The following is a 63,447-nucleotide window of genomic DNA, read 5'->3' on the forward strand; positions in this document are numbered from 1 at the left end:
TTCCTCCCATACTGCACCGCCCCGACACCTCCTCCTGTACCGCACCGCCCCGACACAAACTCCTGTACCGCACAGCCCCGACACCTCCTCCTGTACCACACAGCCCCGACACCTCCTCCTGTACCGCACCGCCCAGACACCTCCTCCTGGACCGCACCGCCCCGACACCTCCTCCTGGAACGCACCGCCCCGACACCTCCTCCCGTACCGCACCGCCTCGACACCTCCTCCCGTACCGCACCGCCCCGACACCTCCTCCCGTACCGCACTGCCCCGACACCACCTCCCGTACCGCACCTCCCAGACAGCTCCTCCTGTACCGAACCGCCCCGACACCTCCTCCTGGACCGCACCACCCCGACACCTCCTCCTGGACCGCACTGCCCCGACACCTCCTCCTGGACCAGCCGCACCGCCCGACACCTCCTCATGTACCAAACCACCCCCTCCTCCCAAACTGCCACGACACCTCCTCCCGTACCGCACCGCCCCGACACCACCTCCTGTACCGCACCGCCCAGACACCTCCTCCTGTACCGCACCACCCCGACACCTCCTACTGTACCGCACCGCCCGACATCTCCTCATGTACCAAACCGCCCCCTCCTCCCGAACTTCCTCGACACCTCCTCCCGTACTGCACCGCCCCGACACCTCCTCCTGTACCGCACAGCCCCGACACCTCCTCCTGCACCGCACCGCCCCGACACCTCCTCCTGTACCGCACCGCCCCGACACCTCCTCCTGTACCGCACCGCCCCGACACCTCCTCATGTACCACACCGCCCCGACACCTCATGAACCACACCGCCCCGACACCTCCTCCTGTACCACAGCGCACCGACACCTCCTCATGAACCACACCGCCCCGACACCTCCTCCTGTACCGCACCGCGCGACATCTCCTCATGTACCAAACCGCCCCCTCCTCCCGAACTTCCTCGACACCTCCTCCCGTACTGCACCGCCCCGACACCTCCTACTGTACCGCACAGCCCCGACACCTCCTCCTGCACCGCACCGCCCCGACACCTCCTCCTGTACCGCACCGCCCCGACACCTCCTCATGTACCACACCGCCCCGACACCTCATGAACCACACCGCCCCGACACCTCCTCATGAACCACAACGCCCCTACACCTCCTCATGTACCGAACCGCCCAGACACCACCTCATGTACCGCACCGCCCAGACACCACCTCATGTACCACACCGCCCCGACACCTCCTCCTGTACCGCAGCGCCCCGACACCTCCTCCTGTACCACACCGCACCGACACCTCCTCCTGTACCGAACCGCCCACCTCCTCCTCATGAACCACACCGCCCCGACACCTCCTCCTGTACCACACCGCACCGACACCTCCTGTACCGAACCGCCCCGACAACCTAATCCTGTACCGCTCCACCCGTACACCTCCTCCTGTACCGCACCGCCCCGACACCTCCTCCTGTACCACACCACCCCGACACCTCCTCCTGTACCGAACCGCCCCGACAACCTCCTCATGTACCGCACCGCCCCGACACCTCCTCCTGTACCACACCGCCCGACATCTCCTCCTGAACCGAACCGCCCCGACACCTCCTCCTGTACCACACCGCCCCCACACCTCCTCCTGTAGAGAACCGCCCCGACACCTCCTCATGTACCGCACCGCCCTGACACCTCCTCCTGTACCGCACCGCCCCGACACCTCCTCCTGTACTGAACCGCCCACCTCCTCCTCATGAACCACACCGCCCCAACACCTCTTCCTGTACCGCACCGCACCGACACCACCTCCTCTACCGAACCGCCCACCTCCTCCTCATGAACCACACCGCCCCGACACCTCCTTTTGTACCGCACCGCCCCAACACCTCCTCCTGTACCGCACCGCACCGAACCTCCTCCTGTACCGAACCGCCCCGACAACCTCCTCCTGTACCGCTCCGCCCCTACATCTCCTCCTGTACCGCACCGCCCCGACACCTCCTCCTGTACCAAACCGCCCCGACACCCCCTTCATGTACCACACCGCCCCCACACCTCCTCCTGTACAGAACTGCCCCGACACCTCCTCATGTACCGCACCGCCCCGACACCTCCTCCTGTACCGAACCGCCCCGACACCTCCTCCCGTAACCGAACCGCCCCGACACCTCCTCATGTACCGAACCGCCCCGACACCTCCTCATGTACCACACCGCCTCGACAACCTCCTCCTGCCCCGACACCTCCTCATGAACCACACCGCCCCGACACCTCCTCCTGTACAGAACTGCCCCGACACCTCCTCATGTACCGCACCGCCCCCTCCTCCTGTACCAAACCGCCCCGACACCTCCTCCCGTACCGAACCGCCCCGACACCTCCTCATGTACCGAACCGCCCCGACACCTCCTCATGTACCACACCGCCTCGACAACCTCCTCCTGCCCCGACACCTCCTCATGAACCACACCGCCCCGACACCTCCTCCTGTACAGAACTGCCCCGACACCTCCTCATGTACCGCACCGCCCCCTCCTCCTGTACCAAACCGCCCCGACACCTCCTCCCGTACCGAACCGCCCCGACACCTCCTCATGTACCGAACCGCCCCGACACCTCCTCATGTACCACACCGCCTCGACAACCTCCTCCTGCCCCGACACCTCCTCATGAACCACACCGCCCCGACACCTCCTCCTGTACCGAACTGCCCCGACACCTCCTCCTGCCCCGACACCCCTCATGTACCTCACCGCCCCTACACCTCCTCCTGTACAGAACCGCCCCGACACCTCCTCCTGTACCGAAGCGCCCCGACACCTCCTCCCGTACCGCACCGCCCCGACACCTCCTCCTGTACCGCACCGCCCCGACACCTCCTCCTGTACCGCACCGCCCCGACACCTCCTCCTGTACCGCACCGCCCTGACACCTCCTCCTGTACTGCACCGCCCCGACACCTCCTCCTGTACCGCACCGCCCCGACACCTCCTCCTGTACCGCACCGCCCCGACACCTCCTTATGTACCGCATCGACACCTCCTCATGTACCACACCGCCCCCACACCTCCTCCTGTACAGAACTGCCCCGACACCTCCTCATGTACCGCACCGCCCCGACACCTCCTCCTGTACCGAACCGCCCCGACACCTCCTCCCGTAACCGAACCGCCCCGACACCTCCTCACGTACCGAACCGCCCCGACACCTCCTCATGTACCACACCGCCTCGACAACCTCCTCCTGCCCCGACACCTCCTCATGAACCACATCGCCCCGACACCTCCTCCTGTACAGAACTGCCCCGACACCTCCTCATGTACCGCACCGCCCCCTCCTCCTGTACCGATCCGCCCCGACACCTCCTCCCGTACCGAACCGCCCCGACACCTCCTCATGTACCGAACCGCCCCGACACCTCCTCATGTACCACACCGCCTCGACAACCTCCTCCTGCCCCGACACCTCCTCATGAACCACACCGCCCCGACACCTCCTCCTGTACCGAACTGCCCCGACACCTCCTCCTGCCCCGACACCCCCTCATGTACCTCACCGCCCCTACACCTCCTCCTGTACAGAACCGCCCCGACACCTCCTCCTGTACCGAAGCGCCCCGACACCTCCTCCCGTACCGCACCGCCCCGACACCTCCTCCTGTACCGCACCGCCCCGACACCTCCTCCTGTACCGCACCGCCCCGACACCTCCTCCTGTACCGCACCGCCCTGACACCTCCTCCTGTACTGCACCGCCCCGACACCTCCTCCTGTACCGCACCGCCCCGACACCTCCTCCTGTACCGCACCGCCCCGACACCTCCTTATGTACCGCATCGACACCTCCTCATGTACCACACCGCCCCCACACCTCCTCCTGTACAGAACTGCCCCGACACCTCCTCATGTACCGCACCGCCCCGACACCTCCTCCTGTACCGAACCGCCCCGACACCTCCTCCCGTAACCGAACCGCCCCGACACCTCCTCATGTACCGAACCGCCCCGACACCTCCTCATGTACCACACCGCCTCGACAACCTCCTCCTGCCCCGACACCTCCTCATGAACCACACCGCCCCGACACCTCCTCCTGTACAGAACTGCCCCGACACCTCCTCATGTACCGCACCGCCCCCTCCTCCTGTACCGATCCGCCCCGACACCTCCTCCCGTACCGAACCGCCCCGACACCTCCTCATGTACCGAACCGCCCCGACACCTCCTCATGTACCACACCGCCTCGACAACCTCCTCCTGCCCCGACACCTCCTCATGAACCACACCGCCCCGACACCTCCTCCTGTACCGAACTGCCCCGACACCTCCTCCTGCCCCGACACCCCCTCATGTACCTCACCGCCCCTACACCTCCTCCTGTACAGAACCGCCCCGACACCTCCTCCTGTACCGAAGCGCCCCGACACCTCCTCCCGTACCGCACCGCCCCGACACCTCCTCCTGTACCGCACCGCCCGGACACCTCCTCCTGTACCGCACCGCCCCGACACCTCCTCCTGTACCGCACCGCCCCGACACCTCCTCCTGTACCGCACCGCCCGGACACCTCCTCTTGTACCGCACCGCCCCGACACCTCCTCCTGTACCTCACCGCCCCGACACCTCCTCTTGTACCGCACCGCCCGGACACCTCCTCCTGTACCGCACCGCCCCGACACCTCCTCCTGTACCACACCGCCCCGACACCTCCTCCTTTACCACACCACCCCGACACCTCCTCCTGTACCGCCCCGACACCCCCTCCTGTACCGCACCGCCCCGACACCTCCTCCTGTATCGCCCCGCCCCGACACCTCATCCTGTACCGCACCGCCCCGACACCTCCTCCTGTACCACACCGCCCCGACACCTCCTCCTGTACCACACCGCCCCGACACCTCCTCCTGTACCGCCCCGACACCTCCTCCTGTACCGCCCCGACACCCCCTCCTGTACCGCCCCGCCCCGACACCTCCTCCTGTACCGCACCGCCCCGACACCTCCTCCTGTACCGCACCGCCCCGACACCTCCTCCTGTATCGCCCCGCCCCGACACCTCCTCCTGTACCGCACCGCCCCGACACCTCCTCCTGTACCGCACCGCCCCGACACCTCCTCCTGTACCGCACCGCCCCGACACCCCCTCCTGTACCGCACCGCCCTGACACCTCCTCCTGTACCGCCCCGACACCTCCTCCTGTACCGCCCCGACACCCCCTCCTGTACCGCACCGCCCCGACACCTCCTCCTGTATCGCACCGCCCCGACACCTCCTCCTGTACCGCCCCGACACCTCCTCCTGTACCGCACCGCCCCGACACCTCCTCCTGTACCGCCCCGACACCTCCTCCTGTACCGCACCGCCCCGACACCCCCTCCTGTACCGCACCACCCCGACACCTCCTCCTGTACCACACCACCCCGACACCTCCTCCTGTACCACACCGCCCCGACACCTCCTCCTGTACCGCACCGCCCCGACACCTCCTCCTGTACCGCCCCGACACCTCCTCCTGTACCGCACCGCCCCGACACCCCCTCCTGTACCGCACCACCCCGACACCTCCTCCTGTACCGCACCGCCCCGACACCTCCTCCTGTACCGCACCGCCCCGACACCTCCTCCTGTACTGCCCCGACACCTCCTCCTGTACCGCCCCGACACCCCCTCCTGTACCGCACCGCCCCGACACCTCCTCCTGTACCGCCCCGCCCCGCCCCCTCCTCCTGTACCGCGCCGCCCCGACACCTCCTCCTGTACCGCACCGCCCCCACACCTCCTCCTGTACCGCCCCGACACCTCCTCCTGTACCACACCGCCCCGACACCTCCTCCTGTACCGCCCCGACACCTCCTCCTGTACCGCACCGCCCCGACACCTCCTCCTGTACCACACCGCCCCGACACCTCCTCCTGTACCACACCGCCCCGACACCCCCTCCTGTACCGCACCGCCCCGACACCTCCTCCTGTACCGACCCGACACCTCCTCCTGTACCGCACCGCCCCGACACCTCCTCCTGTACCGCCCCGACACCTCCTCCTGTACCACACCGCCCCGACACCTCCTCCTGTACCGCACCGCCCCGACACCTCCTCCTGTACCGCCCCGACACCCCCTCCTGTACTGCACCGCCCCGACACCTCCTCCTGTATCGCCCCGCCCCGACACCTCCTCCTGTACCGCACCGCCCCGACACCTCCTCCTGTACCACACCGCCCCGACACCTCCTCCTTTACCACACCACCCCGACACCTCCTCCTGTGCCGCCCCGACACCCCCTCCTGTACCGCACCGCCCCGACACCTCCTCCTGTATCGCCCCGCCCCGACACCTCCTCCTGTACCGCACCGCCCCGACACCTCCTCCTGTACCACACCGCCCCGACACCTCCTCCTGTACCACACCGCCCCGACACCTCCTCCTGTACCGCCCCGACACCCCCTCCTGTACCGCCCCGCCCCGACACCTCCTCCTGTACCGCACCGCCCCGACACCTCCTCCTGTACCGCACCGCCCCGACACCTCCTCCTGTACCGCACCGCCCCGACACCTCCTCCTGTACCGCACCGCCCCGACACCCCCTCCTGTACCGCACCGCCCCGACACCTCCTCCTGTACCGCCCCGACACCTCCTCCTGTACCGCCCCGACACCCCCTCCTGTACCGCACCGCCCCGACACCTCCTCCTGTATCGCACCGCCCCGACACCTCCTCCTGTACCGCCCCGACACCTCCTCCTGTACCGCACCGCCCCGACACCTCCTCCTGTACCGCCCCGACACCTCCTCCTGTACCGCACCGCCCCGACACCCCCTCCTGTACCGCACCACCCCGACACCTCCTCCTGTACCACACCACCCCGACACCTCCTCCTGTACCACACCGCCCCGACACCTCCTCCTGTACCGCACCGCCCCGACACCTCCTCCTGTACCGCCCCGACACCTCCTCCTGTACCGCACCGCCCCGACACCCCCTCCTGTACCGCACCGCCCCGACACCTCCTCCTGTACCGCACCGACACCTCCTCCTGTACCGCACCACCCCGACACCTCCTCCTGTACCGCACCGCCCCGACACCTCCTCCTGTACCGCACCGACACCTCCTCCTGTACCGCCCCGACACCCCCTCCTGTACCGCACCGCCCCGACACCTCCTCCTGTACCGCACCGCCCCGACACCCCCTCCTGTACCGCACCACCCCGACACCTCCTCCTGTACCACACCGCCCCGACACCTCCTCCTGTACCGCACCGCCCCGACACCTCCTCCTGTACCGCCCCGACACCTCCTCCTGTACCGCACCGCCCCGACACCCCCTCCTGTACCGCACCGCCCCGACACCTCCTCCTGTACCGCACCGACACCTCCTCCTGTACCGCACCGCCCCGACACCTCCTCCTGTACCGCACCGACACCTCCTCCTGTACCGCCCCGACACCCCCTCCTGTACCGCACCGCCCCGACACCTCCTCCTGTACCGCACCGCCCCGACACCCCCTCCTGTACCGCACCACCCAGACACCTCCTCCTGTACCGCCCCGCCCCGACACCTCCTCCTGTACCACACCGCCCCGACACCTCCTCCTGTACCGCCCCGCCCCGACACCTCCTCCTGTACCGCCCCGCCCCGACACCTCCTCCTGTACCGCACCGCCCCGACACCTCCTCCTGTACCACACCGCCCCGACACCTCCTCCTGTACCGCACCGCCCCGACACCTCCTCCTGTACCACACCGCCCCGACACCTCCTCCTGTACCGCCCCGCCCCGACACCTCCTCCTGTACCGCACCGACACCTCCTCCTGTACCGCACCGCCCCGACACCTCCTCCTGTACCGCACCGACACCTCCTCCTGTACCGCCCCGACACCCCCTCCTGTACCGCACCGCCCCAACACCTCCTCCTGTACCACACCGCCCCGACACCTCCTCCTGTACCGCACCGCCCCGACACCTCCTCCTGTACCGCACCGACACCTCCTCCTGTACCGCACCGCCCCGACACCTCCTCCTGTACCGCACCGACACCTCCTCCTGTACCGCCCCGACACCCCCTCCTGTACCGCACCGCCCCGACACCCCCTCCTGTACCGCACCGCCCCGACACCCCCTCCTGTACCGCACCACCCAGACACCTCCTCCTGTACCGCCCCGCCCCGACACCTCCTCCTGTACCACACCGCCCCGACACCTCCTCCTGTACCGCACCGCCCCGACACCCCCTCCTGTACCGCACCGCCCCGACACCCCCTCCTGTACCGCACCGCCCAGACACCTCCTCCTGTACCGCCCCGCCCCGACACCTCCTCCTGTACCGCCCCGCCCCGACACCTCCTCCTGTACCGCACCGCCCCGACACCTCCTCCTGTACCGCACCGCCCCGACACCTCCTCCTGTACCGCACCGCCCCGACACCTCCTCCTGTACCACACCGCCCCGACACCTCCTCCTGTACCGCACCGCCCCGACACCTCCTCCTGTACCACACCGCCCCGACACCTCCTCCTGTACCGCACCGCCCCGACACCTCCTCCTGTACCGCCCCGACACCTCCTCCTGTACCGCACCGCCCCGACACCCCCTCCTGTACCGCACCGCCCCGACACCTCCTCCTGTACCGCACCGACACCTCCTCCTGTACCGCACCACCCCGACACCTCCTCCTGTATCGCCCCGCCCCGACACCTCCTCCTGTACCGCACCGCCCCGACACCTCCTCCTGTACCACACCGCCCCGACACCTCCTCCTTTACCACACCACCCCGACACCTCCTCCTGTACCGCCCCGACACCCCCTCCTGTACCGCACCGCCCCGACACCTCCTCCTGTATCGCCCCGCCCCGACACCTCCTCCTGTACCGCACCGCCCCGACACCTCCTCCTGTACCACACCGCCCCGACACCTCCTCCTGTACCGCCCCGACACCCCCTCCTGTACCGCCCCGCCCCGACACCTCCTCCTGTACCGCACCGCCCCGACACCTCCTCCTGTACCGCACCGCCCCGACACCTCCTCCTGTATCGCCCCGCCCCGACACCTCCTCCTGTACCGCCCCGCCCCCTCCTCCTGTACCGCACCGCCCCGACACCTCCTCCTGTACCACACCGCCCCGACACCTCCTCCTGTACCGACCGCCCCGACACCTCCTCCCGTATCGCACCGCCCCGACACCTCCTCCCGTACCACACCGCCCCGACACCTCCTCCTGTACCGCACCGCCCCGACACCTCCTCCTGTACCGCCCCGACACCCCCTCCTGTACCGCACCGCCCCGACACCTCCTCCTGTATCGCCCCGCCCCGACACCTCCTCCTGTACCGCACCGCCCCGACACCTCCTCCTGTACCACACCGCCCCGACACCTCCTCCTTTACCACACCACCCCGACACCTCCTCCTGTACCGCCCCGACACCCCCTCCTGTACCGCACCGCCCCGACACCTCCTCCTGTATCGCCCCGCCCCGACACCTCCTCCTGTACCGCACCGCCCCGACACCTCCTCCTGTACCACACCGCCCCGACACCTCCTCCTGTACCGCCCCGACACCCCCTCCTGTACCGCCCCGCCCCGACACCTCCTCCTGTACCGCACCGCCCCGACACCTCCTCCTGTACCGCACCGCCCCGACACCTCATCCTGTATCGCCCCGCCCCGACACCTCCTCCTGTACCGCACCGCCCCGACACCTCCTCCTGTACCGCACCGCCCCGACACCTCCTCCTGTACCGCCCCGACACCTCCTCCTGTACCGCCCCGACACCCCCTCCTGTACCGCACCGCCCCGACACCTCCTCCTGTATCGCACCGCCCCGACACCCCCTCCTGTACCGCACCGCCCCGACACCTCCTCCTGTACCACACCGCCCCGACACCTCCTCCTGTACCGCACCGCCCCGACACCTCCTCCTGTACCGCCCCGACACCTCCTCCTGTACCGCACCGCCCCGACACCTCCTCCTGTACCGACCCGACACCTCCTCCTGTACCACACCGCCCCGACACCTCCTCCTGTACCGCCCCGACACCTCCTCCTGTACCGCACCGCCCCGACACCTCCTCCTGTATCGCACCGCCCCGACACCCCCTCCTGTACCGCACCACCCCGACACCTCCTCCTGTACCGCACCGCCCCGACACCTCCTCCTGTACCGCACCGCCCCGACACCTCCTCCTGTACCGCACCGCCCCGACACCTCCTCCTGTACCGCACCGCCCCGACACCTCCTCCTGTACCGCACCGCCCCGACACCTCCTCCTGTACCGCACCGCCCCGACACCTCCTCCTGTACCGCCCCGACACCTCCTCCTGTACCGCCCCGCCCCGACACCTCCTCCTGTACCGCACCGCCCCGACACCTCCTCCTGTACCGCACCGCCCCGACACCTCCTCCTGTACCGCACCGCCCCGACACCTCCTCCTGTACCGCACCGCCCCGACACCTCCTCCTGTACCGCACCGCCCCGACACCTCCTCCTGTACCGCACCGCCCCGACACCTCCTCCTGTACCACACCGCCCCGACACCTCCTCCTGTACCGCCCCGACACCTCCTCCTGTACCTCACCGCCCCGACACCTCCTCCTGTACCGCACCGCCCCGACACCTCCTCCTGTACCGCCCCGACACCTCCTCCTGTACCGCACCGCCCCGACACCTCCTCCTGTACCGCCCCGACACCTCCTCCTGTACCGTCCCGCCCCGACACCTCCTCCTGTACCGCACCGCCCCGACACCTCCTCCTGTACCGCACCGCCCAGACACCTCCTCCTGTACCGCACCGCCCCGACACCACCTCCTGTACCGCACCGCTCCGACACCTCCTCCTGTACCGCACCGCCCCGACACCTTCTCCTGTACCGCACCGCCCCGACACCTCCTCCTGTACCGCACCGCCCCGACACCTCCTCCTGTACCGCACCGCCCCCACACCTCCTCCTGTACCGCCCCGCCGCGACACCTCCTCCTGTACCGCACCGCCCCGACACCTCCTCCTGTACCGCACCGCCCCGACATCTCCTCCTGTACCGCACCTAAAGTCACATGTTTAGTCCTCAGCTTCCACCAATCAGGTGTGATACTGAAGCTGTAGAGGAGACAAAGTCACCAATCCCATTCCTGCTTTCACGTGTTTAGCCTGGATCATAGCAGCGATCTGATTGGTTCACATGTGATACTCTGCTCTCTCCGTCTGCAGCAGAGTGACACTGTATGACGCGCGGGATGCCGGGAGATGACGTCACCAGACGCAGTGGACGCTGGAAGTTGTAGTCTGTGATGCGGCGCACTTGTTCCGGTATGGAGAAGAGAGCGGTAGAGAAGAGAGGCTGCGGGGAGATGGAGGGGGAGCCCGGGCGAGGACGGACACACAGGTGCGGGGCAGACGGGTGCGGACTCCGGGCGGGACTGTGTATGGCGATGTCCGGGATCTGTGCGGCCTCCATGTGCGACTCCTCAGTGCCCCCTGCTGGGCGGAGTGTGTGAGATTACAACCTCACCCGTAGTGGGCGGAGGATATCAGGCCCTTCCCCCTGTGGTGGGCGGAGGATCTCAGGCCCTTCCCCCTGTGGTGGGCGGAGGATCTCAGGCCCTTCCCCCTGTGGTGGGCGGAGTATATCAGGCCCTTCCCCCTGTGGTGGGCGGAGGATATCAGGCCCTTCCCCCTGTGGTGGGCGGAGGATATCAGGCCCTTCCCCCTGTGGTGGGCGGAGGATATCAGGCCCTTCCCCCTGTGGTGGGCGGAGGATCTCAGGCACTTCCCCCTGTGGTGGGAGGAGGATCTCATGCTCTTCTCCTGTGGTGGGCGGAGGATATCAGGCCCTTCCCCCTGTGGTGGGCGGAGGATCTCAGGCCCTTCCCCCTGTGGTGGGCGGAGGATCTCAGGCCCTTCCCCCTGTGGTGGGCGGAGGATCTCAGGCCCTTCCCCCTGTGGTGGGCGGAGGATCTCAGGCTCTTCCCCCTGTGGTGGGCGGAGGATCTCAGGCCCTTCCCCCTGTGGTGGGCTGAGGATCTCAGGCCCTTCCCCCTGTGGTGGGCGGAGGATCTCAGGCTCTTCCCCCTGTGGTGGGCGGAGGATCTCAGGCCCTTCCCCCTGTGGTGGGCGGAGGATCTCAGGCCCTTCCCCCTGTGGTGGGCGGAGGATCTCAGGCCCTTCCCCCTGTGGTGGGCGGAGGATCTCATGCTCTTCTCCTGTGGTGGGCGGAGGATCTCAGGCCCTTCCCCCTGTGGTGGGCGGAGGATCTCAGGCCCTTCCCCCTGTGGTGGGCGGAGGATCTCAGGCCCTTCCCCCTGTGGTGGGCGGAGGATCTCAGGCCCTTCCCCCTGTGGTGGGCGGAGGATATCAGGCCCTTCACCCTGTGGTGGGCGGAGGATCTCAGGCCCTTCCCCCTGTGGTGGGCGGAGGATCTCAGGCTCTTCCCCCTGTGGTGGGCGGAGGATCTCAGGCTCTTCCCCCTGTGGTGGGCGGAGGATCTCAGGCTCTTCCCCCTGTGGTGGGCGGAGGATCTCAGGCCCTTCCCCCTGTGGTGGGCGGAGGATCTCAGGCTCTTCCCCCTGTGGTGGGCGAAGGATCTCAGGCTCTTCCCCCTGTGGTGGGCGGAGGATCTCAGGCCCTTCCCCCTGTGGTGGGCGGAGGATCTCAGGCCCTTCCCCCTGTGGTGGGCGGAGGATCTCAGGCCCTTCCCCCTGTGGTGGGCGGAGGATCTCAGGCCCTTCCCCCTGTGGTGGGCGGAGGATCTCAGGCCCTTCCCCCTGTGGTGGGCGGAGGATCTCAGGCCCTTCCCCCTGTGGTGGGCGGAGGATCTCAGGCCCTTCCCCCTGTGGTGGGCGGAGGATCTCAGGCCCTTCCCCCTGTGGTGGGCGGAGGATCTCAGGCCCTTCCCCCTGTGGTGGGCGGAGGATCTCAGGCTCTTCAACCTGTGGTGGGCGGAGGATCTCAGGCTCTTCCCCCTGTGGTGGGCGGAAAATCTTAGGCCCTTCCCCTGTGGTGGGCGGAGAATCTTAGGACCTTCCCCCTGTTTTGGGCGGAGTATCTCAGGCCCTTCCCCCTGTGGTGGGCGGAGGATCTCAGGCCCTTCCCCTGTGGTGGGCGGAGAATCTCAGGCTCTTCCCCCTGTGGTGGGCGGAGGATCTCAGGCTCTTCCCCCTGTGGTGGGCGGAGGATCTCAGGCTCTTCCCCCTGTGGTGGGCGGAGGATCTCAGGCCCTTCCCCCTGTGGTGGGCGGAGTATCTTAGGCCCTTCCCCCTGTTTTGGGCGGAGTATCTCAGGCCCTTCCCCCTGTGGTGGGCGAAGTATCTTAGGCCCCTCCCCCTGTGGTGGGCGGAGAATCTTAGGCCCTTCCCCTGTGGTGGGCCGAGTATCTCAGGCTCTTCCCCCTGTCGTGGGTGGAGTATCTCAGGCCCTTCCCCCTGTGGTTGGCGGAGGATTTTAGGCCCCTCCCCCTGTGGTGGGCGGAGGATCTTAGGCCCTTCCCCTGTGGTGGGCGGAGTATCTCAGGCTCTTCTCCTATGGTGGGAGGAGTAACTCAGGCAATTCCTCCTGTGGTGGGCGGAGTATCTCTGGCCCTTATCCTGTGGTTGGCGGAGTATCTCAGGCCCTTCTATGGTGGGCGGAGAATCTCACCCTCTTCTCCTGTGGTGGGCGGAGTATCTCAGACTCTTCCCCCTGTGGTGGGCGGAGTATCTCAGACTCTTCCCACTGTGGTGAGCGGTATATCTGACACTCTTCCCATTGAGGTGGGCGGAGTATCTCACCCTCTTCTCCTGTGGTGGGCGGAGGATCTCAGGGTCTTCCCCCTGTGGTGGGTGGAGTATCTAAGGCTCTTCCCCCTGTGGTGGGCAGAATATCTCAGGCCCTTCCCCCTGTGGTGGGTGGAGTATCTAAGGCTCTTCCCCCTGTGGTGGGCGGAGTATCTCTGTCCCTTGTGGGCGGAGTACCTTAGACCCTTCCCCCTGTGGTGGGCAGAGTATATCAGGCTCTTCTCCTGTGGTGGGCGGAGTATCTTAGGCTCTTCTCCTGTGGTGGGAGGAGTATCTCAGGCTTTTCCCTCTGTGGTGGGAGGAGTATCTCAGGCTCTACTCCTGTGGTGAGCGGAGTATCTCAGGCTCTTCTCCTGTGGTGGGCGGAGTATATCAGTCTCTTCTCCTGTGGTGGGCGGAGTATCTCAGGCTCTTCTCCTATGGTGGGCGGAGTATCTCAGGCTTTTCCCTCTGTGGTGGGAGGAGTAACTCAGGCTCTCCTGTGGTGGGCGGAGTATCTTAGGCTCTTTTCCTATGGTGGGCGGAGTATCTCAGGCTTATCCCTCTGTGGTGAGCGGAGGTATCTCAGGCTCTTTTCCTGTGGTGGGAGGAGTATCTCAGGCTTTTCCCTCTGTGGTGGGAGGAGTATCTCAGGCTCTACTCCTGTGGTGGGAGGAGTATCTCAGGCTCTACTCCTGTGGTGGGAGGAGTATCTTAGGCTCTTCTCCTGTGGTGGGCGGCGTATCTCAGGCTGTTCTCCTGTGGTGGGCGGAGTAACTCAGGCTCTTCTGTGGTGGGCGGAGTATCTCAGGCTCTTCTCCTATGGTGAGCGGAGTATCTCAGGCTTTTCCCTCTGTGGTGAGCTGAGTATCTCAGGCTCTTTTCCTGTGGTGGGCGGAGTATCTCAGGCTCTTCTGTGGTGGGTGGAGTATCTCACCCTCTTCTCCTGTGGTGGGCGGAGTATCTGAGGCCCTTCCCCCTGTGGTGGGCGGAGTATCTCAGGCTCCTTTCCTGTGGTGGGCGGAGTATCTCAGACTCTTCTGCTATAGTGGGCGTAGTATCTCAGGCCCTTCCCCCTGTGATGGGTGGACTATCTCAGGCTCTTCTCCTATGATGGGCGGAGTATCTCAGGCCCTTCCCCCCTGTGGTGAGCGGTATATCTGACACCCTTCCCATTGAGGTGGGAGGAGTATCTCTGGCCCTTGTGGGCGGAGTACCTTAGACCCTTCCCCCTGTGGCGGGCGGAGTATTTCTGGCCCTTCCTCCTTTGGTGGGCGGAGTATCTTAGGCTTTTCTCCTGTGGTGGGCGGCATATCTCAGGCTGTTCTCCTGTGGTGGGCGGAGTAACTCAGGCTCTTCTGTGGTGGGCGGAGTATCTCTGGCTCTTCTCCTGTGGTGGGCGGAGTATCTCTGGCTCTTCTCCTGTGGTGGGCGGAGTATCTCTGGCTCTTCTCCTGTGGTGGGCGGAGTATCTCAGGCTCTTCTCCTATGGTGGGCGGAGTATCTCAGGCTCTTTTCCTGTGGTGGGCGGAGTATCTCAGGCTCTTCTGTGGTGGGCGGAGTATCTCTGGCTCTTCTCCTGTGGTGGGTGGGGTATCTCAGGCTCTTCTCCTATGGTGGGCGGAGTATCTCAGGCTTTTCCTTCTGTGGTGGGCGGAGTATCTCAGGCTCTTATCCTGTGGTGGGCGGAGTATCTCACCCTCTACTCCTGTGGTGGACGGAGTATCTCAGGCTCTTCTCCTGTGTTAGGTGGAGCATCTCGCGCTCTTCTCCCCTCCTGCAGTAGGAGGAGCGGAGAGGCGTCCTGCAGGGGAAGGAGCGGTGAGGCGTCCTGCAGGGGGAGGAGCGGAGAGGCATCCTGCAGGGGAGGAGCGGAGAGGCGTCCTACAGGGGGAGGAGCAGAGAGGCGTCCTGCAAGGGGAGGAGCGGAGAGGCGTCCTGCAGGGGGAGGAGCGGAGAGGGGTCCTGCAGGGGGAGGAGCGGAGAGGCATCCTGCAGGGGGAGGAGCGGAGAGGCGTCCTGCAGGGGGAGGAGCGGAGAGGCGTCCTACAGGGGAGGAGCGGAGAGGCGTCCTACAGGGGGAGGAGCGGAGAGGCGTCCTACAGGGGGAGGAGCGGAGAGGCGTCCTGCAGGGGGAGGAGCGGAGAGGCGTCCTGCAGGGGGAGGAGCGGGAGGCATCCTACAGGGGGAGGAGCGGAGAGGCGATCTGCAGGGGAGGAGCGGAGAGACATCCTACAAGGGGAGGAGCGGAGAGGCGTCCTGCAGGGGGAGGAGCGGTGAGGCGACCTGCAGGGGAGGAGTGGAGAGACGTCCTGCAGGGGGAGGAGCGGAGAGGTATCCTGCAGGCGTGGAGCGAGAGGTATCCTGCAGGGGGAGGAGCAGAGAGGCGTCCTGCAGGGGGAGGAGCAGAGAGGCGTCCTGCAGGGGAGGAGCGAAGAGGCGTCCTACAGGGGGAGGAGCGGAGAGGCGATCTGCAGGGGAGGAGCGGAGAGGAGTCCTACAAGGGGAGGAGCGGAGAGGCGTCCTGCAGGAGGAGGAGCGGAGAGGCGACCTGCAGGGGAGGAGCGGAGAGACGTCCTGCAGGGGGAGGAGCGGAGAGGCGTCCTGCAGGTGGAGGAGCGGAGAGGTATCCTGCAGGCGTGGAGCGGAGAGGCGATCTGCAGGGGAGGAGCGGAGAGGAGTCCTACAAGGGGAGGAGCGGGAGGCGTCCTGCAGGGGCAGGAGCGGAGAGGCGACCTGCAGGGGAGGAGCGGAGAGACGTCCTGCGGGGGGAGGAGCGAGAGGCGTCCTGCAGGGGGAAGAGCGGAGAGGTATCCTGCAGGCGTGGAGCGGAGAGGTATCCTGCAGGGGGAGGAGCGGAGACACATCCTGCAGGGGGAGGAGCGGAGAGGCTTCCTGCAGGGGGAGGAGCGGAGAGGCGATCTGCAGGGGAGGAGCGGAGAGGCGATCTGCAGGGGAGAAGCGGAGAGGTGTCCTGCAGGCGGAGGAGCGGAGAGGCGTCCTGCAGGGGAGGAGCGGAGAGGTGTCCTTCAGGGGGAGGAGTGGAGAGGCGTCCTGCAGGGGAAGGAGCGGAGAGGCGTCCTGCAGGGGGAGGAGCAGAGAGGTGTCCTGCAGGGGAGGAGCGGAGAGACGTCCTGCAGGGGGAGGAACGGAGAGGCGTCCTGCAGGGGGAGGAGCGGAGAGGTATCCTGCAGGGGGAGGAGCAGAGAGGCGTCCTGCAGGGGGAGGAGCAAAGAGGCATCCTGCAGGGGGAGGAGCGGAGAGGCGTCCTGCAGGGGGAGGAGCGGAGACACGTCCTGCAGGTGAAGGAGCGGAGAGGCGTCCTGCAGGTGGAGGAGCGGTGAGGCGTCCTGCAGGGGGAGGATCGGAGAGGCGTCCTGCAGGGGGAGGAGCGGTGAGGCGTCCTGCAGGGGGAGGAGCGGTGAGGCGTCCTGCAGGGGGAGGATCGGAGAGGCGTCCTGCAGGGGGAGGAGCGGTGAGGCGTCCTGCAGGGGGAGGAGCGAGAAGGCGTCCTGCAGGGGAAGGAGCGGAGAGGCGTCCTGCAGGCGTGGAGCGGAGAGGCATCCTGCAGGCGTGGAGCGGAGAGGCATCCTGCAGGCGTGGAGCGGAGAGGTATCCTGCAGGCGTGGAGCGGAGAGGTATCCTGCAGGCGTGGAGCGGAGAGGCATCCTGCAGGCGTGGAGCGGAGAGGTATCCTGCAGGCGTGGAGCGGAGAGGTGTCCTGCAGGCGTGGAGCGGAGAAGCGTCCTGCAGGGGGAGGATCGGAGAGGCGTCCTGCAGGGGGAGGATCGGAGAGGCGTCCTGCAGGGGGAGGAGCGGTGAGGCGTCCTGCAGGGGGAGGAGCGGAGAGGTATCCTGCAGGGGGAGGAGCGGAGACACGTCCTGCAGGGGGAGGAGCAAAGAGGCATCCTGCAAGGGGAGGAGCGGAGAGGCGTCCTGCAGGGGGAGGAGCGGAGACACGTCCTGCAGGTGAAGGAGCGGAGAGGCGTCCTGCAGGGGGAGGAGCGGTGAGGCGTCCTGCAGGGGGAGGATCGGAGAGGCGTCCTGCAGGGGGAGGAGCGGTGAGGCGTCCTGCAGGGGGAGGATCGGAGAGGCGTCCTGCAGGGGGAGGAGCGGTGAGGCGTCCTGCAGGGGGAGGAGCGGAGAGGCGTCCTGCAGGGGGAGGAGCGGAGAGGCGTCCTGCAGGCGTGGAGCGGAGAGGCATCCTGCAGGCGTGGAGCGGAGAGGCATCCTGCAGGCGTGGAGCGGAGAGGCATCCTGCAGGCGTGGAGCGGAGAGGTATCCTGCAGGCGTGGAGCGGAGAGGCATCCTGCAGGCGTGGAGCGGAGAGGTATCCTGCAGGCGTGGAGCGGAGAGGTGTCCTGCAGGCGTGGAGCGGAGAAGTGTCCTGCAGGGGGAGGATCGGAGAGGCGTCCTGCAGGGGGAGGATCGGAGAGGCGTCCTGCAGGGGGAGGAGCGGTGAGGCGTCCTGCAGGGGGAGGAGCGGAGAGGTATCCTGCAGGGGGAGGAGCGGAGACACGTCCTGCAGGGGGAGGAGCAAAGAGGCATCCTGCAGGGGGAGGAGCGGAGAGGCGTCCTGCAGGGGGAGGAGCGGAGACACGTCCTGCAGGTGAAGGAGCGGAGAGGCGTCCTGCAGGGGGAGGAGCGGTGAGGCGTCCTGCAGGGGGAGGATCGGAGAGGCGTCCTGCAGGGGGAGGAGCGGTGAGGCATCCTGCAGGAGGAGGATCGGAGAGGCGTCCTGCAGGGGGAGGAGCGGTGAGGCGTCCTGCAGGGGGAGGAGCGGAGAGGCGTCCTGCAGGGGGAGGAGCGGTGAGGCGTCCTGCAGGGGGAGGAGCGAGAAGGCGTCCTGCAGGGGAAGGAGCGGAGAGGCGTCCTGCACGGGAGGAGTGGAGAGGTATCCTGCAGGCGTGGAGCGGAGAGGCGTTCTGCAGGGAGGGATGAAGTGGAGGAGGTGACACTGACTTTTCTCCTTCCTGTGGTCAGTGACAGTGGCGAAGACTCTCTGGACACCCTGCTCACCCGACTGCCTCTCACCCCGTCTCTGTCACCCCGGAAACGCACCACCAGTCAGAGTAAAACAGAGCCTCCATTGTTGCGCACCAGTAAGAGGACCATCTACACGGCCGGACGCCCTCCCTGGTACAACGAGTCGGGGACCCCTTTCAAGGAGGCTTTTGTGATCGGTGAGTTGGTGTGGCGGCACAGCGTGGCCTCGCAGTGCTTTAGTCTGACACCCATGATTCTCTCTTCCAGGTCTGTGCGGGGGCAGCGCATCGGGGAAGACGACTGTGGCCAATAAGATTATAGAAGCTCTGGACGTGCCGTGGGTGGTGCTCCTGTCCATGGACTGCTTCTATAAGGTGGGAGCCCCCCCATTACCGCCCACTGTTACCGCTCTTTGTGACTCCTCCCCTGTGGTGATGTCATCACGCCACATTCCTGAAATTCAGGGTCCTCCCCTTCTGTGGTGTTGTGTTCTCCCTTTGCCAGCCACCAAGGGGCACCACGACCCATCCCGAAGAGGGCAGGCGATGCTGTACGGCGCCCGCTGTATGGTGGTAGTAATGATGATCAGGCCACGGTGGTAATGGTGACCGGGGGCGCACTCTAGATTTCCTCGTGGCGGCTTTATTGGTGCTCTTATCTAGCCCAGCATGTGGTGCAGTACAAGCGGTGCAGCGGTGTAGTGGTGGGCAGTACGAGCAGTGTAGTGGTGGGCAGTGCGAGCAGTGTATTGGTGGGCAGTACCAGCGGTGTAGTGGTGGGCAGTACGAGCGGTGTAGTGGTGGGCAGTGCGAGCGGTGTAATGGTGGGCAGTACCAGCGGTGTAGTGGTGGGCAGTACGAGCGGTGTAGTGGTGGGCAGTATGAGCGGTGTAGTGGTGGGCAGTACGAGCGGTGTAGTGGTGGGCAGTACGAGCAGTGTAGTGGTGGGCAGTGCAGCGGTGTAATGGTGGGCAGTACCAGCGGTGTAGTGGTGGGCAGTACGAGCGGTGTAGTGGTGGGCAGTACGAGCGGTGTAGTGGTGGGCAGTACGAGCAGTGTAGTGGTGGGCAGTGCAGCGGTGTAATGGTGGGCAGTACCAGCGGTGTAGTGGTGGGCAGTACGAGCGGTGTAGTGGTGGGCAGTATGAGCGGTGTAGTGGTGGGCAGTACGAGCGGTGTAGTGGTGGGCAGTACGAGCGGTGTAGTGGTGGGCAGTACGAGCGGTGTAGTGGGCAGTACGAGCGGTGTAGTGGTGGGCAGTACGAGCGGTGTAGTGGTGGGCAGTACGAGCGGTGTAGTGGTGGGCAGTACGAGCGGTGTAGTGGTGGGCAGTACGAGCGGTGTAGTGGTGGGCAGTACGAGCAGTGTAGTGGTGGGCAGTGCAGCGGTGTAATGGTGGGCAGTACCAGCGGTGTAGTGGTGGGCAGTACGAGCGGTGTAGTGGTGGGCAGTATGAGCGGTGTAGTGGTGGGCAGTACGAGCGGTGTAGTGGTGGGCAGTACGAGCGGTGTAGTGGTGGGCAGTACGAGCGGTGTAGTGGGCAGTACGAGCGGTGTAGTGGTGGGCAGTACGAGCGGTGTAGTGGTGGGCAGTACGAGCGGTGTAGTGGTGGGCAGTACGAGCGGTGTAGTGGTGGGCAGTACGAGCGGTGTAGTGGTGGGCAGTACGAGCGGGGTAGTGGTGGGCAGTACGAGCGGGGTAGTGGTGGGCAGTACGAGCGGGGTAGTGGTGGGCAGTACGAGCGGTGTAGTGGTGGGCAGTACGAGCGGTGTAGTGGTGGGCAGTACGAGCGGTGTAGTGGTGGGCAGTACGAGCGGTGTAGTGGTGGGCAGTACGAGCGGTGTAGTGGTGGGCAGTACGAGCGGTGTAGTGGTGGGCAGTACGAGCGGTGTAGTGGTGGGCAGTACGAGCGGTGTAGTGGTGGGCAGTACGAGCGGTGTAGTGGTGGGCAGTACGAGCGGTGTAGTGGTGGGCAGTACGAGCGGTGTAGTGGTGGGCAGTACGAGCGGGGTAGTGGTGGGCAGTACGAGCGGTGTAGTGGTGGGCAGTACGAGCGGGGTAGTGGTGGGCAGTACGAGCGGGGTAGTGGTGGGCAGTACGAGCGGTGTAGTGGTGGGCAGTACGAGCGGTGTAGTGGTGGGCAGTGCGAGCGGTGTAGTGGTGGGCAGTACGAGCGGTGTAGTGGTGGGCAGTACGAGCGGTGTAGTGGTGGGCAGTACGAGCGGTGTAGTGGTGGGCAGTACGAGCGGTGTAGTGGTGGGCAGTACGAGCGGGGTAGTGGTGGGCAGTACGAGCGGGGTAGTGGTGGGCAGTACGAGCGGGGTAGTGGTGGGCAGTACGAGCGGGGTAGTGGTGGGCAGTACGAGCGGTGTAGTGGTGGGCAGTACGAGCGGGGTAGTGGTGGGCAATACGAGCGGGGTAGTGGTGGGCAGTACGAGCGGGGTAGTGGTGGGCAGTACGAGCGGTGTAGTGGTGGGCAGTACGAGCGGTGTAGTGGTGGGCAGTACGAGCGGTGTAGTGGTGGGCAGTACGAGCGGTGTAGTGTGTGCATTCTCCGTGAGGCTCCGAGCTTGCATCAAATCCTGGATCTGTGGTGCCCGGGGCTGAGCCTGGATCTTTGGTGCCCGGGGCTGAGCCTGAGTCTGTGGTGCCCGGGGCTGAGCCTGGATCTTTGGTGCCCGGGGCTGAGCCAGGATTTGTGGTGCCCGGGGCTGAGCCTCAGTATGTAGTGTCCGGGGCTGATCATGGTTATGTGGTGCCCAGTGTCGCTGAGCCCGGTTCCGTGCCATCGGGGGTGGGTGGCGGAGACCAGACATGAGGTGCTGGTGCTCGTGCTCTTGGATATTACTGGTTGTGTCCTCCCAGATCCTCACTAAGGAGCAGCAGGAATTGGCCGCCAGGAATGAGTATAACTTCGATCACCCTGATGCGTTTGACTTCGATCTTCTGGTCAGTGTCCTGCGCAAACTGAAGAAGGGGAAGAGCGTGAAAGTGCCGGTGTACGACTTCACCACACACAGCCGCCGCAAGGACTGGGTGAGTGACCTCATAATGACATAACACGGGAACCAACCGGTGTAAGACCACCCTTCACCAAGGTATGACCCCATCCTTTCTACTCCTGCAGAAAACCGTTTATGGCGCCAATGTTGTCATATTTGAGGGAATTCTCTCCTTTGCCAATAAGGAGCTTCTGAAGGTAAAATCAACAGCTTCTGCTCAGCTTTGTTTCCGGGCTCTGTCCCCTCTTCTCCCTGCATCTGAGTTCGCTCCATGCTTCGCCTTGCATCTGAGCGCACTCCCCACCTCGCCCAGCATTTCCCTGATTCACCTGGCGATTGGCCACGCTCCCCTCCTTGCCTGACGTCTGGGCGCGCTCCACGCCTCGCTTTGCCTGGGGTCTCCCAACTCGTCCGGTGTCTGGGTTCGCTCCCCGCTTCGCCTGGCGTTTCCCTGACTCGCCTGGTGTTTCCCTGACTCACTCGGTGTCTGGGCGCTCTCCCCGCCTCGCCCGCTGTCTGAGTGCTTTCCCCAGCGTTTCCCCGACTCGCCTGGCATCTGGGCACACTCACTGCCTCGCCCTGTGTCTGGGTGCACTCCCGGCTTTCCCTGGCGTTTCCCTGTCTCACCTGGCATCTGGGTGCGCTCCCTGCCTCGCTCGGTGTCTGGGTGCGCTCCCTGCCTCGCCTGATGTCTGGGTGCGCTCCCTGCCTCGCCTGGTGTCTCGGCGCTGCCTGCCTCGCCTGGTGTCTGGGTGCACTCTCTGCCTCGCTAGGCGTCTGGGTGCGCCCCCTGCCACGCTCGGCGTCTGGGTGCGCTCCCTGCCTCGCTCGGTGTCTGGGTGCGCTCCCTGCCTTGCCTGGTGACTGGGTGCGCTCCCTGCCTCGCTTGGCATCTGGGTGCGCTCCCTACCTCGCCTGGTGTCTGGGTGCGCTCCCTGCCTTGCCCAGTGTCTGGGTGCACTACCTGCCTCGCCTGGTGTCTGGGCGCGCTCCCTGCCTTGCTCGGCATCTGGGCGCGCTCCCTGCCTCGCCCTGTGTCTGGGTGCGCTCCCTGCTGCGCCCGGTGTCTGGGTGCGCTGCCTGCCTCGCCTGGTGTCTGGGCGCGCTCCCTGCCTTGCTCGGCATCTAGGCGCGCTCCCTGCTTCGCTTGGAGTCTGGGTGCGCTGCCTGCCTCGCCTGGTGTCTGGGTGCGCTCCCTGCCTCGCCCAGTGTCTGGGTGCACTACCTGCCTCGCCTGGTGTCTGGGCGCGCTCCCTGCCTTGCTCGGCATCTGGGCGCGCTCCCTGCCTCGCCCTGTGTCTGGGTGCGCTCCCTGCCGCGCCCGGTGTCTGGGTGCGCTGCCTGCCTCGCCTGGTGTCTGGGCGCGCTCCCTGCCTTGCTCGGCATCTGGGCGCGCTCCCTGCCTCGCTTGGAGTCTGGGTGCACTACCTGCCTCGCCCGGTGTCTGGGTGCGCTACCTGCCTCGCCCAGTGTCTGGGTGCACTGCCTGCCTCGCCTGGTGTCTGGGCGCGCTCCCTGCCTTGCTCAGCATCTGGGCGCGCCCCCTGCCTCGCCCAGTGTCTGGGTGCGCTCCCTGCCGCGCCCAGTGTCTGGGTGCGCTGCCTGCCTCGCCTGGTGTCTGGGCGCGCTCCCTGCCTTGCTCGGCATCTGGGCGCGCTCCCTGCCTCGCCCGGTGTCTGGGTGTGCTCCTCGCTTCCCTCAGCATTTCCCCGCCTTGCTCAGTGTCTGGGTGCTCTCCCTGCCTCGCCCAGTATCTGGGTGCGCTCCCCGTGTCGCCCGGCACCTGGGCGCGCTCCCTGCCTTGCTCGGCATCTGGGCGCGCTCCCTGCCTTGCTCGGTATCTGGGCGCGCTCCCTGCCTTGCTCGGTATCTGGGCGCGCTCCCTGCCTTGCTCGGCACCTGGGCGCGCTCCCTGCCTTGCTCGGCATCTGGGCGCGCTCCCTGCCTTGCTCGGTATCTGGGCGCGCTCCCTGCCTTGCTCGGCATCTGGGTGCGCTCCCTGCCTTGCTCGGCATCTGGGCGCGCTCCCTGCCTTGCTCGGTATCTGGGCGCGCTCCCTGCCTTGCTCGGTATCTGGGCGCGCTCCCTGCCTTGCTCGGCACCTGGGCGCGCTCCCTGCCTTGCTCGGCATCTGGGCGCGCTCCCTGCCTTGCTCGGTATCTGGGCGCGCTCCCTGCCTTGCTCGGCATCTGGGTGCGCTCCCTGCCTTGCTCGGTGTCTGGGCGCGCTCCCTGCTTTGCTCGGTATCTGGGCGCGCTCCCTGCTTTGCTCGGCATCTGGGCGCGCTCCCTGCCTTGCTCGGTGTCTGGGCGCGCTCCCTGCCTTGCTCGGTGTCTGGGCGCGCTCCCTGCTTTGCTCGGTATCTGGGCGCGCTCCCTGCTTTGCTCGGTATCTGGGCGCGCTCCCTGCTTTGCTCGGTATCTGGGCGCGCTCCCTGCCTTGCTCGGCTGTCTCACCGCACCTCTATCTCATCTCTTTTCTGCACGCTGGGGTGGCATTGGCTCCATTACGTGATTTTGCTTTCCTCCAGCTTTTAGACATGAAGGTGTTTGTAGATACAGACTCTGACATTCGGCTGGTGCGGCGGTTGAAGCGAGACATCACCGAGCGCGGCCGCGACATTGTCGGGGTGATCAAGCAATACAATAAGTTTGTGAAGCCGGCGTTCGAGCAGTATATCGAGCCCACCGTACAGCTGGCAGACATCGTGGTGCCCAGAGGTAATCTGCACCCTGTGGTGTCATGTATGTGTACCTGCGCCATGTGACCCCGACCGCCCACCTGTATACCGCGGGTAGTATATGCACCTGGGGTCTGCACCTGATGTAATGTTTTGGATAATTGTGTGTTTTAGGGGGGGAGAACTCTGTGGCTCTGGACCTCATTGTTCAGCACGTGCACAGTCAGCTGGAGAAGGTGAGTCCCGTCCAGCGCAGCGCCCCCTCCTGGTGATACTGCGCTGACCCTGTCACTTAGAACGGCTGACGTGGTGCTGCCAGGTGCCATCTGGTGCTGTCATACCGGACTCCCCGCAGCTGCTCTGCCGCCTTGCTCGCCGTATTCTCTTACCTGTGTGCATAGCGCCCGTTCTTCCTGCCCGAGTACCACTGTGACGGGGACATAGTGCACATGGTCAGACGTATGTACTATGCCTTGTCCCACCTGAGCCTTGTAGGCTGCGATGTGGAGGTGAATATTGTAACCGTGAACAGCCGCGGCGGACAATATGACCAGATAGCATGACTGTCACTGTAACACTGCACGCTCGCATGCCTTGTTGTCTTCATGTTACCATCTCTTACCTGATGATTGCTCTTCCTGCTCTCTCTACCTCATGATCGCTCTTCCTCCTGCTCTCTACCTCATGATCGCTCTTCCTGCGCTCTCTACCTCATGATCGCTCTTCTTCCTGTGCTCTCTACCACATGATCCCTCTTCTTCCTGCGCTCTCTACCTCATGATCGCTCTTCTTCCTGCACTCTCTACCTCATGATCGCTCTTCCTGCGCTCTCTACCTCATGATCGCTCTTCTTCCTGCGCTCTCTACCTCATGATCGCTCTTCCTGCGCTCTCTATCACATGACCCCTCTTCTTCCTGCGCTCTCTACCTCATGATCGCTCTTCTTCCTGCGCGCTCTACCTCATGATCGCTCTTCTTCCTGCGCTCTCTATCACATGACCCCTCTTCTTCCTGCGCTCTCTACCTCATGATCGCTCTTCTTCCTGCGCGCTCTACCTCATGATCGCTCTTCTTCCTGCGCTCTCTATCACATGATCCCTCTTCTTCCTGCTCTCTACCTTATGATCCCTCTTCTTCCTGCGCTCTCTACCACATGATCGCTCTTCTTCCTGCGCTCTCTACCTCATGATTGCTCTTCTTCCTGCACACTCTACCTCATGATTGCTCTTCTTCCTGCGCTCTCTACCTCATGATCGCTCTTCCTGCGCTCTCTACCACATGATCCCTCGTCTTCCTGCGCTCTCTACCTCATGATCGCTCTTCCTGCGCTCTCTACCACATGATCCCTCTTCTTCCTGCGCTCTCTACCTCATGATCGCTCTTCCTGCGCTCTCTACCTCATGATCGCTCTTCCTGCGCTCTCTACCACATGATCACTCTTCTTCCTGCGCTCTCTACCTCATGATCGCTCTTCTTCCTGCGCTCTCTACCTCATGATCGCTCTTCTTCCTGCTCTCTACCTTATGATCCCTCTTCTTCCTGCTCTCTACCTCATGATCCCTCTTCTTCCTGCGCTCTCTACCTCATGATTGCTCTTCTTCCTGCTCTCTACTTCATGATCGCTCTTCTTCCTGCGCTCTCTACCTCATGATCGCTCTTCTTCCTGCGCTCTCTACCTCATGATCGCTCTTCTTCCTGCGCTCTCTACCTCATGATCCCTCTTCTTCCTGCGCTCTCTACCTCATGATTGCTCTTCTTCCTGCTCTCTACTTCATGATTGCTCTTCTTCCTGTGCTCTCTACCACATGATCCCTCTTCTTCCTGCACTCTCTACCTCATGATCGCTCTTCCTGCGCTCTCTACCTCATGATTGCTCTTCTTCCTGCTCTCTACCTCATGATCCCTCTTCTTCCTGCTCTCTACCTCATGATCGCTCTTCCTGCGCTATCTACCTCATGATCGCTCTTCTTCCTGCGCTCTCTACCTCATGATCACTCTTCTTCCTGCGCGCTCTACCTCATGATCGCTCTTCTTCCTGCGCTCTCTATCACATGATCGCTCTTCTTCCTGCACTCTCTACCTTATGATCGCTCTTATTCCTGCGCTCTCTACCTCATGATCGCTCTTCCTGCGCTCTCTACCACATGATCGCTCTTCTTCCTGCGCTCTCTACCTCATGATTGCTCTTCTTCCTGCACACTCTACCTCATGATTGCTCTTCTTCCTGCGCTCTCTACCTCATGATCGCTCTTCCTGCGCTCTCTACCACATGATCCCTCGTCTTCCTGCGCTCTCTACCTCATGATCGCTCTTACTGCGCTCTCTACCACATGATCCCTCTTCTTCCTGCGCTCTCTACCTTATGATCGCTCTTCCTGCGCTCTCTACCACATGATCCCTCTTCTTCCTGCACTCTCTACCTCATGATCGCTCTTCTTCCTGCACTCTCTACCTCATGATCACTTCCTGCGCTCTCTACCTCTTGATCGCTCTTCTTCCTGCGCTCTCTACCCCATGATCGCTTTTCTTCCTGCACTCTATACCTCATGATCGCTCTTCTTCTTGCGCTCTCTACCTCATGATCGCTCTTCTTCTTGCGCTCTCTACCTCATGATCGCTCTTCTTCCTGCTCTCTACCTCTTGATCGCTCTTCTTCCTGCACTCTATACCTCATGATCGCTCTTCTTCTTGCGCTCTCTACCTCATGATCGCTCTTCTTCTTGCGCTCTCTACCTCATGATCGCTCTTCTTCCTGCTCTCTACCTCTTGATCGCTCTTCTTCCTGCGGTCTCTACCTCATGATCGCTCTTCTTCCTGCTCTCTACCTCATGATCGCTCTTCTTCCTGCTCTCTACCTCATGATCGCTCTTCTTCCTGCTCTCTACCTCATGATCCCTCTTCTTCCTGCGCTCTCTACCTCATGATCGCTCTTCTTCCTGCGGTCTCTACCTCATGATCGCTCTTCTTCCTGCTCTCTCTACCTCATGATCGCTCTTCTTCCTGCGGTCTCTACCTCATGATCGCTCTTCTTCCTGCTCTCTCTACCTCATGATCGCTCTTCTTCCTGCGCTCTCTACCTCATGATTGCTCTTCTTCCTGTGCTCTCTACCACATGATCGCTCTTCTTCTTGCGCTCTCTACCTCATGATTGCTCTTCCTGCGCTCTCTACCTCATGATCGCTCTTCTTCCTGCTCTCTACCTCATGATCCCTCTTCTTCCTGCTCTCTACCTCATGATCGCTCTTCCTGCGCTATCTACCTCATGATCGCTCTTCTTCCTGCGCTCTCTACCTCATGATCGCTCTTCTTCCTGCGCGCTCTACCTCATGATCGCTCTTCTTCCTGCGCTCTCTATCACATGATCGCTCTTCTTCCTGCACTCTCTACCTTATGATCGCTCTTATTCCTGCGCTCTCTACCTCATGATCGCTCTTCCTGCGCTCTCTACCACATGATCGCTCTTCTTCCTGCGCTCTCTACCTCATGATTGCTCTTCTTCCTGCACACTCTACCTCATGATTGCTCTTCTTCCTGCGCTCTCTACCTCATGATCGCTCTTCCTGCGCTCTCTACCACATGATCCCTCGTCTTCCTGCGCTCTCTACCTCATGATCGCTCTTCTTCCTGCTCTCTCTACCTCATGATCGCTCTTCTTCCTGCTCTCTACCTCATGATCCCTCTTCTTCCTGCTCTCTACCTCATGATCGCTCTTCCTGCGCTCTCTACCTCATGATCGCTCTTCTTCCTGCGCGCTCTACCTCATGATCGCTCTTCTTCCTGCGCTCTCTATCACATGATCGCTCTTCTTCCTGCACTCTCTACCTTATGATCGCTCTTATTCCTGCGCTCTCTACCTCATGATCGCTCTTCCTGCGCTCTCTACCACATGATCGCTCTTCTTCCTGCGCTCTCTACCTCATGATTGCTCTTCTTCCTGCACACTCTACCTCATGATTGCTCTTCTTCCTGCGCTCTCTACCTCATGATCGCTCTTCCTGCGCTCTCTACCACATGATCCCTCGTCTTCCTGCGCTCTCTACCTCATGATCGCTCTTACTGCGCTCTCTACCACATGATCCCTCTTCTTCCTGCGCTCTCTACCTTATGATCGCTCTTCCTGCGCTCTCTACCACATGATCCCTCTTCTTCCTGCACTCTCTACCTCATGATCGCTCTTCTTCCTGCACTCTCTACCTCATGATCACTTCCTGCGCTCTCTACCTCTTGATCGCTCTTCTTCCTGCGCTCTCTACCCCATGATCGCTTTTCTTCCTGCACTCTATACCTCATGATCGCTCTTCTTCTTGCGCTCTCTACCTCATGATCGCTCTTCTTCTTGCGCTCTCTACCTCATCATCGCTCTTCTTCCTGCTCTCTACCTCTTGATCGCTCTTCTTCCTGCACTCTATACCTCATGATCGCTCTTCTTCTTGCGCTCTCTACCTCATGATCGCTCTTCTTCTTGCGCTCTCTACCTCATGATCGCTCTTCTTCCTGCTCTCTACCTCTTGATCGCTCTTCTTCCTGCGGTCTCTACCTCATGATCGCTCTTCTTCCTGCTCTCTACCTCATGATCGCTCTTCTTCCTGCTCTCTACCTCATGATCGCTCTTCTTCCTGCTCTCTACCTCATGATCCCTCTTCTTCCTGCGCTCTCTACCTCATGATCGCTCTTCTTCCTGCGGTCTCTACCTCATGATTGCTCTTCTTCCTGCTCTCTCTACCTCATGATCGCTCTTCTTCCTGCGGTCTCTACCTCATGATCGCTCTTCTTCCTGCTCTCTCTACCTCATGATCGCTCTTCTTCCTGCGCTCTCTACCTCATGATTGCTCTTCTTCCTGTGCTCTCTACCACATGATCGCTCTTCTTCTTGCGCTCTCTACCTCATGATCGCTCTTCTTCTTGCACTCTACCTCATGATCGCTCTTCTTCCTGCGCTCTCTACCTCATGATTGCTCTTCTTCCTGTGCTCTCTACCACATGATCCCTCTTCTTCCTGCGCTCTCTACCTCATGATCGCTCTTCCTGCGCTCTCTACCTCATGATCGCTCTTCCTGCACTCTCTACCTCATGATCGCTCTTCTTCCTGCGCTCTCTACCTCATGATCGCTCTTCTTCTTGCGCTCTCTACCTCATGATCGCTCTTCTTCCTGCTCTCTACCTCATGATCGCTCTTCCTGCGCTCTCTACCTCATGATCGCTCTTCTTCCTGCTCTCTACCTCATGATCCCTCTTCTTCCTGCTCTCTACCTCATGATCGCTCTTCCTGCGCTCTCTACCTCATGATCGCTCTTCCTGCGCTCTCTACCTCATGATCGCTCTTCCTGCGCTCTCTACCTCATGATCGCTCCTCTTCCTGCGGTCTCTACCTCATGATCCCTCTTCTTCCTGCTCTCTACCTCATGATCGCTCTACCTGCGCTCTCTACTTCATGATCGCTCTTCCTGCTCTCTCTACCTCATGATCGCTCTACCTGCGCTCTCTGCCTCATGATCGCTCTTCTTCCTGCGGTCTCTACCTCATGATCGCTCTTCTTCCTGCGGTCTCTACCTCATGATCGCTCTTCTTCCTGCTCTCTACCTCATGATCACTCTTCTTCCTGCGTTCTCGTCACTCATCATCTCTCATCTTCCCCGATCATTATCCCTCTGTCTTTGGCACTCTCTCTCGCAGCTGTCACCCTCTGTCTTGCTGTCTCCTCCGTTGTGCTCCTTTATTCCTGTTTCATGTTGTTTTCCTTCTCTCTCTCTAACCATCGTGTGATCCTGCGTGCTGTGACGTTAACCCTTGGTTGACCTGTTCTTTGTGTCAGCGGGAGATCACAGTAAGGTAGGATTGTGGGTCGTACATGGCGGGTGGTGGGGCGTTGGGTGTAATAAGGGGGGTTGTGGCTTCACTAAATATTGTCCAGGATAAGGAGAGTTTGATTTATATGAACTGCAAAATATGGTGAAGGCCAGAATTCTTCAGTGCTGGCGGTGATGCTCCTCAGTGCCCACTGTGCTACTCCTCAGTGCCCACTGTGCTACTCCTCAGTGCCCACTGTGCTACTCCTCAGTGCCCACTGTGCTACTCCTCAGTGCCCACTATGCTTCTCCTCAGTGCCCACTGTGCTACTCCTCAGTGCCCACTGTGCTACTCCTCAGTGCCCACTGTGCTACTCCTCAGTGCCCACTGTGCTACTCCTCAGTGCCCACTGTGCTACTCCTCAGTGCCCACTGTGCTTCTCCTCAGTGCCCACTGTGCTTCTCCTCAGTGCCCACTGTGCTTCTCCTCAGTGCCCACTGTGCTACTCCTCAGTGCCCACTGTGCTACTCCTCAGTGCCCACTGTGCTACTCCTCAGTGCCCACTGTGCTACTCCTCAGTGCCCACTGTGCTACTCCTCAGTGCCCACTGTGCTACTCCTCAGTGCCCACTGTGCTTCTCCTCAGTGCCCACTGTGCTTCTCCTCAGTGCCCACTATGCTACTCCTCAGTGCCCACTGTGCTTCTCCTCAGTGCCCACTATGCTACTCCTCAGTGCCCACTGTGCTTCTCCTCAGTGCCCACTGTGCTACTCCTCAGTGCCCACTGTGCTACTCCTCAGTGCCCACTGTGCTACTCCTCAGTGCCCACTGTGCTACTCCTCGGTGCCCACTGTGCTACTCCTCGGTGCCCACTGTGCTACTCCTCGGTGCCCACTGTGCTACTCCTCGGTGCACTCTATGCTACTCCTCGGTGCCGGCGGTGCTACTCCTCGGTGCCCACTGTGGTACTCCTCAGTGCGCTCTATGCTACTCCTCGGTGCCCACTGTGCTACTCCTCGGTGCCCACTGTGGTACTCCTCAGTGCGCTCTATGCTACTCCTCGGTGCCGGCGGTGCTACTCCTCGGTGCCCACTGTGTTACTCCTCGGTGCCGGTGGTGCTACTCCTCGGTGCCGGCGGTGCTACTCTTCGGTGCCCACCGTGCTACTCCTCGGTGCCGGTGGTGCTACTCCTCGGTGCCGGCGGTGCTACTCCTCGGTGCCCACTGTGCTACTCCTCGGTGCCCACTGTGCTACTCCTCAGTGCGCTCTATGCTACTCCTCGGTGCCGGCGGTGCTACTCCTCAGTGCCCACTGTGCTACTCCTCGGTTCCGGTGATGCTACTCCTCGGTGCCGGCGGTGCTACTCTTCGGTGCCCACTGTGCTACTCCTCGGTGCCCACTGTGCTACTCCTCAGTGCGCTCTATGCTACTCCTCGGTGCCCACTGTGCTACTCCTCGGTGCCCACTGTGGTACTCCTCAGTGCGCTCTATGCTACTCCTCGGTGCCGGCGGTGCTACTCCTCGGTGCCCACTGTGCTACTCCTCAGTGCCCACTGTGCTACTCCTCGGTGCCCACTGTGCTACTCCTCGGTGCCCACTGTGCTACTCCTCGGTGCCCACTGTGCTACTCCTCGGTGCCCACTGTGCTACTCCTCGGTGCGCTCTATGCTACTCCTCGGTGCCGGCGGTGCTACTCCTCGGTGCCCACTGTGGTACTCCTCAGTGCGCTCTATGCTACTCCTCGGTGCCCACTGTGCTACTCCTCGGTGCCCACTGTGGTACTCCTCAGTGCGCTCTATGCTACTCCTCGGTGCCGGCGGTGCTACTCCTCGGTGCCCACTGTGTTACTCCTCGGTGCCGGTGGTGCTACTCCTCGGTGCCGGCGGTGCTACTCTTCGGTGCCCACCGTGCTACTCCTCGGTGCCGGTGGTGCTACTCCTCGGTGCCGGCGGTGCTACTCCTCGGTGCCCACTGTGCTACTCCTCGGTGCCCACTGTGCTACTCCTCAGTGCGCTCTATGCTACTCCTCGGTGCCGGCGGTGCTACTCCTCAGTGCCCACTGTACTACTCCTCGGTTCCGGTGGTGCTACTCCTCGGTGCCGGCGGTGCTACTCTTCGGTGCCCACTGTGCTACTCCTCGGTGCCCACTGTGCTACTCCTTAGTGCGCTCTATGCTACTCCTCGGTTCCGGTGGTGCTACTCCTCGGTGCCGGCGGTGCTACTCTTCGGTGCCCACTGTGCTACTCCTCGGTGCCCACTGTGCTACTCCTCAGTGCGCTCTATGCTACTCCTCGGTGCCCACTGTGCTACTCCTCGGTGCCGGCGGTGCTACTCCTCGGTGCCCACTGTGGTACTCCTCAGTGCGCTCTATGCTACTCCTCGGTGCCCACTGTGGTACTCCTCAGTGCGCTCTATGCTACTCCTCGGTGCCGGCGGTGCTACTCCTCGGTGCCCACTGTGTTACTCCTCGGTGCCGGTGGTGCTACTCCTCGGTGCCGGTGGTGCTACTCCTCGGTGCCCACTGTGCTACTCCTCGGTGCCCACTGTGCTACTCCTCGGTGCCCACTGTGCTACTCCTCGGTGCCGGCGGTGCTACTCCTCGGTTCCGGTGGTGCTACTCCTCGGTGCCGGCGGTGCTACTCTTCGGTGCCCACTGTGCTACTCCTCAGTGCGCTCTATGCTACTCCTCGGTGCCGGCGGTGCTACTCCTCGGTGCCCACTGTGCTACTCCTCGGTGCCGGCGGTGCTACTCCTCGGTTCCGGTGGTGCTACTCCTCGGTGCCGGCGGTGCTACTCTTCGGTGCCCACTGTGCTACTCCTCGGTGCCCACTGTGCTACTCCTCAGTGCGCTCTATGCTACTCCTCGGTGCCGGCGGGGCTACTCCTCGGTGCTGGTGGTGCTACTCTAACATTGTCTCCTGTAGTAGGGACTCCAGATCTCCATAGTCATTACCTCATTTCTTGTCTCTTCCTTTTATCGTGTCTCCATGTCTTCTCCTGCCGTACTGTGCAGAGGATGCAGCGCTGGGATATGTGAGCCGCCTGTTTTCTGCATGTGTGACTTTCCACAGCTGTGTTAACAATGCATGCCAAGCACATACAACTCCACCATGCTGATGGTGTGACTGCTTGGAGCTGTGTAGTCTGTGCTGCTCCTCCGTGACTGACTTGGATACTATTTTATGTCATGTCTCCTCTTGAGATCCAAGGACTGAATAAGAGAGGAGCCATGTGGAGATGTCGGGTTCAGGGTTATTCTGGCTGCTTCTGGATTGAAAAGTGTCTTGCAGTTCTTGTCTGCTGACCTCTGATTACACGGGATGTTGGGGTGGCTTATGTTGTGCTTTGATGTTTGGCTTGGTGGTGATGGCACATTTTGAGCTCACCAGTTTTTTCTTTGGTGCCTGGAGGTGTTGGGTCGAGTAGCAACGACGGAAGAACCTTTCTTTCCAGGTGAAGTGATTGAACTGGTCATCGTACTGTAAATAGTAGTTGGGTTGGGCTGTTGTGTGTTCGTAGTTGGTTGATATTGTGCAGCAACAATTGAAGATGAGTTGGGAGTTGCTAGGCAGGTTGTTGTTCTATATTGACCATTGAAGTTGGGCTGCTGTTTGGGATGAAGGCTGTCAATGGGCTGCTCATTGTCTTTTAATGACTGTAGATATTGTGTTGGATCAGGGTCGTTGGGCTCGTTGTTGTTTTGTAGTGACTTGATGTTGAACTAGACCCAGTTGTTGGCATTTTTAGTGACTTGTAATGATTTTTGATGTTGGGTTGGACCCTTTTGGGAGTTGTTGGGTTGCTCGTTGTCTTGTGGTGATCGTTATTGTTGGCTTGGAACATATTGGGAGTTGTTGGAATTCTCATTGTCTTGCGGTGACCTTTGATGTTGGATTAGACCGTATTGGGAGTTGTTGTGATGCTCATTGTCTTGCAGTGACCATTGATGTCGGATTAGACCATGGTGGGAGTTGTTGGGATGCTCATTGTCCTGCGGTGATCATTGATGTTGGTTTGGACCATGTTCGGATTCTCGTTGTTTTGTAGTCTCGATTGATGTTGGGAGTTGTTGGAATCCTCATTATCTTGCGGTGAACATTGATGTTTGAATTTGTTGGGATGCTCGTTGTCTTGCTGGGTCCGTTGGGTTGGACCATGTTGGAAGTTGTTGGGATGCTCATTGTCTTGCAGTGACCATTGATGTTGGGTTGGACCGTTTTGGGAGTTGGTGGGTTGCTCATTGTCTTGCGGTGATCGTTATTGTTGGCTTAGACCAAGTTGGGAGTTGTTGGGATGCTCATTGTCTTAAGGTGACCATTGATGTTGAAAGTTGTTGAGATGCTAATTGTCTTGTGGTGACCATTGATGTTGGAAGTTGATGGGATGCTCAATATCTTGCGGTGACCATTGATTTTGGGTTGGACCATGTTGGGAGTTGTTGGGATGCTCATTGTCTTGCAGTGACCATTGATGTTGGCTTGTAACCATGTTGGGAGTTGTTGGGTTGCTCATTGTCTTGTGGTGACCGTTGATGTTGGGAGTTATTGGGATGTTCATTGTCTTGCGGTGACCATTACTGTTGGAAGTTGTTAGGATGCTCGTTGTCTTGTGGTGACCGTTGATGTTGGGAGTTGTTGGGATGCTCATTGTCTTGTGGTGACCGTTGATGTTGGGAGTTATTGGGATGTTCTTTGTCTTGCGGTGACCATTACTGTTGGAAGTTGTTGGGATGCTCATTGTCTTGCAGTGACCATTGATGTTGGGAGTTATTGGGATGTTTATTGTCTTGCGGTGACCATTACTGTTGGAAGTTGTTGGGATGCTCATTGTTTTGCATTTCAAAAACCTGACCTGCACATCCAAACATAGACTGAGTGTGAACAGGTGCTGAACCCAGAGTCGCCAACTCGTATATAGTTAAGTAAAAAGTGCAGCACACTGCAGCGCCAAAACATGCAAACTTGAAAACACGAAATTTGAACTGCATCACTGCACTAGAAATATGAAAAATGAGAGCTTTTAGCGCATAAAAATGGCCATATTTATGTGTACCTCGTAGCCACTTTACGGCATCTCTCTTATACGAGGTCCTACGCTTGACCTACCTCACCGAGAATAAACGTCTCCATCTGAATGGGTACATGTGAAACCTCTTCTTGGACTCAAATTCTCTCTAGGTCAAGCGTAGGACCTCGTATAAGAGAGATGCCGTAAAGTGGCTACGAGGTACACATAAATATGGCCATTTTTATGCGCTAAAAGCTCTCATTTTTCATATTTCTAGTGCAGTGATGCAGTTCAAATTTCGTGTTTTCAAGTTTGCATGTTTTGGCGCTGCAGTGTGCTGCCCTTTTTACTTAACTATATACGAGTTGGCGACTCTGGGTTCAGCACCTGTTCACACTCAGTCTATGTTTGGATGTGCAGGTCAGGTTTTTGAAATGTATTCTTTAGCCTTCTGATCGTGCACTCCCCGCCTCCTAGCCACAGGTGTTTTAATTATAGTAGGTCCAATACCCCTCCACAGAAAGAGAGAATTTGAGTCCAAGAAGAGGTTTCACATGTACCCATTCAGATGGAGACGTTTATTCTCGGTGAGGTAGGTCAAGCGTAGGACCTCGTATAAGAGAGATGCCGTAAAGTGGCTACGAGGTACACATAAATATGGCCATTTTTATGCGCTAAAAGCTCTCATTTTTCATATTTCTAGTGCAGTGATGCAGTTCAAATTTCGTGTTTTCAAGTTTGCATGTTTTGGCGCTGCAGTGTGCTGCCCTTTTTACTTAACTATATACGAGTTGGCGACTCTGGGTTCAGCACCTGTTCACACTCAGTCTATGTTTGGATGTGCAGGTCAGGTTTTTGAAATGTATTCTTTAGCCTTCTGATCGTGCACTCCCCGCCTCCTAGCCACAGGTGTTTTAATTATAGTAGGTCCAATACCCCTCCACAGAAAGAGAGAATTTGAGTCCAAGAAGAGGTTTCACATGTACCCATTCAGATGGAGACGTTTATTCTCGGTGAGGTAGGTCAAGCGTAGGACCTCGTATAAGAGAGATGCCGTAAAGTGGCTACGAGGTACACATAAATATGGCCATTTTTATGCGCTAAAAGCTCTCATTTTTCATATTTCTAGTGCAGTGATGCAGTTCAAATTTCGTGTTTTCAAGTTTGCATGTTTTGGCGCTGCAGTGTGCTGCCCTTTTTACTTAACTATATACGAGTTGGCGACTCTGGGTTCAGCACCTGTTCACACTCAGTCTATGTTTGGATGTGCAGGTCAGGTTTTTGAAATGTATTCTTTAGCCTTCTGATCGTGCACTCCCCGCCTCCTAGCCACAGGTGTTTTAATTATAGTAGGTCCAATACCCCTCCACAGAAAGAGAGAATTTGAGTCCAAGAAGAGGTTTCACATGTACCCATTCAGATGGAGACGTTTATTCTCGGTGAGGTAGGTCAAGCGTAGGACCTCGTATAAGAGAGATGCCGTAAAGTGGCTACGAGGTACACATAAATATGGCCATTTTTATGCGCTAAAAGCTCTCATTTTTCATATTTCTAGTGCAGTGATGCAGTTCAAATTTCGTGTTTTCAAGTTTGCATGTTTTGGCGCTGCAGTGTGCTGCCCTTTTTACTTAACTATATACGAGTTGGCGACTCTGGGTTCAGCACCTGTTCACACTCAGTCTATGTTTGGATGTGCAGGTCAGGTTTTTGAAATGTATTCTTTAGCCTTCTGATCGTGCACTCCCCGCCTCCTAGCCACAGGTGTTTTAATTATAGTAGGTCCAATACCCCTCCACAGAAAGAGAGAATTTGAGTCCAAGAAGAGGTTTCACATGTACCCATTCAGATGGAGACGTTTATTCTCGGTGAGGTAAGTCAAGTGTAGGACCTCGTATAAGAGAGATGCCGTAAAGTGGCTACGAGGTACACATAAATATGGCCATTTTTATGCGCTAAAAGCTCTCATTTTTCATATTTCTAGTGCAGTGATGCAGTTCAAATTTCGTGTTTTCAAGTTTGCATTTTTTGCTCATTGTTTTGCAGTGACCATTGATGATGGAAGTTGTTGGGATGCTCAATGTCTTGCAGTGACCATTGATGTTGGGAGTTATTGGGATGTTCATTGTCTTGCGGTGACCATTGATGATGGAAGTTGTTGGGATGCTCATTGTCTTGCAATGACCATTGATGTTGGGAGTTATTGGGATGTTTATTGTCTTGCGGTGACCATTACTGTTGGAAGTTGTTGGGATGCTCATTGTCTTGCAGTGACCATTGATGATGGAAGTTGTTGGGATGCTCATTGTCTTGCAGTGACCGTTGATGTTGGGCGTTATTGGGATGTTCATTATCTTGCGGTGACCATTGATGATGGAAGTTGTTGGGATGCTCATTGTCTTGCAGTGACCATTGATGTTGGGAGTTATTGGGATGTTCATTGTCTTGCGGTGACCATTACTGTTGGAAGTTGTTGGGATGCTCATTGTCTTGCAGTGACCATTGATGTTGGGAGTTATTGGGATGTTCATTGTCTTGCGGTGACCATTACTGTTGGAAGTTGTTGGGATGCTCATTGTCTTGCAGTGACCATTGATGTTGGGAGTTATTGGGATGTTCATTGTCTTGCGGTGACCATTACTGCTGGAAGTTGTTGGGATGCTCGTTGTCTTGCAGTGACCATTGATGATGGGAGTTATTGTGATGTTCATTGTCTTGCGGTGACCATTGATGTTGGAAGTTGTTGGGATGCTCGTTGTCTTGCAGTGACCATTGATGTTGGAAGTTGTTGGGATGCTCATTGTCTTGCAGTGACCATTGATGTTGGGAGTTATTGGGATGTTCATTGTCTTGCGGTGACCATTACTGCTGGAAGTTGTTGGGATGCTCATTGTCTTGCAGTGACCATTGATGTTGGGAGTTATTGGGATGTTCATTGTCTTGCAGTGACCGTTACTGTTGGAAGTTGTTGGGATGCTCATTGTCTTGCAGTGACCATTGATGTTGGGAGTTATTGGGATGTTCATTGTCTTGCGGTGACCATTGATGATGGAAGTTGTTGGGATGCTCATTGTCTTGCAGTGACCATTGATGTTGGGAGTTATTGGGATGTTCATTGTCTTGCGGTGACCATTACTGTTGGAAGTTGTTGGGATGCTCATTGTCTTGCAGTGACCATTGATGTTGGAAGTTGTTGGGATCCTCGTTGTCTTGCAGTGACCATTGATGATGGGAGTTATTGTGATGTTCATTGTCTTGCGGTGACCATTGATGTTGGAAGTTGTTGGGATGCTCATTGTCTTGCAGTGACCATTGATGATGAGAGTTATTGTGATGTTCATTGTATTGCGGTGACCATTGATGTTGGAAGTTGTTGGGATGCTCATTGTCTTGCAGTGACCATTGATGTTGGGAGTTATTGGGATGTTCATTGTCTTGCGGTGACCATTACTGTTGGAAGTTGTTGGGATGCTCATTGTCTTGCGGTGACCATTGATGATGGAAGTTGTTGGGATGCTCATTGTCTTGCAGTAATGATTGATGTTGGGAGTTATTGGGATGTTCATTGTCTTGCGGTGACCATTACTGTTGGAAGTTGTTGGGATGCTCATTGTCTTGCAGTGACCATTGATGTTGGAAGTTGTTGGGATGCTCATTGTCTTGCAGTGACCCTTGATGATGGAAGTTGTTGGAATACTCATTGTCTTGCAGTGACCATTGATGTTGGAAGTTATTGGGATGTTCATTGTCTTGTGGTGACCATTGATGTTGGAAGTTGTTGGAATACTCATTGTCTTGCAGTGACCATTGATGTTGGGAGTTATTGGGATGTTCATTGTCTTGCGGTGACCATTACTGCTGGAAGTTGTTGGGATGCTCGTTGTCTTGCTGTGTCCGTTGGGTTGGACCATGTTTGAAGGGTTTAGGCTGGTTCTTGTCTGCTACGTTTTATTGGATGTTGGAGCTGGATCAGTGTGTCTTCTGTGTTATGAATGTGCACACAGAATAAATGTATGATCCTAATGCAGCCAGGCTTTTGGAGGCATTATGTAGATCTGAGGTTGATGGTTTATGGTACAGATCCTCGCAGCCTCCACTGGAGGCAGTTGTGATATTTCAGCATGGCTGGACTGCACATTGTGTTTAGGAAATAAAGGAAGATGCGATGAGCCGTGTTCTAACCTTCCTCCTGTCTTTCATTTACCAGCCTCCTCGTGTCTTTCATCTTTTGGCCTCATTATTGTTCCCAGCCTCTAATGTTAACGATGTTTCAGAGCACAACTAACAGCACGTTTAGGGTCTGCGGTGTGCGTGAGATGACATGGAGTCACTTTAAGCCTCAGATTGTTGCGTGGGGATATAACCGTTGTGTTATAGTGCATGTCTTTGGTTTGTGATAGTGATTTTTGGGTTGTTTTTTTTTCTTTTTCTGGTTTGTCTGATCCCTTCCCCCATCTCTGCCATCAGAGCGGCACTAGCCTCAGCTCATCAGGGGCAGCCTCTTCCGGATACTCTGAGTGTTCTTGAGAGTACCCCACAAGTGCGCGGGATGCACACCATTATCCGGTAAGATCCGTACACGTGAGTCACCCCAACCACAACCCCCACTGCGGTCTCCAATAATAAAATACTGCTTCGCCCAGGAACAAGGACACCAATCGAGATGAGTTCATCTTCTACTCAAAGCGCCTGATGCGTCTCCTGATCGAGCACGCGCTCTCCTTCCTCCCTCTCAACGTAGGTGATGCGTGTCTGTGACTGCGCCGCCTCCCTCAGTCTCTGACTGTGGACTCCATTCCCTGCAGGTACAGTATTATTGCTCTTTTCCTTCCCTTTTCAGCCCGTGACGGTGGAGACCCCACAGGGGACATTGTATCAGGGCAAAAGATTTCATCGTCAGCGGGTACGTATTGAAGTGTGCAGATCTCCAGACACGCTTAGCTGGATGAAAAAAAAACTACTGAACATGGACGCCACTGGCACATGTATGGTAACATGTGTCGTTCTGTCACAACCACTTACATGGTGGTGGTGGATGTGACTGTGGTCTTAGGAGATCCTTCAGAACTTCACAGATAGCCAGGAACCTGGGCAGAAGCAGAAGCGTGCCAGTAATGGTCGTGTACTGATAGGAATGATATCTTTATGTGGTTAACACTCTGGAAGTTGAGTTACTTAGGATCATAGCATTCTTTAGGGACAAGACCTGTTCTTTGATTCCAGATCACAGGGGTCTCTATTCTGCGAGCTGGAGAGACCATGGAGCAGGCCCTCACCGCTGTGTGTAAGGACATCCGCCTGGGCAAGATCCTGATCCAGACCAATCACAATACAGGAGAACCAGAGGTGAGGGTGAATGTTACACGCATGTGAGCCACGTACTACGGGCAATGACGTTTGTGACATATAACAGAGGAGGGTCAGTGGTAGGAGCAGCATTTGTGGCATCTCCTGCACCCGACCCTCCCGCTTGTCCCGGTGACTAATCATTGACTCTACACCTTATAGCTTCATTACCTGCGACTGCCAAAAGAGATCAGCGAGGATTATGTCATTCTGATGGACAGCACTGTGTCAACCGGGGCTGCTGCCATGATGGCCATACGTGTCCTCCTGGTAAGTGATGTCCCGTGTGATGTGGTTATCATCTCTGCTTCTCTCCTGGCTGTGTCCTCCATCTGTTGTTGATTCCTCAGGTGGTGGTTGTGTATTTTTTTTTTTCCCCCCGGTCATGTCCTCTATTTCATCTTCTAGGATCATGATGTCCAAGAGGACAAGATCTTCTTGATTTCATTGCTGATGGCAGAGATGGGTGTCCACTCTGTGGCATACGCGTTCCCACGAGTCCGCATCATCACCACTGCCGTGGATAAACGCGTCAACCAGGAGTTTCATATAATCCCAGGCATCGGTGAGAATGAGGGTGTTACCGGAGGGGGTGATCCATTCATCATTTCCGTATCGCCCTAGAACGGGACAGATTCTGTGTCTCCGTGCCATATGGTCATGTAACACTTTATTGCCTCTGCAGGTAATTTCGGGGACCGTTTCTTTGGCACTGATGCCCCGTCTGACTGGTATGATGGTGATGAGTGCAACATGGATTACTGAGTGTCGTTACGTGCCAAGACCCACAGGACCTTCGGCAAATCCTCCACTTATTTATTAGTCGCTCTCCTGGACATTCTTGAATCTGGATCTGAATGTGTGGTGGTCAGACGCAGACCCCGGGATATGGAGCCGCCACCTTTGTGCCACTGATGACTCCACAATGGCTGCAGAGCGACTCTACCTTATAGCATTTACACATTATCAGTACATGTGTGTTACTCTGATTTGGAGACACAATGATTAACACCCAGCGCCCATCATAAAAGCATAAACATGGGAGTGACAAGCTGTATAGAGATGTAAAAGTGTCTTCAATAAGTCATATACTCTGCACCGCCCTGGTCGTCTGTGGAGCAGCTGCCATATTGCAATATACAGGGGGAACCCCGCACCCGTCAGGGATCAGCACTTCTCAGTATACAGCTGCGGTTCAGGGTCTGTGCCTTGTGTGATGACTGAGCCACCGCCAACTTTATGTAGGAAAATAAATTCTACCTTTTAATATGGTTTTACGCTACGTCTGGAGGTGTCCGGTTTATTTCAGCCATTATTGTTAGATATAGACAGAAGACATACTAGAAAGCCAGGGACTTGGGGGGGGGGGGGGGGGGAAAGGTGGAGCCCCAGATTTCAGGTGACTAGACTGGATGAACAGGTTTCATGTGAAGCAAATCAAGTAGCAGCCGATAGCGCGACCACCTTTTCAGTAAGTTGTGGATCACCCAAGAAATAGCCAAGGGAGACATCGTGTGTTAATACATTGATATGCACAACCCCTCTAAATATTATATCACGCAGAACAGATCAAACATCGGACATTTCTCTAGTTTGTTTGTAAAAATTAATTTACAAGTTGATGGCCACGACGCATCTCAGAACAGATGGGACGAGGTTAACAAAAGGTTGGAACAGTAAATAATGCTGATGAAAAACTGCATATAAAAGCATGTTAGAGAGGGAGAGTCTCTCCGAAGCAAAGATAGTCGGTCGGAGGTCACTGATCTGTAAACAACTGTGGCACAATTGTCGGGGTCGTCACGACAATACCCTTCCTTCACCAGTCATTCCAAATCAGAATAAGAGCATTGGTACCGGATAAGAATGAGTCAGACAAAGGCTGGTTCACACTCAGTGCATGCTCGTGTGTCTACAAGGTGTAGCAACGTCACAGCAACTGACTTTATTTCCTATATACAGCATTATATGATCTATTGGGGGAAGGTGTGCAGAGGGCGGGGTTAGGCGGGGTTTAACCAATATATCTAGTATTCAGTCTTTCTGGTTGGTCCTGGCTCATTTGATGGATCCTCCTTTCTCCACATCACTTTAAGTTTCGACTTCAACAAAAATGATACTTAGCTTCTGGAATGTGAAACTTGCTTCTATAGCAGAAGCAGAATTAGGGCAAAGGTGAATACTGGCAGCCATGTTAAATACAGTTACATTTGCATTAGCAAGCATAAAGGGAAAAACTTATTGTTTCACAGCATAAGAATATAAAAGTACAAAAGTGTATAAAGAAAATATATTTTCACCTTGACAATCCCCCCTAAACACTAAGTTTTTCCCTAAAAAGAAAGATCCTTCGAGACTGTCCATGTGATGGGGAAAGGGGAGGTGGATTTCTTCATCCAGATACCTCAGAAGCTCTCCCCTTGTGAGAGGCCTCCAGGCAGCTGAACCCTTCACTAGCTTCACATGGAGTTCTCCCGCTGTCCCTAAACTAAATCTCTTAGCATCATCTGAGAATTGGGGGTTTTGTCTAACTTCTTGAAGGGGACGTACTTAGGGATCTCCCCTGGATCGGATCAGTGCCATCGTACTCTGGTGGGCCTACTTCTTGGTTGAGGAAGGTGCCAGTCGGAGTTGCTTCAGCAATAACCTTTTTATACAAAGGGATAACACAACAGAGGATTATCGATCTAACTACAAGCAGGGCAATCAGTACCAGACAAGCTTGTTGAAGGAATCCTTTAAGCCCACCCAACCAACCGGAAAAGAATGATGTGTCTACTCCAACATTAGTTTTTAATTCTGCTGCTAACCCATTTATCTTTTTAAGGGCTATCATGGTCTTTCCATTTACCCCAGAGTTCTGAGGGATATAGGTACAACATTCCTCTCCCACCATCCCACAGACTCCTCCTTTCTCAGCTAAGATCATATCAAGGGCGAGTCGGTTTTGGAGGGTCATTCTAGTGTTAGGGCGCAACTCCTCAACTATACCTTGGAAAGCATCACAGATAAAATTGACAAACCTTTGTTCACTGTAATATATATATATAATTGATCCAATCAACATTTTTATTAATCTGCACCTGTGGATTAAAGAAGCAAAGCTAGCATAGATCTGATTCTGGGCTTTAAATTGGTCAGGCACCCCCCTTGGCACTGCAATAGCATCAACATATACTAATGGATCTTCTTCATAACTCATGTGGAGCTGATCGAGACTTCTCCTCGTTCTGGTATATTCATCAGGTGTCTCCGGATCCCAAGGTAAAATCTTGAATTGAACTGCATAGCTAATTTAACAAGGGTACATTGACCTGTCCAGGCATTAGGCAACCTAGGACGGAGCTTACCATCTCCACATAACCAATAAATGTCGTACATATACTGTGTATGATTAGCTAGCAAGTCAGTATCTAGGGAACTGTTCTCTTTGCAGAAACCTGCCTCGAAGACCCCTACTGGTGTACCTGTAGTGTCGTGGGTATTATAGCAGGTATAATTATCGGCTAATACGGTTATCCCCCCTGGGACCTTTAGTGTGGGTTCTTCATGAATTAGTGGGACATAATCTGAACAATCAGTGGGCTTTAGACCCTTCAACAGATTCATAACACAGGCAGTGGTATTGTCATCAGGAAAAAACAATGCATGTGTGTATAGATGTGTATTCGCTGCAGCACAAGCAATACATCCTACAGAGATACTCTGGACTCGCACATTGTATCTGACCCATTCTAACCATAAATTTGTCCTTGGGGCTGTTTGTGTTTCTATGGAGAAGACTTCTAACACATATACAGTATAATACTGGATAATTCCCTCTACCACCCGCTGAGTCTCGGGGCACCTGACTACATCGCAGAAATCAAATCGCCAGATATTTACCGGGGCCGTTGGGTTTACCCAGAGAATAGTGGCACCGGAATTCTTATTTACAATAGGGGCCGAGGAGGTAGGGGCGAGGATGACCCCCAGCCCCAGGACCAAAAACAACAACAACATTTTTCTTTAATCACTGCTGCGACTAGGCGCTGGTCCGGTCTCTTTTGCAGTGTGAAGCGTGGATTCAGGTGCTCTTTCCTTCAGGTTTTACTGACATAGCTTTTCACGACCATAAAACCACCAGGCTTCAAGTTATGACAAATATCGGTTCCTGCTGAATCTGGAAGGGAAGAAGAAACTAAAACATAGGTGTTAGCAACATTTTTACTAAGCTGAATAACATATTGAACAGCATGGTCAGTTTCTTCTGACAACTACTGAAACTGAAATTTGCAACTGAGAACCTAGACCAAACAATATCTCCTATGGGGACAGGCCATGTTTTGCAATAGGGGTAGTACGAATATATAAGAGCCCTGGCCATGGAGCCGTAGTCTCCTGCATCATTTTGGTCAATTGTCCCTTCAGTGTGCCGTTCAGCCTCTTAACTTTCCCACTAGATTGTGGATGGTACGGAGTATGGAGGGCTACAGTGGATCCAAGCATTGTCAGAACCTCCTGATACACATGAGAAGAAAAGGCCGGGTCTTGGTCACTTTCGACAACTTCTGGAACATCATATCTGCATTTGACTTCCATCACCAGTTTCTTTGCTGTGGTCTTTGCAGTCATGTTGGTAACGGGGAATGCTTCTGGAGAACATGTCGACAACCACCAGACAATATTCATACCTTCCAGACTTAGGCAACGTGAGGTGGTCCACCTGGAGCATAGTCGGGCTTAGCAAGATGCTTCGGGGGTACACGTTGAAGTTGATCGGGATTACAGGTCTGACAGATATTACATGCACGGTTGAGTGCTGTCAGGACTGTAGAAATACCTGGAGTCCAGTAGAATTTTTGTACCAGGGCAAGGGCCTGGTCTCTTTTTTTCTCGGTGTGTGGGCCCGTGTGCCCACATGGCAATAGCAGGGTACATCCGCTTAGGGAAACACACAAGTTGGTCCTTTTTCCAGAGACCATTGTCCATACGTGCTCCATCAGCCTTCCGCTGCTTCACTTCTTCCTTTGGAGACATTCTCTGCATCGTCATTAAGCGGTCTCGCGGGTTCCAGCAGAAAACCTCAGTCTGGCATAGATCATCAGGTTCCTGTAGAGTCAGTGTTTCTTGTAACTGTTTACGCTGAGAGCGTGTGGTCACCATATTTGGTATGGTCTGTTCAACGGGTAGGAGTGCAGCAGCTTTTGCTTGCATATCCGCAAAGGCGTTACCAACAGTCTGTGGACTGTTCCATAGTACCGTGCTCCTTAACTTTGATAATGGCCACATGAGTAGGTAATTTGGTTGAGTCCATGAGAGTTTTAACAGCTTCAGCATTCTTCACTGGAGTCCCGGCAGTAGTACAAACCCTCGATTGGCCCATAGGGCTCCGAAATCATGAGCAATACCAAATGCATACTGTGAGTCCGTGTATATATCAGCCCGCCTGTCCTTGGCCAGAACACATGCAGTAGACAGAGCCTGAAGTTCTGCTTCTTGTCCTGACAGGGAGGGAGAGAGTGCAGCTCCGTGCACTACAGTATCTTCCGTAGTAACAGCGTATCCGGTGTGGAATCTGCCAAAATCATCAGCATATCTTGAACAGTCTTTCAGGGCATTGTAGAGAGGTTGCATTATGCGGGATGTGTCCGGTATCTACTGACAACAATAAATACATAGTCCAAGGAAACGCTGGAGCTCAGTCTTATCTTTTGTAGCTGACTGCTATTTTTCTTTCTTCTGTGAGGTGTCTGGCACCCTGAAGGAGACAGTGACCCAAAAATATCACTTGACCAAGGCAGAACCGAAGTTTCGAGGCCGAAACCCGACAGTTCAGATCTGCCAGATACTTGCGAAGGCTAACAGTGGCAACAATAGCTTCCTGCTCTGTCTGTGCACACAACAAAAAATTACCCACATACTGAAGCAGCGTGACATAAGGATATTCTAACTGACAGGGTTAAAGACACTCGCCCATATTTTTTTTTTTTTTTTTGCAAACTGATCGGGAAAGGGCGTGTAAGATACACATCTCATTATATTCATCTGCATAGGGGTTATATAACATAAATACCATTTGACCATCATCTTGGAATTATACTCTGGAGCGGAACTGTGATAATAAATCTGCCCCCAGTAAATTTACCGGACATAAAAAAGAGATTATGAACTGAGCAGTAACTTCAGGGAAAGGTCCCACAGGGATGGGTTTTGTGAGAGTATATTTATTGGGTCTGCCATCTACTCTATTTAAAACAAGCTCTTGATCTGAGAATTAACATAGCGAGGGAGATTCCCAGACATAGGGTTAAAAAGGATATTGGAGTATGAGACTGGATTGGTGTAAGGGAGGGGGGCTGGAGCTGGAGCCTGGGCCACTGATAAGGAAGGGAGCTGTGTCCTTGTACTGCGTGGGGGTTAGAGAGCGAGTAAAGATCGCTGCAGCTGCTGATACAGAATGGGTTAAGTTCTTCTGAAAACTTTGTACTACTTTTTTTTTTTTTTTTTTTTCAATGCATCGTCCGGAATGGAAGTCTCAATATCGGATCTGACTGACATTATTGCCTCTTTCAATTCAGATTTAAGGCCGGACATCAAAGCTACTGCAAAAAGGTGTGAATGGGCTTTATTTTACAATGAGAATCCCAGATCTTGAAACACTACCATAAGACGCCCATAGAACTTCTCGGCAGTCTAGGATATATTGGTGCCTTGGGGTTAAGGGGCATAGGGCTTACAGTCGGGAGAAGAGGCTTAATTTCCTGGGGAGGGACCATATCATCTAGCAGGGAGACCCCCTGTTCCAGATTTCCTATTGTTTGCTTTCCCAACACATTAATCTCAGTCACTTTCTCAGTTCCTTCCTGCACCACAAACATCCAGTTTTTTGTCATAGTAATAGACAACTTTCCTTTTTTTCAACGTAACAAAAACAGATCCGAATTCACGTCCTCTGTTAATCCTTAATTTGCTATATATCAACCACTCAACTTGAAGCAGATGAATCTTTTACCAATCTTTCAATTACACTGATAACCAAACGATCTCTTACAAATTTCCTTCTAAAACAAGACACCATATTTCACTTTAAACTTACAATAATTCTTTCTACTTCAATACAACATAGTACTATTGCACATACTACACAAGGATAGAAAATTCCGAGAGGATGCAGCGACTCGCCCCCTCCATACCAGAAACACAGAACAGATAAGAACATCACAGCATTCCTCAACACAGAAAGAAGAAAAACAACAACGCAGCTGTTTGACCCCTCCCATCGGGTGTCTCGGAAATCCACACAGAGTAACGAAATACAGCAGTTCTCAGACTTAATTAATTTCTACAAAACCTTCACACAATTCATATGCCAGAACACCTTAGAAAAACCAATGATTGAGGTATTTTATAACCAAACACAGGCTCTGCATCCTCTGATCCTCCCTCTCCATCAACCTCTTTCCATCCCTCGTTCTTTAAGCCTCGTGCAACTCGCAGATGAGCTTGCGCTTGTTCTAACAATCCTTTATCTTTCAACATGCCCCTTTTGTTCTCTATGAGATTGTGCCATGTAGACGGCTGCAATCTCCCTGACGAGGGCAATCCTACATGCTTGTACAACCTCTCAACATTCTTGACTGCCTTCTTGCCCTCTCGTGACTCTACTATTGTCTTGACTTCCACAGCATCCTCATCTAACTTATGGGGCATGGACTTCTTCTGCTTTAAGAGACGCAACATGACTCACAGAATACTACGCCCTTCTGCAGCAGGCCGCTGACAGCGACAACAACACTTGTGTCCTAAACACGGAGCCTCTCGTTCAACGTGCTATGAATAAAGAGCCTCGTGCTCGATATCCTGTCCCTAAGCTGAACACCAGTGACGTCTTAATTACCAATGAGATTCTGGTGTACCCCTCTTGGGACGTCTTAATTACCAATGAGATTCTGGTGGTCCCCCTCTTGGGACATCTTAATTACCAATGAGATTCTGGTGGTCCCCCTCTTGGGACGTCTTAATTACCAATGAGATTCTGGTGGTCCCCCTCTTGGGACGTCTTAATTACCAATGAGATTCTGGTGGTCCCCCTCTTGGGACGTCTTAATTACCAATTTGTACAATATCACAGAGGCTGCATCTCCTATCCCTTCCTCTAAGCCGCCCCCAATTCACAAACTTCTCAATCTTTCACTCTATCACTACTAGGCAATAGTCATGGGTAGGGTGGTTGAATGGAGTACAATGACCGGTGGAGGAGGTGTGGTGTACACGAGGATGCGCAGAGTGCGACGTCTCTCAGTTGCTGGTTCGAAGCGTGGCACGGGATCGCGCTCGGTCTCACCACTCGACCGGTCACTCCTCGGACCCAAGGAGACCACAGACAAACCAATAATGGCTGAAACACTAGCAAGTGTGACACATACATAGTATGCGATCTCCACTTACCGTGTTTAGAGGGTGATCAGTCCTCGAGGTCAGCCACTACGGGTGTCGTCCACGGACGTCCAGGCATGGGTCCAGGGGTCTCGGATTGCCGGCCACTCCCCACGTTGGTTGCGCCAAATTGTTGGGGTCGTCACGACAATACCCTTCCTTCACCAGTCATTCCAAATCAGAATAAGAGCATTGGTACCGGATAAGAATGAGTCAGACAAAGGCTGGTTCACACTCAGTGCATGCTCGTGTGTTTACAAGGTGTAGCAACGTCACAGCAACTGAACTCTTTATTTCCTTTACACAGCATTATATGATCTATTGGGGGAAGGTGTGCAGAGGGCGGGGTTAGGCGGGGTTTAAGCAATATATCTAGTATTCAGTCTTTCTGGTTGGTCCTGGCTCATTTGATGGATCCTCCTTTCTCCACATCACTTTAAGTTTCGACTTCAACAAAAATGATACTTGGCTTCTGGAATGTGAAACTTGCTTCTATAGCAGAAGCAGAATTAGGGCAAAGGTGAATACTGGCAGCCATGTTAAATACAGTTACATTTGCATTAGCAAGCATAAAGGGGAAAAACTTATTGTTTCACAGCATAAGAATATAAAAGTACAAAAGTGTATAAAGAAAATATATTTTCACCTTGACACAATGTCAGAAAAGTGTTCTTCATCGAAAAATTGTAAGGACTTTAAATATCCCCCATCTACAGCGCATAATAACATCAAAAGTTTCAGAGACTCTGGAGAAATCTATGTGCACAAGGGATAAGGCTGGCGGTCAGTATCGGATCCTTGTGATCTCAGGCCGCAGTGCATTACATACAGGCGTTCATCATACAGTACAAATGACCTGACATTGTGATTCTCTAGCTCGGGACGATTAAGTGGCTAAAAATTTGAAGAAATTCATAAAAAAAAATGAGCTTTTCTTGCTGTTTTCCGAGAACCACAACAATTCATGTTTTGGCTGTGAGGACTTGTTATTTTGTGCTCTGAGACGTGTTTTTTATCTGTTATTTTGGGGTCAATACGATGCTATGATTACTTTTTATTGTTTTCTGCGGCAGATGAAAAATATAAAATTCTGATGTAACTCCTGCTGGATCAGAAGGTTGTTGGGTTTCCTGATGAAACTGCTGCTGCTGCTAGACTAAGGCTATGTGCACACGTTGAGGATTTCCTGCGGATCCACAGCGTTTTTTTTCCATGCAGAAACGCTGCAGATCCACAAGTGATTTACAGTACAATGTAAATCAATGTGAAAAAAAACCCGCTGTGCTAATGGTGCGGAAAATTCTGTGCGGAAACGCTGCGGATTAAAAGCGTTTTGTACCCATTCCATTATAGAAATCTGCAGGGGTAAAAAACACAGTAAATCCGCAACAAAAATGCACAAAATCCGCACAACAAACGCGACAAATCCGCACCTGCGTTTTCTGCCAAGAGATGCATAATCAGCACAAAAAATTCCTGAGGCAAATCCGCAACGTGGGCATAGCCTTATTCTTCACACTGCAATCACCTTTCCTCTCTGGGATTTCACACCAGCATTTCTTCCACCAATTGTAGGGATTCACTCTCTCTGGTAGGCATTAGGCCTTAGGTAGGGTTCACACAGGCAATGGACACCTAGCCTGATTATATGCAGAGCTAGCCAGGTGCACTAATCAGAACCTGTAGAGCTAGCATTTAGGCTGTGTTTACACGTTGCTGATTTTTCGCCTTTTTTTTGGGTTTTTTCGCTATAAAAACGCTATAAAACTGCAAAAAATCAGCATACATTATGCATCCCATCATTTAGAATGAATTCTGCAATTTTTGTGCACATGATGCGTTTTTTTCCGAAAAAAAAACATTGCGGTAAAAAACGCAGTATGTTAATTAATTTTGCGGATTTCCCACTATATAATGCATTGGGAAATGTCCGCAAAAATCCGCAAAAAAAAAAAAAAAAAACACCATAAACGCGCAAAAAACGCATGCAGATTTCTTGCAGAAAATTTCAGGTTTTTCTCAGGAAATTTCTGCAAGAAATCCTGAACGTGTGGACATAGCCTTAGAGTATGTGCACACGTCCGGATTTTTAGCGTTTTTTTTTTTTGCGGAATTTCACAATATAAATGCGCTAAAAAGACGCAAACATTATGCATCCTATCATTTAGAATGCATTCCGCATTTTTTGTGCATATGTTTGCCTTTTTTTCCGCAAAAAAAACGCATACCGCTAAAAATGCAGACATGCTCATTATTTTTGCGGACTTTTTGCGGATTTCCCATCAAATTCAAGTGTCCGGAAAAAAACACAAAAAATCCGCACAAAAAAACGCACAAATTCCGCGCAAAATCCACGCTAAAAAAGCACGCGGATTTCTGGCAGAATTCTCAGGATTTTGTCAGGAAAAAATCCTGACGTGTGCACATACCCTTATCCCTAGCCTACCTGGCAATACTGCACAATCAAATCTACATCAGAAGTTTCCGGACTCTGCTAAAAAGCTGAAGATGAGGAGGAATTTCACCTTTCAGTGACAACGACCAAAGTGACCTTCACATCACCAAAAGAACGACTTCACCAGAAGAAGATAAAAGTTCTGGAGCGGCCGAGCCCAGACCTGAATAATCTGTGGTGACCTGAAGAGGGCGCTGTACACAGGAGATGCCCCCGCAATCTGTGGTGACCTGAAGAGGGCGCTGTACACAGGAGATGTCCCCGCAATCTGTGGTGACCTGAAGAGGACGCTGTACACAGGAGATGTCCCCGCAATCTGTGGTGACCTGAAGAGGACGCTGTACACAGGAGATGCCCCCGCAATCTGTGGTGACCTGAAGAGGGCGCTGTACACAGGAGATGTCCCCGCAATCTGTGGTGACCTGAAGAGGGCGCTGTACACAGGAGATGTCCCCGCAATCTGTGGTGACCTGAAGAGGGCGCTGTACACAGGAGATGCCCCCGCAATCTGTGGTGACCTGAAGAGGACGCTGTACACAGGAGATGCCCCCGCAATCTGTGGTGACCTGAAGAGGACGCTGTACACAGGAGATGCCCCCGCAATCTGTGGTGACCTGAAGAGGACGCTGTACACAGGAGATGTCCCCGCAATCTATGGTGACCTGAAGAGGGCGCTGTACACAGGAGATGTCCCCGCAATCTGTGGTGACCTGAAGAGGGCGCTGTACACAGGAGATGTCCCCGCAATCTGTGGTGACCTGAAGAGGACACTGTACACAGGAGATGCCCCCGCAATCTGTGGTGACCTGAAGAGGACGCTGTACACAGGAGATGCCCTCGCAATCTGTGGTGACCTGAAGAGGGCGCTGTACACAGGAGATGTCCCCGCAATCTGTGGTGACCTGAAGAGGACGCTGTACACAGGAGATGCCCCGCAATCTGTGGTGACCTGAAGAGGACGCTGTACACAGGAGATGCCCCGCAATCTGTGGTGACCTGAAGAGGGCGCTGTACACAGGAGATGTCCCCGCAATCTGTAGTGACCTGAAGAGGGCGCTGTACACAGGAGATGCCCCCACAATCTGTGGTGACCTGAAGAGGGCGCTGTACACAGGAGATGTCCCCGCAATCTGTGGTGACCTGAAGAGGACGCTGTACACAGGAGATGCCCCGCAATCTGTGGTGACCTGAAGAGGACGCTGTACACAGGAGATGCCCCGCAATCTGTGGTGACCTGAAGAGGGCGCTGTACACAGGAGATGTCCCCGCAATCTGTGGTGATCTGAAGAGGGCGCTGTACACAGGAGATGTCCCCGCAATCTGTGGTGACCTGAAGAGGACGCTGTACACAGGAGATGTCCCCGCAATCTGTGGTGACCTGAAGAGGGCGCTGTACACAGGAGATGTCCCCGCAATCTGTGGTGACCTGAAGAGGGCGCTGTACACAGGAGATGTCCCCGCAATCTGTGGTGACCTGAAGAGGGCGCTGTACACAGGAGATGTCCCCGCAATCTGTGGTGACCTGAAGAGGGCGCTGTACACAGGAGATGTCCCCGCAATCTGTGGTGACCTGAAGAGGGCGCTGTACACAGGAGATGTCCCCGCAATCTGTGGTGTCCTGAAGAGGGCGCTGTACACAGGAGATGTCCCCGCAATCTGTGGTGACCTGAAGAGGGCGCTGTACACAGGAGATGTCCCCGCAATCTGTGGTGACCTGAAGAGGGCGCTGTACACAGGAGATGTCCCCGCAATCTGTGGTGACCTGAAGAGGACGCTGTACACAGGAGATGCCCCGCAATCTGTGGTGACCTGAAGAGGACGCTGTACACAGGAGATGCCCCGCAATCTGTGGTGACCTGAAGAGGGCGCTGTACACAGGAGATGTCCCCGCAATCTGTGGTGATCTGAAGAGGGCGCTGTACACAGGAGATGTCCCCGCAATCTGTGGTGACCTGAAGAGGACGCTGTACACAGGAGATGTCCCCGCAATCTGTGGTGACCTGAAGAGGGCGCTGTACACAGGAGATGTCCCCGCAATCTGTGGTGACCTGAAGAGGGCGCTGTACACAGGAGATGTCCCCGCAATCTGTGGTGACCTGAAGAGGGCGCGGTACACAGGAGATGTCCCCGCAATCTGTGGTGACCTGAAGAGGACGCTGTACACAGGAGATGTCCCCGCAATCTGTGGTGACCTGAAGAGGGCGCTGTACACAGGAGATGTCCCCGCAATCTGTGGTGACCTGAAGAGGGCGCTGTACACAGGAGATGTCCCCGCAATCTGTGGTGACCTGAAGAGGGCGCTGTACACAGGAGATATCCCCGCAATCTGTGGTGACCTGAAGAGGACGCTGTACACAGGAGATGTCCCCGCAATCTGTGGTGACCTGAAGAGGGCGCGGTATACATGAGATGTCCCCGCAATCTGTGGTGACCTGAAGAGGGCGCTGTACACAGGAGATGTCCCCGCAATCTGTGGTGACCTGAAGAGGGCGCTGTACACAGGAGATGTCCCCGCAATCTGTGGTGACCTGAAGAGGACGCTGTACACAGGAGATGTCCCCGCAATCTGTGGTGACCTGAAGAGGACGCTGTACACAGGAGATATCCCCGCAATCTGTGATGACCTGAAGAGGACGCTGTACACAGGAGATGTCCCCGCAATCTGTGGTGACCTGAAGAGGACGCTGTACACAGGAGATATCCCCGCAATCTGTGATGACCTGAAGAGGACGCTGTACACAGGAGATGTCCCCGCAATCTGTGATGACCTGAAGAGGACGCTGTACACAGGAGATGTCCCCGCAATCTGTGGTGACCTGAAGAGGGCGCTGTACACAGGAGATGTCCCCGCAATCTGTGGTGACCTGAAGAGGGCGCTGTACACAGGAGATATCCCCGAAATCTGTGGTGACCTGAAGAGGACGCTGTACACAGGAGATGTCCCCGCAATCTGTGGTGACCTGAAGAGGGCGCGGTATACATGAGATGTCCCCGCAATCTGTGGTGACCTGAAGAGGGCGCTGTACACAGGAGATGCCCCCGCAATCTGTGGTGACCTGAAGAGAGCGCTGTACACAGGAGATGTCCCCGCAATCTGTGGTGACCTGAAGAGGACGCTGTACACAGGAGATGTCCCCGCAATCTGTGGTGACCTGAAGAGGACGCTGTACACAGGAGATGTCCCCGCAATCTGTGGTGACCTGAAGAGGATGCTGTACACAGGAGATGCCCCCACAATCTGTAGTGACCTGAAGAGGGCGCTGTACACAGGAGATGTCCCCACAATCTGTGGTGACCTGAAGAGGACGCTGTACACAGGAGATATCCCCGCAATCTGTGGTGACCTGAAGAGGACGCTGTACACAGGAGATGTCCCCGCAATCTGTGGTGACCTGAAGAGGGCGCTGTACACAGGAGATGTCCCCGCAATCTGTGGTGACCTGAAGAGGGCGCTGTACACAGGAGATGTCCCCGCAATCTGTGGTGACCTGAAGAGGGCGCTGTACACAGGAGATGTCCCCGCAATCTGTGGTGACCTGAAGAGGACGCTGTACACAGGAGATGCCCCCGCAATCTGTGGTGACCTGAAGAGGACGCTGTACACAGGAGATGTCCCCGCAATCTGTGGTGACCTGAATAGGACGCTGTACACAGGAGATGTCCCCGCAATCTGTAGTGACCTGAAGAGGGCGCTGTACACAGGAGATGTCCCCGCAATCTGTGGCGGCCAATATTGTCAATTCTAGATGTGCCGAGAGATAGACCCCGACCCAAAAATACTGAACGCTGCCAAAAACTGGCAGGGAATTGCAACAAAGTATCAGTGTAAGGGAGTGCAGATTTATGCAACTACATTGTTACTTCTTTATACTTCATTTTCCACCCAAAATTATTTCAGTTTATTTCTCAATGCATTTCTAAAGATTATGTGGGTGACATTAAAGGGGGAAAAAGTTCTGAAATGATTCTGTAACACCCCAGGTAACCGGTTGTTACAGTGATGTTGCCTTCCTTTCGGGGAGGGTGATGTCATGCTTGGAGGCAAGGGGGATTTCCTTTACCAGGTAAGCACCTACATGCAACAAATTCTGAATCCAGGCCAGAAGGGGGAGCTCTGAACGCGGATTCAGGGGAGCTTCCCTCAGATAGATATATCCTCGTCTGGAGGAGGAGTTAGTCAGTGGAAGTCAGTTGTTCAGAGATACTGAAGAGTGAGGACTGAGAGCAGAGAGTGCGGCCGTGCAGCCACGTGTCAGCTGCAGCTCCTGGAATGGAAGATAACCTGAAGGGTTGGAATGTAGTGAGCATCAGAGGAAAGAAACAAAGGCGAAGGAAAGACGTTAGAGGGGAACTGTGACCGGCACCCTCTGACCTGAAGCGCAGAAACCGGGCACCTGGAGCCCGAGGTAGTGTTGAACTCTAGGTCGCAGAATCGGAGGGTAAAGGACTTTATGTAATTTGCCCGCACCCACACCTGAAGGTGCAGCAGTACTCGAAGAGCCCGGGTCGTGATAGAGACCCTATAAAAAGGCTCACACTGCCCACCATACGGGTAACTGTCCCAGGACCTTATCACCAGAGGCAGAAGGGACCTCGCATACGAACACGAGCAGGAAGGCTTACAGACCTCCCCTGGGAGAGGGATACACCATTGCCTCCAGGCCCACCGGACGTTATCACCACCTGTTCCTGGTACTCTGGACTGTGGCCTGATTCAACCAGTAAACCATGTAAAGACATTACAACCCTGTGTCTTCCATTTATTTGCTGGCATCCACCTCACCGTCCGTGCCCAGCAAAACGGGAGCCCTGGGACTCAGCTTCACCTGTGGGAAGCGATACCATCTAGCTGCCATACCATCACCCCCAGAGGACCCCTTTAAGCAGCATCGGTCACCCCTGACCAAGTAACACAGGTGGCGTCATGAACTTTTATTGCTTTACAACTCCCTTTGAAAACTATCCCTTTTACTAGGGCGCCCAGGGCCACGGATCAAGTCGCCGCCACCGTGACCACCCCTTTAACGATGACCGCACCCTGTACCGAGTACCCTTAGGCCCTGGCGGGTGACTCCGTTCTTCTTGATAGGACTTTGTACATGTCAAAAACTTGACTTTTAGTATTTTGAGTTTTTTCTGGGCCCTTTTTTCAGGTGGGTTTTGGATTGTATTCACCAGCAAAATATGTCATCTGCATCCACCTTTATAAGTTGAAGAAACCTTGGAATGGTAATTGCAGCTAAAAATGTTCACGTGAGGAAGAGAAGTCTCGCTATGAGCAATGGTTGGACTCTGAGAGGACAATGGAACAGGTCTCTGATAACATCAGCCGAGGAAGCGTTTCCCTATAACAGCCCATAGCATGAACCTCTCCTATTGACACCTCCATTCATCATGCTGCTTTCATCATAAATCTGTTGTCCTCGCAGTCGTTGGAAATCTTGATGGCTCCTGAGGACAAGTGGCTTTAGTGCAGGTATTTGCTATGACGCTCGGCAGAGAAGGCTCAGCTGGTGAAACGGATAATACATTTTCACCAGGGAACAGATAGAACACAATTTACTGGATAATCTGCTCAAATCCAACAATTCACAGGTGAGATGTAATGTACTGGAATAATGGCCACAGCTGAGCATTCAGTACAATGGCCAGATGACTGCCGATGAGGTCAAGTGCTGGAGATGCAGCCAGAACGACTGGACGGGCGGCGTCAGACACATGACGTCTTCACCATCTTCAGCATTGAGTCTCTAATCATTCTTCATTTACAGAACTCTACAGGGGACATGTGCCCGCAATCCCAGCCGGAAGTGAGGAGAGCCATGCCACAGCTGTCTACCAGGCTACCATAAGCATTTACTGCAAGCTGTGGTACTTACAAAAGGGGGTGCTACTAGGTACTAACCATGCAGGGTGCACAAACGTTTACATCGGACCATTTCCGGTTTTTGAAATTTTTTAAAATGAAAAAAAAAGTACAAAATATATATTTTTGCTTAAAATACAAAGGCAATGCGTCATCTGTAGCTTTAGGCATTTTAGATCATTTCATCGTCAACTTGCGTTACTATTCACAATAACAGTAATTTTGACCAGGGGTGCACAAACTTTTACCAGATAGTGAAAGCTTGTCAGGAACATATTGAGCAACCAACTTCCCCAGATCAGTCTTCAATAAAATATTTATGGGGAGCTTATCTGACACCCCCATATCCCTCAACCCTTTCCCAGCACCTCAGTCTGGGAAAACTGAGGCCATCTGCAAAGGTCTGCGAACACCCTCAATCCCGGTGACAGTCAGGGTCTTTCCAGGGATTAGGACTTCAGGGGACACCAATTCCGGGCAGATGAGGGTTTGTTTGGCACCAGTGTCCTTGAACCCTACAGTGACAGTGTCGCTGACAGCAACAGGCTGCAAGTTGTCACAGACCTTCCCAACAGCCCCACCCTACAAAAAGAACAGTTGTCTCTCCAGTTACACGTTACAGACATATCCCGTACAATGGCAGGTAAATCACCTGGGGGAATCAAGGATGGGCTTACTGCAAGCAGCTGTAGCAGACCCCGCAGCTGAGCTTTTGGCATGGGCGGCAGGTCAAGTGGTTGGCTTTTGGCATGGGCCTTTCCAGTTAACTCTCCTGGGACCGCAGCTCAAGATTGGCCACACAGGAGTTCGCTATGCTCGCTGGTTGAACCATATCTTTGGGTTTACTGTTCCGAACGAGCTACCAAGCATCCGGTGAGCAGACGTTCAGGAACTGCTTGTTCCTGAAGGTCTTTTATGGTCTCCTCATTGGTGGCAGACATACACTGGTCCACAGTTCTGTGGCGTCCCTCTGGTGGATGAGAGGGCAGTATAGGTTTCCTGGGGCCCACTGTGGATCTTTCGGGAACTTCTGCTGGTACATCTCAGGAGTGAGGTTAAATTCTGTCATCAAGGCCTTTTTAATTACCTTATATTCCCCACCCAGCTCTCCATGTAGAGCTTCAAACACTTTCAGGGCTGCACCTCTCATAGGTTGAAAAAAGACCTAGGTCAATCAAGTTCAACTTTCCTCCACCAATTGTACCTGGCCCACTGTGCAGGAAGGATCTGCTACTATTTGCATCTCAAAGGCTATGAGGGAGTTGTCAAGGTTCACATCTTTCTCCAACACTGCAAAGTCCTCTGAACGGGCTCGGCTGTAGCAGGCTCGCTGAACTGATGGTGCTGGGGAGATGGGGACTGCTGGAACCGGGCCAGCTCCAGGTGGTACTTTCATTGAACATGATGTGTGGCTTGATGTCTGCTTGTCCTTTGTATTGCTCAATATCTTCAGTCATCCCTCACTATCTTCTGCGCTGAGTTGCAGTACGACCGTCTGCAGGTTCGGGTCCAGGCTACTTTGGTCACTGATGTGCCTTGTATCCGTAGTTGGGACCACTGCAGAAGCTGCACAGGCTTTGGCTCACCTCCCCTTCATCGAGGCTCACGTAAGGGTCTTGCTGTGTTTCAAATTGCAACAGTTCAGTAATCATTTGCTTTCTGCATTTATGAGAGGCATCAATCCATCTCAGTGTACAGATAGCAGCAAAAAACTCCATCTTCAGCTGGTTGTACCAGGCCTCTCCAACAGCAGCCATATTTATAAAATTATAATATATAATATATTTATTATAATGAGAGGACAGAAAACAAGAATGGGAGAGGGGTGTAACTGCTACACGTACAATAATGTCCCAGGTGTAATTAAACACTGAGTCCGATCCACAAAACCCTCACAGGGACTGTGCTGATTGATCAAATCATTAAAGGGCCACTGTCACCCCCCTCCAGCCGTTATAAACTAAAAGAGCCACCTTGTGCAGCAGTAATGCTGCAGTCTAACAAGGTGGCTCTTTTAGTTTTTGTTTCTGTTATTCCCACAATAAATGTATTTATAATTTCGCTGAAATACCTGTATTTGTACCTGGAGGCGGGTCTGAAGCCTCCTCTTAGAAGCGCCCAACTGCCATCAGTCATCTGTTAGGTTGATTTTCGCCGCCCCCTCAGCGCTATTATTGTGTGAAATCCGGCGCCTGCGCTCTGCTCTTCTGCTTTGCGCAGGCGCATAGAGCATTATCCGTCCTAGCGCTGGTGCCGGGTTCCTTTCTGCGCCTGTACGGGCAGTGCGGCCAGCCTGTTACTGAATCCCGCCCCGCACTGTGTTATGCAGTATGCACAGTGCGGGGCTGGGATTCCTGGGCATGCGCACTGCGCTTGTCAGACGCTCCACAGGTCCCCCGCCTTCCAGCATTGTTCTGTGCGGCTGTTCCAGACGCCGGCAAGGATACCTGTATATTCCGGCAACGCTGAAAGGCGGGGGACCTGGGGAGCGTCTGAGAAGCGCAGTGCGCATGCCCAGGAATCCCAGCCCCGCACTGTGCATAATGCATAACACAGTGCGGGGCGGGGATTCAGTAACAGGGTGGCCGCACTGACTGCACAGGCGCAGAAAGGAACCCGGCACCAGCGCTAGGACGGCAAATGCTCTATGCGCCTGCGCAAGGCAGAAGAGCAGAGCGCAGGCGCCGGAATTCACACAATAACAGCGCTGACGGGGCGGCGAAAATCTACACAACAGATGACTGACGGCAGTTGGGCGCTTCTAAGAGGAGGCTTCAGACCCGCCTCCAGGTACAAAGACAGGTATTTCAGCAGAATTATAAATACATTTATTGTGGGAATAACAGAAACAAAAACTAAAAGAGCCACCTTGTTAGACTGCAGCATTACTGCTGCACAAGGTGGCTCTTTTAGTTTATAACGGCTGGAGGGGGGTGACAGTGGCCCTTTAATGCTCTATATCCCACCACTGCCACCATCAGGACAATCACACAATTGACTAATGAGTGATGGACGAGATACTGGCTAATGATGCTACTAAGCAGGGCACTTCCACAGTGAACATATAGCCTATTCACATTCAATTACACTACTGACCCGCGACCGTCCCAGGAGAATAGAATACACAGGTGTGTACATACATATACAGCAAGGAGGGTGGTCGAGGCTTGATAAGAATCCAAGACACCATCACGGATTAAACAGGGAGTATCCAGGAATACATCAGCAAAATGGCACCAAAAGATGAGATGCTGAGAGAAAGCCTAAGGCAGCAACAGATCTGGAAGAAGAGGAACATGAAGCATCATGGCAAGACAATGGGATGTACCATCGACAAATAATGGAGGTGGCTGACATGGAGAAACCTACCAATGGCTGGAGAAAGCTGGACTCCGAGACAGCACAGAGGCCCTAATCATAGCAGCACAAGAGCAAGCACTAAGTACCAGATCCATAGAAGCAGGAATCTATCACACAAGACAAGACCCAAGGTGTAGACTATGCAAAGAAACCTCAGAAACCGTCCAACACATAGTGGCAGGATGCAAAATGCAAGAACAGCGTATACCGAATGCCCCAACCAAGCAGCGGGCATTGTATATAGGAACATCTGCACAGCGTATGGGCTAAGTCCCCCTAAGTCCAGGTGGGAGACCCCAGCAAAAGTGGTGGAGAATGAAAGGGCTAAAATCCTGTGGGACTTCAAGATCCAGACAGATGAGCAAGTGTTGGCTAACCAACCAGACTTTGTGATAGTAGACAAGGATCAGAAGACAGCAATGATAATAGATGTGGCAGTGCCAAGTGACAGCAACATCAGAAAGAAGGAATAGGCCTCAAAGGAGAACTGGAGAAGATGTGAAAGGTGAAGGCAACAGTGATTCCAGTGGTGACAGAAGCACTTGGAGTAGTGACCCCTAAGTTGGAAGATTGGCTACAACAGATCCCAGGAGCAACATCTGACCTCTGTTCACAAAACCACAATGCTGGGAACAACTAAGATCCTGCGCAGAACCCTCAAACTCCCAGGCCTCTGGTAGAGGATCCGAGAATGAGAAAGGACGACAAAGACCACCGCCATTGGGGGGTGAGAAGGAAGATTTTTATATTGTGACAGGGTCACTGGTGCTATATGTGAGGGGAGATATGTGTCACGGTGATTGCTTTCTTCCATGATGTGAAACCTGTATGTTTTTCCCCAGCATGCTATGTGCTGAAGAAGTTAACCAGCCATTACAAGGGTCGGGTTTTTAGTGAGTAGGTGAGAGATGGACGGGACGCCTACTCACCATATCTCCACCTCAAGGGTGTAGCTGGGTATATATATATACAGTACAGACCGAAAGTTATATATATATATATACAGTACAGACCAAAAGTTTGGGTGGTGACCATGGCAGCCATTTTGAAGTCGTCCATTTTGGATCCAACTTTATTTTTTTCAATGGGAAGAGGGCCATGAGACACATCAAGCTTATTGAGAATTTCACAAGAAAAACAATGGTGTGCTTGGTTTTAACGTAACTTTGTTCTTCCATGAGTTATTTACAAGTTTATGACCACTTATAAAATGTGTTCAAAGTGCTGCCCATTGTGTTGGATTGTCAATGCAACCCTCTTCTCCCACTCTTGACACACTGATAGCAACAGCACAGAAGAAATGCTAGTCTAAGGGGGTCAGATTCCTTGTAGGAATGCTTGGACCTGACACCCTTAATGTGGTGGTGCACCATCTTGCTGGAAAAACTCAGGGAACGTGTCATCTTCAGTGCATAAAGAGGGCAACACATCATCATGTAGCAATTTCAGATATCCAGTGGCACTGAGGTTTCCATTGATGAAGAATGGCCTCACTATCTTTGTGCCCCATATACCACACCATACCATCAATTATAGGTGTCAGGTCCGAGCATTCCTACTTGAACAGTTTCCTGGAAAGTGGATTGGTCGTCGTGGGCCAGTTGAATGGCCACCAAGGTCTTCCGATCTGACCCCCTTAGACTTTTATCTTTGGAGTCATCTGAAGGCAGGGGAAGGAGTCTGTCGACTTCACTCCCCTCTGGGGAAGGGGAGAGAATGACCCAGCAGTGATCGGCTCTCTGCCGCCACCACTTACCCCAGATCAGTCAGGGAACTGCACCGAGGGCAAATAGTCACCGAAAAGGCTTCCCTTACTAGTTATTGAGGTGCTAACAGTGAGGGGGATATATATCACCAGTCCAGGCTGGGGATATATATATAAACCTCCCGGATGTCACTGTCAGAGTTCCTCACTAATACAATATGATATGTTGTCACCAGTTCCTCGTTAGATAGAAGCCCCATCTGACAACAGTCTTACATCGGATCAGAAACCAACCCGGGTAGCATATAATAACCAGCTGAGCATGCGGATGTGGGGATTTGTGAATTGAGATAAAAGAGCAGCCCAAGATTAATTTTAATTTAATCGCAGAAAGGTGCACTAGAAAGACACAGGTATATACACAAGAACAAATATACAAGTATACAGTCAGGAGAGTAGTACAAGGGTAGGGTACAGATAGATTACAATTGCCGTGTTATGTACATGTGACCACAGGGAGACACTGATGGATCACAGGTCCAAATCTTTGTTATGCCATTCCCTGGCTGCGTCAGATAACAGGCCTCCTGCCAGTAGAAAAAGCGTAGTCCAAAATGATGAGCTGCCTATTAACCCTAGGCTGCTCCTTCCCACATGCTGCGCCAAATCCTGGGCTGTGCAGCCTCTCTCCTCCCATATCTGAGTGCATGGTTTTCTGACTAGAACCGTGGATGTCCATAACGTTCTTCCCAAAGCTCTAAATGGGACGGCGGTGGTGCCACTGGGTTCTGCTGAGTTTTATCTGTGCAGGGAGACCAAACGTGGCTAGCGTATTTAATTCCTGGTATCTATGCTTTATAACTTAATAACATAGGGTTCCAGAGGTGGCTGCATGGTATGGGCTTGTGAGTAAATGAATGCAGATTCTGATGATGTGCTCAGCTAGGTTCAGAGATATTGTATTATTTTATTATAGGTAATTTTCTAGATTCAATATCTCAGAGCCTTGTGCTGAGAACCTGGGACCTGTGGTGCCCCAATGTATGCATGGCAGCCTGAGTCAAACAAAGGAGGCCAGTTGGCTGGTAACTGCACAAGAGTTCACACCCCTGTGAT

The 63,447-nt window shown here is 55.5% G+C and overlaps 1 protein-coding gene across 1 annotated transcript; it reads left to right on the forward strand.

Moving 5' to 3' along the window:
• Positions 1-11,121: 11,121 nt before the first annotated feature.
• LOC138638896 (uridine-cytidine kinase-like 1) lies at positions 11,122-41,809 on the forward strand. Its single transcript, XM_069728610.1, has 15 exons — positions 11,122-11,359; positions 18,708-18,907; positions 18,978-19,084; positions 21,574-21,744; positions 21,836-21,907; positions 24,241-24,430; positions 24,565-24,626; positions 30,203-30,219; positions 39,649-39,747; positions 39,825-39,918; positions 40,022-40,084; positions 40,405-40,527; positions 40,690-40,797; positions 40,936-41,092; positions 41,213-41,809. Exons 1-15 carry the CDS (start codon positions 11,265-11,267, stop codon positions 41,290-41,292), a joined length of 1,638 nt encoding a protein of 545 aa, XP_069584711.1. The 5' UTR covers positions 11,122-11,264; the 3' UTR covers positions 41,293-41,809.
• The last annotated feature ends 21,638 nt before the right edge of the window (positions 41,810-63,447 follow it).

Source organism: Ranitomeya imitator, chromosome 5 (genome assembly GCF_032444005.1).
Source record: "Ranitomeya imitator isolate aRanImi1 chromosome 5, aRanImi1.pri, whole genome shotgun sequence".
NCBI classification, from domain to species: domain Eukaryota; kingdom Metazoa; phylum Chordata; class Amphibia; order Anura; family Dendrobatidae; genus Ranitomeya; species Ranitomeya imitator.

Excerpts from the sequence above, each read along its gene's own strand:
- LOC138638896 (XM_069728610.1), top strand. The coding sequence starts at position 11,265 with ATGCGGCGCACTTGTTCCGGTATGGAGAAGAGAGCGGTAGAGAAGAGA. Across the intron at positions 21,908-24,240 it reads CCAATAAGGAGCTTCTGAAG|CTTTTAGACATGAAGGTGTT; the intron begins GTAAAATCAACA and ends GCTTTCCTCCAG. Across the intron at positions 39,748-39,824 it reads GGGATGCACACCATTATCCG|GAACAAGGACACCAATCGAG; the intron begins GTAAGATCCGTA and ends TGCTTCGCCCAG.